At 38.3% G+C, this 62,301-nt stretch overlaps 3 protein-coding genes and 1 non-coding gene across 12 annotated transcripts; all 4 read left to right on the plus strand.

Annotated features, from left to right (window-relative positions):
* Window positions 1-18,358: 18,358 nt before the first annotated feature.
* On the plus strand, window positions 18,359-21,208 carry LOC107764185 (putative disease resistance protein At1g50180). Its single transcript, XM_016582723.2, has one exon. It carries the CDS (start codon window positions 18,359-18,361, stop codon window positions 21,206-21,208), a length of 2,850 nt encoding a protein of 949 aa, XP_016438209.2.
* A 2,991-nt stretch (window positions 21,209-24,199) lies between these two features.
* LOC107764614 (pentatricopeptide repeat-containing protein At3g20730) lies at window positions 24,200-30,805 on the plus strand. 9 transcript variants are annotated; one of them, XM_016583219.2, is made up of 6 exons: window positions 24,272-24,555; window positions 24,867-26,712; window positions 27,365-27,457; window positions 27,567-27,688; window positions 28,696-29,301; window positions 30,351-30,805. In XM_016583219.2, the coding sequence occupies exon 2, from the start codon at window positions 24,893-24,895 to the stop codon at window positions 26,444-26,446; it is 1,554 nt and encodes a 517-aa protein (XP_016438705.1). In that variant the 5' UTR covers window positions 24,272-24,555; window positions 24,867-24,892; the 3' UTR covers window positions 26,447-26,712; window positions 27,365-27,457; window positions 27,567-27,688; window positions 28,696-29,301; window positions 30,351-30,805. The 9 variants fall into 9 exon arrangements, with proteins under 9 accessions (XP_016438701.1, XP_016438700.1, XP_016438703.1 ...); XM_016583215.2 differs by having other exon boundaries at window positions 24,200-26,712; window positions 28,696-29,309; XM_016583214.2 differs by having other exon boundaries at window positions 24,200-26,712.
* Window positions 30,806-31,401: 596 nt separating this feature from the next.
* TRNAT-AGU (transfer RNA threonine (anticodon AGU)) lies at window positions 31,402-31,475 on the plus strand. The gene has a single exon. It is a non-coding gene; the product is annotated as a tRNA-Thr (tRNA).
* Window positions 31,476-34,403: 2,928 nt separating this feature from the next.
* Window positions 34,404-35,896, plus strand: LOC107764616 (uncharacterized). Its single transcript, XM_016583220.2, has 3 exons — window positions 34,404-34,706; window positions 35,020-35,075; window positions 35,275-35,896. Exons 1-3 carry the CDS (start codon window positions 34,485-34,487, stop codon window positions 35,894-35,896), a joined length of 900 nt encoding a protein of 299 aa, XP_016438706.2. The 5' UTR covers window positions 34,404-34,484.
* Window positions 35,897-62,301: the final 26,405 nt, after the last annotated feature.

Raw genomic sequence — 62,301 nt, forward strand, 5'->3', positions numbered from 1 at the left:
AATATGCAATAGTACAGAATTCCATCATAACTCATGAATCACTAATAGAATAAACACCTCATCATATAGCAGCCTTTCACTTAACTCATTTCATGAGAACCATTGCAACACGCGACCGAATCCTTATAATCGTAGAAAATACAACCCCAAGTAGTGGTCTGAACCACCATGTCCCTTCCGGGATCCATCTACACATAACATGCCATAATAACCGAGTACCTCCAAATAAATCCAATTACGTCGGTCGTCAAGCCTCGCACGTACCGCCACAACCACCTGTAAAACTTAACACGTTGAAGGAACCGATCATTGCCACATCATGCCGATTCAACCATTGCTAACTAATCCGACTTCTATTAATTTACCATGGACTTGCCTTAGGAATAATAATGGTTCCATTCAAAATATAACGAACCCAAATATGCACTCATCCTGAGTGACCTTATTTCACGAGACCACGTTATCTCAAAACCCACGAACCATCTCATACCCTCCTTGTGCGCACATTCGCATCTTCAACTAGTACACCCATTCTAATATTTTCCTTTATGAATCTGAAGTTATTATATCTCATTCCTCCAGTGCTACACCACAGGTTGATGATAACATAGAACACTCCAAGCCCCTATTTCGTAATCCTACAATGCTCGACACTTAACCATGATATGGACTAGAAATCCTTACGCACCGCACTTTACATTTTTAAATCCACTAGGACCATTGTTGAGAGTCAACCACTCTGACTTGTTCCCAATTATGATCAAACTCTAAGGCTTTGCTAGCACATGAACATTCTCTCAAAGAAGCAACCGACTGAATTCCTTTCCTTGTACATCACATCCCTACGAAGCATAAATTCTGAGACTTCCCAAAACCTGAACACGAATCGATAAGGCCAAATATATCACACATTCATCAAATCCTTTGCTCGAATCGACACTGATATTTTCTTTCCTAAGTATGATAACCTACTCGTACACCGATAACTAGAAACTGCATAAGTTGACAACTACGCAATCCAATCATAGACGGTAGGGCTCTCCCACATAGCTTGAAGCTACCATCGCATAACTCTGGAACCCACCAAGATTCCTTATATCCTATTGACATGATCTTACACAATCAACCAGCCAAATTCCTCGAAATCCATATGTTAAACATTTCATGAACATTCTGAATCACTAGCCACATTCACATATTCGACCTCTTACTGGATAGCCAGTAAAATTCCTCGTAAAAGCTTCATCAACACCACGCAGCCGCTAACCTGCTCACATGAGATATCCCACCTGTGGAAATTCCATGCCGATATCCTCCCACAATGCTGCACCGAGTACAATTACCACGAAATCAATAAATCATCCTGAGCCCGTGATCATTCACCAGCTGTACAAGTCCGTTCACTCCCCATGGAAATCAACCAAAGGTGCAACAATACATTCCCACCCAAAGTCATGTTGTATCCCTCTTCATACTAAGCAACTCCCTCATGTCATATCCAATATGCCTTAGTATAGTATCTAATATTCCAAATTAGTCCGTAGACCTAGTCACTGCCCACCATGAATACCAAATCACTCTAAACTTTTCACAAGGCGTGTAGCTATCCTACCACGAAACACATATGATACTCTACCACTCTCCTAGTTTGGTCAAACACTCACCTTTAAGCAACTACTCGACTTATGCTTCTCACATTTGGCCTTCTAGGAACCTAACCACCACAAGACACCTCCCATATGTCCTTCCTCATCCTCCGCTGCCCAGTTGTTGCCTTAAATCAAAATCCGTCTTTGTAGCACCTGAACCAGTAGATCGCTACCAACTTTAAACCTCTCCGAAGATCATCCTTCTCGAGCCATCAATACTAGTAACACCGCTTCGATCCTGAGCTACTGCATACCGTGATATCTGACAGCCTCTTCCCCGGAATCATTTCACAATACCCTGCCCCAAAGGCGAATTGAAGAAGACCATAACACCGGCGAACTTAACACATTCCATCAAGGATGATGTCACCACATCACGGATGAAAATTCCACCGTGCTCGAAAATACCAAGTCTCGTTACCCCATCGATCCAAACCTGAGCATTCGTAGTGCGATTGCCTTTCCTCCTCCAGAAATAATATACTGAATCTCTGAATCATGCAATGAGTAAAACCTCCTTTCAAGTCATTCACTACCTCGATGCAACACACGAATCATCATAACAATCAATGCCAAATCTCAAAACCTTAGGTAATACTGATACTAAGTTGAAATGACAGAACGACTTTCCGCAATGCGACGACAATAACACAATCAAATATACAGGGAGAAACATCATGCACCACATATGTAGTACCATTAAAATTCCTCGATTCCAAATTTATAACAAGCGTTTCACGTCGCATAAGATTGAATATGAAGGAAATGAAGGCATTAGCCTCAAAGGAATCAAATCGCACGATGAGGAAATAAGAAGGGAAGTGCTTCTATCAGTTCGATAGCCTCTCGAAGATAAGTACAGACGTCTTCGTACCAATCCGCAAGTCTTTACTAGACTCGCTCATGACTCGTGAGACCTAAGTGAACCTAGTGCTTTGATACCATGTTGTCACGACCCAAAATCCATTAAAGGTCGTGATGGCGCCGGACACCGCTGTCAGGAAAGCCAAAAATAAATACTTAATTTGCTTCTCATTTTAATATGTTTTAAATCATATTTCCTTAAATTAAATAGTAAAAGATGGAATTTAAAAAGTAAATAATAATATTTTTAACAATTTCAATACAGAACAACCCATAATCACCCCAAAACCGAGTGTCACAAGTGTATGAGCATCAACTAGGAAGTAAAATAAAATACAACTTCTGCCCCGAATACAAATTTGGACAGGAGAAATATAAATGCTCTGAAGGAGACTTTGCTGGTTGCGGATCATAGTATAGAGTTTAACTCACCTAAGTCCTCGCAATAACCACGCCTCTGCGCCCACAAGACACTAGACATATATGTACTTGCACAAAATGTGCAACAAGTGTAGCATGAGTACGTAAATCAACGCGTACCCAGTAAGTATCTCGTCTAACCTCGAAGAAGTAGTGACGAGAGGTCGGCTCCGACACTTACTATGGGCCATAAATAAAATGCCAAAGATATAATTAAACATGTATTACGTAGAACGGTTGTAAGCTCAATATCATGAAATAAGTAAAGCAATTCTTTTGTTAATGAGAAATTTCCAAATTTATTGTTCATCGTTTATCATCTTACATCTCATGCCAAAGGAGCAATGGCAATTATCATAAATTCCAAAGCAAACAATCCAATCATGCGCAAATCATGTCGAGGTCGTACGGCCTGATCCAACGTAAATATAAACGGTGTGTTACCGAGGGTCGAGCGACATGAACCAACATGTAAATATAAATTGTGCACTGCCGAGGGTCTCCCTAATTGATGTTATTTTAGACATAGGGTCTTCACTCCCTAGTCTCTTTTCCAACATATGGTCTCCACTCCTTAGTTAATTTTATTTTAGGCATAGGGTCTCCACTCCCTAGTCTCCTTTACAACATAAGGTCTTCACTCCCTAGTTGATTTTATTTTAGACATAGGGTCTCACTCCCTAGTTGAAGTTATTTTAGACATAGGGTCTCCACTCCCTAGTCTCTTTTCCAACATAAGGTATCCACTCCCTAGTTGATTTTATTATAGACATAAGGTCTCAACTCCCTAGTCGCCTTTTACAACATAAGGTCTCCACTCCCTAGTTGATTTTATTTTTAGACATAGGGCCTCCACTCCCTAGTCTCCTTTCCAACATAGGGTCTACACTCCCTAGTTGATGTTATTTTAGACATAAAGTCTCCACTCCCTGGTTTCTTTTCCAATATAGGGTCTTCAATCCCTAGTTGATGTTATTTTAGACATAGGGTCTCCACTCCCTAGTCTCTTTTCCAATATATGGTCTTTATTCCTTAGTTGATTTTATTTTTGACATAGGGTCTCCACTCCCTTGTCACTTTTCCAACATAGGGGCTCCACTCCCTAGTTGGTGTTATTTTAAATATATGGTCTCCACTCCCTAGTCTCCTTTCCAACATAGGGTCTCCATTCCCTAGTTGATGTTATTTTAGACATAGTATCTCCACTCTCTAGTCTTTTTTCCAACATAGGGTCTTCAATCCCTAGTTGATGTTATTTTAAACATAGGGTCTCCACTCCCTAGTCTCTTTTCCAACATAGGGTCTCCGCTCCTTAGTTTATTTTATTTTTGACATAGGGTCTCCACTCCCTAGACCTTTTCCAACATAGGGTCTCCACTCCCTAGTTGAAGTTATATTAGAAATAGGGTCTCCAATCCCTAGTCTCCTTTCCAACATAGGGTCTCCACTACCTAGTTGATTTTATTTTAAACATAGGGTCTCCACGTTTTTTTTTAAATATAGGGTCTCCACTCCCTAGTTGATTTTATTTTAGACATAGGGTCTCCACTCTGTAGTCTCTGTTCCAACATAGGGTCTCCAATCCCTAGTTGATTTTATTTTAGACATAAGGTCTCCATTCCCTAGTCGCCCTTTTCAAGATAGGGTCTTCATTCCCTAGTTGATTTTACTTTAGACATAGGGTCTCCACTCCCTAGTCTCTTTTCCAACATAGGGTCTCCACTCCCTAGTTTACTTTATTTTAGACATAGGATCTCCACTCCCTAGTCGCCCTTTCCAACATATGGTCTTCACTCCCTAGTTGATTTTATTTTAGACATAGGGTCTCCACTCCCTAGTTTCCTTTTCCAACATAGGGTCTCCACTCCCTAGTTGAATTTATTTTAGACATAGAGTCTCCACTCCCTTGTCTCTTTTTCAACATATGGTCTCCACTCCCTAGTTGATTTTATTTTAGACATAGGGTCTCCACTCCATAGTTGATTTTATTTTAGACATAGGGTCTCCACTCCGTAGTCTCTTTTTCAATATAGAGTCTCTACTCCCTAGTTGATTTTATTTTAGACATAGGGTATCCATTCCCTAGTCTCATTTCCAACATAGGGTCTCCACTTCCTAGTTGATTTGATCTTAAATGCATGGTACATCACTCCTTGATATCATTGTCAATATAGGGTATACTGTTCCCTGGCCACATTTTCCCAACATAATGTACACCAATCGTTAGTTGAGACGTCCTTTTGACAATAAAGGAACACAATCCAAAAAAAAACACCAGCATGACTTTTTCGGGGTATACCACTCCCGACCTTTTATTGCCTTCAATAAAGAAGTAGTTTAGAATTTTGTAACAATAACTCATGAAATTTTTCTAGTGCAAACTGGGGCAGAAAAATTTCGTTTGTTTGTTTGTTTTGGTGTCTGAGTAGATTTTACCTCGAGGCACGAGGTTCGAGATGACCAAAAGAAGAAGTCTCAATTCAGAATAAAAGAAAAGAAAAAATATGTGAATCCAAAATGCAAAAGCAGTTGAAAAGATGTGGAATGATCAAGACATGACTGAAGTCATAGCATTGGAGTCCCGTTTTGATTAAAAGAAGCGATAGAGCAATGAACTTGAACCTACAACTAGCGAGCATCAAGGTTTAGATCAGAGTCTACTTGAAGAACCAGTCAAGACTCAAGATCAAGTTTCAGAAGACTCATAGATAGGAATCTTGTAACTCATAACTGATAGGCTTGTTTAGTTTCTTTTTTATTTTGATATAATAGCAGAACCGCAAACCGGAGCCTCGACGGAACCTCACGCGACTCCTCAAATCACCATTCTACCATTATCCTTGAACTACACGCGACCTGAATCCCCTATAACCCGGGATATGTAGGTTATCCAAAACCATGGCTCGGTTGCACCCTATCTTTTATTTCTTATCCTTTTGAATAACAGTTTGGTCAAAATTAAGTCACATAGCTCACCTAGTCTTTTCCTGAAAACTCTTCAAGTTTCCAAGCAAAGAGGGGTAGTTGTGAGTACCTAATGTTTGACAATATTTGAATTTTTATCATCTTCTATTATGTAAATATTTTTAAAAATTTAATACATATTTTTTAGCTTTGTTATATTTTTTTTACATATAGGGTAAAAATTAAAAATAATTTAAAAGGTAAATTATTACTATTAATATTATTTTTATTTTTATCCTCATCTTTATTTTAAAATAAAATAAATTAAAATACCGAAACAAATTAAATATTTTTTTATAATTTTCAGATGGGAATAAAAAAATAGAAAAAGTAGAAGTATGAAATTAAAAATAAAAGTAAAAGTAGATGGAAATTATTTAATAAAAATAGTAAAAGAAAGTGAAAAATTAAAAAATAAAAAGTAAAAGAATGTGGAAATTTTAAAAAAAATAAAAAGTAAAAGAAAGTTGGAATTAAAAAATAAAACTAAATGTAGCTGATAATCTCTTTTTAAAAAAAAGTAAAAGAAAGTGAATTTTTCTTTAAAACAACTAAAATAAGTGGAAAATAAAAAAAGAAAAGTAAAAAAAAAAGTGAAAATTTAAATATAATATAAGTAAAAAAGTGAGAAATTAAAAAATAAAAGTAAAGGAAAGTGGGGAATTATTATTTTTTTAAAAGAAGAAAATGGAAAGTGGGAATCTTTTTAATTAAAAAATAATACAATAATTAAAAAAATCTGAAAATTCCAAAATATTTTCTATAAATAAAAGAGAAATGTGAGTATAAAAAAAGAAGGAGATAAGGAGAAAAAATTAGGGAGGAGAGAATTGAGAGAAATTTATTTTCTTCTTCTAGGATAAGAGAATTTCTATTGATGTCATTCTTTCTTCGTCTTTCTTTCGAAAAATCAAGCAAAAATCACCCCCAAAAAATAGCTTTAAACCCAGCAAAAACAAGCCACTAAATTATCGGTTCTGCAAGTTCGATCGGGGTTGCAAGTCGTTAATTTTCGTTCGAGGTTCTGTGGCCGGTGAAAGCTCCAGTCAACACTCGTTGAATTGTTTAGCGCTCTTGTAATTTCAACTCAGTTAATTTATATCAAAGGTCCGTTGTTTCCCTTTTTTCACTGATTATTTTGTCCATTTACCTTCTTGTCTGCTGGTGTGATTATTGGGTAGCATGAAGTAGTAGTTCACTCTATTGATATTTGGATCATTTGAATCTGATTGTTTCCTTGTTCATATGTTTATTGGACTATGATGTTAATTTTAGAGTTGCAAAGTTTTGTTCTGAGTTGATTTAATCGGATAAAGGGTCTATTGAATTACTGTAATTTGGCTTGTTTACTAATTTTGTTCATGAGATTGTGGTGTCATTAGTTTTGTTTAAGAAATGTACAGAATATGGGATATTGGGTTGGATAATTTGCTTGGGCCATGATTTGTTTATAAGGAAATTGGTTTTTGGGATATTGGAGAAGAAAAGATTTTAGGACAAAAGATTTAGTCTCATCTGGCCTAAAGAAATAAATAACATAGCTGGCCCATTTTTCTCTAAGCTAGCCCACTTTTCTATAAATAATAAATTCAATTCTTCCACAAATAATTCCATAATTTATGACCTTACAACAATTTCAAAATAATATGAGTAAACAATCATATAAACATTCGTATCTTGCTTCAGGCGCGATTAATAAATCATCATGATTATAGGTACGGTTTCCGTGGCATAGTCACGAAACGTAACTCCAAATTCAAGTGCGTGTTTCACGCGACTTGAGCCCAACTTCAAATAATAAAAATCAACATGTTGTAGATCACGGGTGTGTTTCACGTGACGCGATTCGCAATATGTACACAAACAAGCGAGTGCGCGACATCGCGACTTGTTTAAGTAAATTCAATAATTGTTTAAAATAATTAAAAGCTTTATAGAAGCATTAACACATAAAGAGTTCTAAAACATATAATAAAGAAAAGACTGACAAAAATAACAAAGGAAAACAAAGAGCGAAAAAAAAAGCAAGAGTGAAAAAATCCAAAAAAAGAACTCTTTGTCCAATTTAAAAAAAGAAAATCGCGGAAAGTTTTCCGTGAATATGAGAAGTGGGAATTTTGTTTAATTAAAAAATAATAAAATAATAAAACAAAAATCTGTAAAATTTTGATTTTTTTTTATAAATAGAAGAGAAATGTGACGGAAAAAAAATAAGGAGAGAAGGAGAAAAAAGAGGGGGGAGAAAAAAAAGAGGGAGGAGAGAATTGAGAAAAAAATATTTTCTTCTTCTAGGATAAGGGAATTTCTACTCGTGTCATTCTTTCTTCGTATTTCTTTCGAAAAATCCAGCAAAAATTATCCCCCAAAAAACAGCTTTAAACCCAGCAAAAATAATTTACTAAATCACCAGTTTTGCAAGGTCGATTGGGGTTGCAAGTCGCGATTTTTCCTTCGAGGTTCCATGGCCAGTGAAAGCTCCTGTCAACACTCGTCGAATTGTTTAGCGCTCTTTTAATTTCAACTATGTTAATTTATATCAAAGGTCCGTTGTTTCCCTTTCGTCACTGATTATTTTCTCCATTTACCTTCTTGTATGTTTGTGTGATTATTGGGTAGCATGAAGTAGTAGTTCACTCTATTGATATTTGGATCATTTGATTCTGATTGTTTCCTTGTTCATATGTTTATTGGACCATGATGTTAATTTTAGAGTTGCAAAGTTTTGTTCTGAGTTGATTTAATCGGATAAAGGGTCTATTGAATCATTGTAATTTGGCTTGTTTACTAAATTTGTTCATGAGATTGTGGTGTCATTAGTTTTGTTTAAGAAATGTACAAAATATGGGATATTGGGCTGGATAATTTGCTTGGGCCATGATTTGTTTCTAAGAAAATTGGTTTTTGGGTTGTTGGAGAAGAAAAGATTTTGGACCAAAGGATTTTGTCTCATCTGGCCTAAAGTAATAAATAACATAGCTAACCCATGTTTCTCTAAGCTATCCCATTTTTCTATAAATAATAAATTCAATTCTTCCATAAATAATTCCATAATTCATGACCTTACAACAATTTCAAAATAGTTTGAGTAAACAATCTTATAAACATTCGTAGCTTGCTTCAGGCGCGATTAATAAATCATCGTGATTATAGGTACGGTTCTCGTGGCATAGTCACGAGACGTAACTCCAAATTTAAGTGCGCGTTTCACGCGACTTGACCCCAACTTCAAATAATAAAAATCAACATGTTGTAGATCGTGAATGTGTTTCACGTGACGCGATTCGCAATATATATACAAACAAGCGAGTGCGCGACATCGCGACTTGTTTAAGTAAATTTCATAATTGTTTAAAATAATTAAAAATAGTATTGAAGGATTAACACATAAAGGGTTTTAAAACATGTAATAGTTGAGCGACCTTACTAAAACTACAGAATCTGGGAGTGCCTCACACCTGCTCCCGGGTTAACAGAATTCTTTACGCGATTTTCTAGTTTTCGCGGACCTTAAAACAGAGTCAAATTTCCTCAATTTGGGATTTAAAATAAACCGGTGTCTTGAGACACCATAAATTATTCCAAGTGGAGACTCTGAATAAATAAATATTCTCATATCGATTAATATCACTTTAATTGGAATCCCATATCCCTAGGGAGAAAGGAGGTGTGACAATGAATATAGTAGCAAAAGTCGCCTAAAACAAGGATTTACATTTGTACGCAACTACATTCGCATGTATTCACGTCATGTAATCATGAATACAGTAACGCCAATCACCTTAAAAATAGGTATGTCCAGCTGTCTAATAACGAAAATATGATCAATTAGCGTGATACACTCCTAATATAACTCAACAAAATCAATTCTAACACGCCTTATTATTAACCTAATTAATTATAATGATTTTTCAGTTGTATATAACTGTTGTATTTAGTTGTTGTATTTAGTGTGTTTCAATATTTATTTTTTAATGTTGCATTCATTAGATTCAATGTTTGTATTAACTGTATTCACTATTTCGTATTCAGTGTATTCAAATGTATTTGTACTAACAATATTTTAGTTATTCCTAATATATGTGATTACTGTTGTATTTTGTATATTTCATTGGTTGTATTCACTGTATTTCTATTTGTATTCAGTGTATTTTACTGTATTTCACTATATTTTAAAATTAAATATATTCACTATTTATATTATATCCTGTTTCAATGTTTATATCCTTTATTCATGCATATTATATGTACAGTATGCATGAATACACATATAATATGCATGAATACTGTTACGCGGCGCCTTCCTGAAATTTCTTGGAAGGGCGACGTAAGGCTAAGCAACCAATGTCAGTGCGGTTGCTATGCGCCAACTGAGGTCCTCGCCGTACGCTAGACTAGATTGTCAGTGCCGTACGGGAAAACCAATGTCGTGAGCAATTGAGCAGCGAAAAATGAGCAATTGATGATGAAAGCTGATGATTGTATTGATGATGATGAAAGCTATTACAAGATACAATGCGGTGTCAGGGGGGAGAGACACCAGTACAGAGAATTGTTTGAATGCTTGAATGTTTGAATGCTTTGGTCCCCCTTAATAATGCTTAAAAAAAATAAACCAAAGTTGCATGAGTTGACCTAAGAAAGCTGTAGAAGCACACTGAAAATGAATGAAGTAAAACTACTCTATAATTACAATAAAAAGGACTTAGTCTTCTATGGAAGCAAGTCCGATGGCAGCAACTTTGTCTTGAGCATCAGGGTCTGCGCGCGCATTGCTGTGGGCGCGCGCGGCACTATTTGGATCTGCCAGCGGCGGGGCGCTGGTGCTTGGCATTAGGTCTGCGCGCGCGGCATTGTCGGTGCGCGCGGCGCTGATGGCATTCGCCAGCCGTTGGGCGCTGGCACTAATTGTCGGTGGGGCGACAGAGGTGCATGCTCGCTTGTCACTTGGCGCGGCCGAGACCACGGGGCCGACCGTGGCGCTAGGCGTTGGGAGGCTTGCCGGGACGCCACGGGGCGCGTCCAAGGGGTCATGGGTCGATGATGGAAAGCAGCCTATGACATTCTCCCCCACCTGAGTTGGCGACGTCCTCGGAGCCTTACCTGCCGGATGATGATAATTGGTCAGGCTCTTGTTGGCTGGGAGGTCTGTTCCCCCCGGTGTTGTGAGATGTCTTTCTGAATGATCTTCCATGCATTTCTGAAATAGCCTGAGGCGGCTGACATGGATGACTGGATGGATTTTCCACCAGGTTGGTGTGTTCAGCTGGTATGTGGATTTCCCGATGCGCCTTTCAATGGAAAAAGGCCCGATGTAGCTTGGCAATAGGCGAGGATCTTGGGTCCTCTTTGAAAATAAGTTCTGCCTCGGGATTCTTACCATCACTTTGTCCCCTGCTTGATGTTGGGCAAAGCGACGGTTCTGTTCGGCATGCCTCGTTGCCCTGTCTTGGGCATTGACAAGATAGCTCTGCACTATCTTCAAAGTTTGTTCCCATTCTGTAGAGAAACTGGCAGCTCGATGAGATGATGGCATGTTTGGTGCATTCACATTTTGTGGGAGTAGCGGTTGCTGTCCGGTAATAATTTCAAAAGCGCTTTTGTTTGTATGGGCGCACTTTTGTGAATTGCAACACAGCTGAGCAACATCCAGAAGCTTCACCCAATGTGTTTGTGACCCGGTTGCAAATTGGCGGAGATATTCCTCTAGCATGTCATTGAACCGGTCTGTTTGATCATATGTTTGCTGATGATGATGGTTTGAGTTGTAACTCAATTTGGATCTGAGGCAACTGAAGAGTTGGGTCCAAAATTTGCTAGTGAAGCGTGGGTCGCAGTCACTAATGATGTTGCTGGGCATACCCCAGTGTTTGACAATATGAGAGAAGAAGAGTCGAGCTATATCTTCTGCTGATATGTTCTGTGGGGCTGCGATGAAGGTAGCATACTTGGAAAACTGGTCTACTACCACCATGATGGTTGCATGATTTCCGACCTTGGGTAATCCTGTGATGAAATTCAAGGAAATGCTTTCCCAAGGTCTTTGTGGGACAGGTAGCGGCTCCAAGAGTCCCGCTTGTGCTGAGTGATCCGACTTGTCCTTTTGGAATGCTTGACAAGTCTTCACACAACGAGGGGCGCCATGAGCTGCTGGGGCCCGATGATGTGATGTCTGTTTGATGATGTTGAGGGCAGCCGGAACTATGGGTTCAGGTATATTGGTTCCCTCCTTAAACTGCATGGCCGTGATGTTTCTAGCGGCCATCTTCCTGGATATGCACGGTATGGTGTGGGGTTTGGCCCCGTTGTCTCCCATCATTAGGAACATGTTGGCATATGGTACTGGGATGGTGTTGGTCTGCCTGAGGAATTCCAATCCCACTATCAGTTCGAAGTCATCGATGATAGCTATGCGTAGGTCGAATATTCCCTTGTATGGGCCAAGCTGGATTGGCGCCTATTCCACTCACTTGCTGAGATGGAGAGTTGATAGCCTTGACACGACCCTTGCATTTTTGCACTGCTAGATCGAGGCGTTGCACCTGAGTTGAGGCCAGGTAGTTGTGGCTAGCACCCGTGTCTATCAATACCCGAATAGGTCTGCCGTTTACTTTCATGTCAACGAACATTAAGGTCCTCTTTTGTGATGTGGGAGGCCTCTCGTCCGCCTTTCCTTTCCCTTTCTTGTCGATTGGGAATGCCTTCTTCTTGGGGTTGCCAGCACTGGTTCCCGCCAAGGTATCATGAATGGAGCCGACAAATGCGTTGAAGGCACCTACTTGATCGGCGCCGTCTGAGTCATCGGTATCTGACTTGTCATCGTCAACAGTTTGTTGAGCATTGATTTGTGTATTGGGGCATTGATTGTTCCAATGTTCCCCGCCGCATTGACGGCATTCTGATGGGGGTTTTCTCCCCTGATGGTTGTTGACTGATGCAGTAGTGTTACTGCTTAAGGAAGGAGTCTTGGATTTGGATGCACCTCGATCTCCTCCGTTTCTGTTGGGGCCACCGTTGCTAGGTTGGCTCCCGTTGTATCCCCCTCGGACAGGCGGTTGGGGCCTATCCTTCTGAGTTTCCAACTGATAATCTCCAAGGCACTCAGCAGCTTGAATGGCCTTGGGTAGGGTATCTACCCGTTGTCTTTGCAGTTCCATACGAGCATGAGGTTTCAAACCTTCTATGAATGCGAACAGTTTGTCTTTGTCCCCCATATCTCGTATGTTTAGCATGAGTGCGGAAAATTCATGCACGTAGTCCCGCACCAACCTGGTGTGGCGGAGTTTACGCAACTTTCTTTGTGCATTGTATTCCACATTTTCGGGGAAGAACTCTAGGCGTATGACGGCCTTCAGTTCTGCCCATGTCTGGAGAGTATCTTCACCGGCCCATGGCTTCGTATTTGACTCGCCACCAGAGTTTTGCATCGCCTTGAAGATACATGGCAGCAGTTGCTACCTTCTTGGATTCCTCTAACTGTCCAACGGCATCGAAGTATTTTTCGATGTCGAAGATGAAGTTTTCCACTTCTTTAGCATCCCAGGCTCCGTTGTATGACTTGGGCTCCGGAATTTTCAGCTTTTGTGGAATGGGGGCAATGTTCATGGCACCCCTGATGTGGTTTTCGCCTCCTTTGAGTAGGCTTTGAAGGGCAGCATTGACAACATTGAGCTGGCCTATCAAGTTGTCTATGGTTTGCTGCATGACGGTCAGTCCGTCTGCCTCTAGTTCCTGATGGGCTAAATCCTCGGCACGCTCCTGTTGGAGGTCCTCGAATTGGCCATGAATTTTGGTTGCCTCGACGGCAGCCGTTTCCCGGTCTTCCTCAGAGTCTTGATTGATGTTTGCTATGTCAATTTCTGCCTGCCTTATTCTGCGGTCCAGGTCATCCAACCTTTGCACTAGGCTGGTTTTTAGATCAGGCAACGTATCCACGATGGGCCGTAATGCGTCAACCGTCTCTTCTAGGGTCGTGATGCGGTCCCCGTAATTCACCATGGTCAGAAAATGGTGATGATGATGCCAATGAGTTCCCTCGTCCGATGTCGAGCCTAGGCTTTGATACCAACTGTTACGCGGCGCCTTCCAAAAGTTCCTTGGAAGGGCGACGTAAGGCTAAGCAACCGATGTCAGTGCGGTTGCTATGCGCCAACTGAGGTCCTCGCCGTACGCTAGACTAGATTGTCAGTGCCGTACGGGAAAACCAATGTCGTGAGCAATTGAGCAGCGAAAAATGAGCAATTGATGATGAAAGCTAATGACTGTATTGATGATGATGAAAGCTATTACAAGATGTAATGCGGTATCGGGGGGAGAGACACCAGTACAAAGAATTGTTTGAATGCTTTGGTCCCCCTTAATAATACTTAAAAAAAATAAACCAAAGTTACATGAGTTGACCTAAGAAAGCTGTAGAAGCACACTGAAAATGAATGAAGTAAAACTACTCTATAATTACAATGAAAAGGACTTAGTCTTCTATGGAAGCAAGTCCGATGGCAGCAACTTTGTCTTGAGCATCAGGGTCTACGCGCGCATTGTTGTGGGCGCGCGTGGCACTATTTAGATCTGCCAGCGGCGGGGCGCTGGTGCTTGGCATTGGGTCTGCGCGCGCGGCATTGTCGGTGCGCGCGGCGCTGATGGCATTCGCCAGCCGTTGGGCGCTGGCACTGATTGTCGGTGGGGCGACAGAGGCGCATGCTCGCTTGTCACTTGGCGCGGCCGAGACCACGGGGCCGACCGTGGCGCTAGGCATTGGGAGGCTTGGCGGGACACCACGGGGCGCGTCCAAGGGGTCATGGGTCGATGATGGAAAGCAGCCCATGACAATACATATGTATTCAGCTGTATTAAAAAATATAAAGACCTTCGAAATACATAAATACACCCAAAAAAATATATTTATACAAAAATATAATGTGTTTGAGTGAATTTGTACAGAATGCAATGATTTGTATCATTGTATGTGATTAAATAGCAAAGAAGAGAAGAAAGTTCGTCGGAAATGGCGTTTTTCGGCCAAGCAAAATACTGTATACATTGTATTAAAACTAAAAATGGAGACGAACAAAAACTCCGGCCATCAAATCTTCTCTGGCGCAAAAAATATTGCAACATCTGTCGTTCATGTTACAGTACCCATGCTCTACTCGAATTATTCCGACATCGTTTTTGCTCCCCGTGCAGTGGCCTTAGCCTTAGAGCAACGAGTCCCTCCTTGCTATGGAGGAATCTGATTTTGAAAAAATGTCCGTCTTCGCCCTCTTTCTTCCAACAATTTAGAAGTATTTTCAATTGCATTAACCCTAGAGGATTCGGCCAGAGAATTCACGATTAGAAGCAGGTATTTTGCTCGAAGAGAAAAAGAAGGAAGAGAGAGAGAAAGAAGAAAAATTCTGAGAGAAAATCATGTGTTAATTGAAAGAAAGATAAAGGAAAAACATAAATAATATATTTCACGCTTCAATGGTAGTATACTAGTATATACCATAAATATCTATTTTGCTATAAAAAATAGCTATAAAAAATAATATTTTAAAATAATTATGGTTTATAATAAATAAAGTGGATACCTTTGCTATAGTAGGTAACATTTCCTTGAATAAACGTCTAAATTAGTGTCATTTTAAACTAGAAAGATCTGAACTAATATTATCGTAAGCATGAGATCTGACAAGTGAGGCTTGCTCAGTTGGTAAAAATACCTCCACCCACAACCGTTAGATCATGAGTTCGAGTCACGCTTGGAGGAGAAGTGTGAAAACACTATATATCCTCATAATTTGTGAGGGGTTTGAAAAAAAGCATGAGATCTATTGAACAAACTATCATACTATTTCCATTTCAAACAATTACACTGAAGACTTCTTATCCAACTCAAATGCAAAATGATTTCCTGTAAATATGCCTATGGTACTCATATATATTTGAAATAAGAGATTTTAACTAACGGTGTTAATGTTGAGTAGGATTTCCATCGTACATGAGTATTAAGTGTTGGTTTTAGAAATACAGGAGGTGTATGTCCATTCTTTACTTTAGATTTGCAGGAAATGAATACTTAGTGGGCGTTGGGACATAAGAATGGTAAAATTCCGAAAAAAGAAAAAATAAATTTAAATAAAAATAATATTTAAAAATTAGAGTGATGTTTGGATATGATTATAATTTTAAATTTTTTATGAGTGATTTGAAGGAATATTTTAAAAAATAGGTTTTTGGAGGCTTTTGAAAGAATGGGAGCTTTGCGAAATTATTGTCTGGTAGCTTTCAGTTTTCTACTTACTTATTACCCCCAATTAGACACATAAACAATTGAATGCCCGAAAATTGTGCCGTTGATTGTCATAGGATGCTCCTTTAACTTTTCTTATCTAACTTTTCGGTTTTGTCGTTTTGGACCTTTGTTTTTTTCTTTTTCTTTTTTGATACAATACAATTATACAAATGTTGGTGAAGAGCACCACCAATAGAAAAAGAAAATAAATGTACGTCCATGCTTTATTTTTTGAAGTTGGAACACCAGGGCACAAAAAACCAGCTGGCCTGCCCGGGTAAGCTTTAATTTATAGGGTAAATTATGCTAAAAACCCTTATATTATCACTCAATTTCAAGCGCACCCTCATAGTTTTAAATCAAAACACTTAATACCCTTATACTATGAAAATCCTACACAAACATTAACACTGGTAGTGGTCTGTTAAAGTCTCTTATTCAAACCTATAATAACACCGTCACTGATCCGTTAAAATCTCTTATTTATGAGTGTACCATAGGCATTTTCTATTCCACTAATCCAATATTTGGCGTTAGTGATCCCTTTTCCTTCTTAGATGGATCACTAATGATACATGAAAAATAACCCTTTTACCTCTGCCAAATTTTAATTTGCGACTGTAATTTGGGATCTAATTTTGAATCAGTAAGAAACAACTGCAGAGATCAAATCTGTTGAACAAACATCTGAATTAGTAAATCTGAACTAACATTATCTTAAGCATGAGATCAGATCTATTGAACAACCTATTATACTGTTGCCATTTCAAACTATTAAATTAAAGACTGCTTATCTAACTCAAATGCAAGATGATTTCCTGTAAATATCACCCAGGTTCATTTTGTTCATAAACATGGTTAGAATCAGAGGCGGATCCAGGATTTAGAAGCTCCGGATGCCACAATATTTTTAACGTAGCCATGCTACAATTTATATTGTCTAAATAGGGTATAAAGTTAATCGATTTGGTCTAGTTGGGGTTCAGTTCGGGTTATTCGTCTTTGAAATTAATATAGACAAATCGATCGAGCAAATATATTACGTAACTATTATGGATTATGCATTTTGTATAAGAAAAAAAGGCTCGCTATCAATTTATAGATTTTTGAAAAAAAAAGATTTTTATATTTCATGTTTAAAGGGAAAAAGGGAGAAGAAATTTCAAAATAAACTAGTAATAAACAAAGAAGAAGGCAATAGGAACTACTAATAAACAAAAAAGATCACCTGTTAAGGAAAGAGAAAAAAGAAGCAAAGAAGTAAACCTCCTATAATTATAGGAGGTCTTAAATGCACCAAATAAAACTTCTAAGTAAAATGTGCTACTCTGGATTGTAACTCGAGCCTCTTAAGTGGAATGACAGTAAAATGTGCACCTACGACCATTTTGTTAATGAGGGTGTCACTTAAAATATTTCACAATGCATATATACATACTATTGCATAGTCTCGACCAAAGCTTCTGGGTGACGTACCACCCCATCCTTTACATGTAGATTCGCCTCCTGTTAGAATTGAAGATTGATCATTTATTATGTTTTGTGGTCTCATGCCGAGATAAATAGGATTTGCAAATATGAAGAAGTGTTGGGAGGATGGAATCCACTATCCGCAGAAATCGAGTCCAAAAAGTTTAGTAGAAAGGGGACAAAGTCGTGTTATAGAGGGCATATCTTACGCAAGTATCTGGTTCCTTTGCTTGAAACTTGAAGTGACAGAAGAAGAGAAGCAGAAAAATAAGAAAGAGAAATATATATCATCTGAACGATCCGAAATGTCTTAACTTTTTCTAGAGATGTAAAGAGCGTGTATGTGGAATTGTGGATGAGAATGGAGATACGGCAACTTTGTGCATTCATTAATTATTATAGATTTGAAATAAGTGACAGATAATTAACTGCGTTAATGTTGTGTAGGATTTCCATTGTACAGGGGTATTAAGTGTCGCTTTTAGAAATGCAAAAGGTGTGTCTTGAAACTTAGTGATATTATAGGGATATTTAGCGTAATTTAGCCTAATTTTTATTCAAAGCACAAAGGTAGAGAGAAAAAAGAAGATGCCATGCCTGATCAAGTAAAGTATCCCTAAAGTACATTGCAGCAACCTATCCCTAGAAACACATAGTTAGCTAAGACTTCAGTCCAGATAACTAAGGAGCCAAACAACAAGAAAGAAGAAAACAAGAGATGGCTGAAGCAGCAGTTTCCTATGTTGCAGAGCGGCTTATTGATCTTTTCCAAAGAAAAATTGTTTTCCTGCAAAGTGTCCAACAAGAAGTTGAAGGAGTGCGAAACGAGCTCGTCCGTATGAAGTGTTTCCTGAAAGATGCAGATATGAAGCAAGAGGAAGAAGAAGCCGCAACAGTCCGCAACTGGGTATCTGAAATCAGAGCAGTTGCCTACCATGCTGAGGATGTGATTGAAATATTCATCCACCAAGTCGAGTCCCAAGAACGACAGAGCTTCTTCATCAAGTGTGCCTTCTATCCTAAGAAACTATACAGGCTTTACAGAGTAGGGAAAGAGATTGAATCGATCCAGACCACAATTCTTGAGATATCCAACAGCCGTGAGAGATATGGAATCAGGCATATTCAAGGGCTCGGATTCGGGGAAGGGTCAAGCACAACACGGGAGAAGATGCGTGAACTACGACGCTCCTCGCCCTTGGTTGCGAATAAGGATACTGTTGGCCTAGAGAAGCATGTGAATTCTGTCGTGTCAATCCTTCTAAGGGAGGACAAACGGCTCCGTGTTGCTTCAATTGTGGGTATGGGAGGCATTGGTAAAACGACTCTTGCCAAAGAAGTTTATAACCAAGCTCAAATCAGAGACAAGTTTGACACTCGGGCATGGGTTTATGTATCTCAAGATTATAAACCCGCGAAGATCATCAAGGAACTCATTTTACAACTGGCAAATCCAGAAGAAGATAAAGTGAAGATGGTGGAAACGATGGACAAATTGTCAGAGGCAGGCTTGGAGGAAATGCTCCATAGGCGCTTGGAAGACACATGCTATCTCATTGTTCTTGATGACATCTGGACCACAGAAGCATGGGATCTTCTTGCTAGGTCATTTCCTGACAATGATAAGTCAAGTAGATTGCTACTTACCAGCCGCAGAAAGGAAGTTGCTTTGCATGCAGATGCCCATACTATACCATATGAACTTAAAGTATTGAACGAAGAAGAGAGCTGGGAACTCTTTCTGAAGAAAGCATTTTCCGAGGATAGAGAGTGTCCCCAGGACTTGGTGGACGTTGGGAAAGAGATTCTGGAAAAATGTGATGGCTTGCCACTGGCAATCACTGTTATAGGAGGCCTCTTAGCTGGGAAGAAGAAGCAAAGAAGTGAGTGGCAGAGAGTACAAAGAAACCTCGGTTCACACCTTGTTGGAAGCCAAACCTATGGCGTATCAACAATTCTGGCGTTGAGTTATCATGACTTACCTCCCCATTTGAAATCTTGCTTCCTCTACTTGGGCCTTCTCCAAAAAGACAAAGACATCCCTGTGCAGCAACTAATGCACATATGGATCGCCCATGGTCTTGTTCATCAGAAGGGAGAAGAAGAATTAGAGGACATTGCTGAGGATTATCTTGATGAGCTCATTTGCAGAAATATGGTTCAAGTGATCCAAGTTAGAGCAGATGACAGAGTTAGAAGTTGCCGGCTCCACGATCTCCTGAGAGACTTTTGTATCATGAAAGCAAAGGAAGAAATATTTCTCGAGGTCCATGAGAAAGTAGATAATCAGTCTATACCCCTGTCTGAACCTCGACACCATGTCCTTTACTGTCCAATTGAGAGGTACAAATATTTAGGAAATTCAAAATCATATATGAGATCCCTTCTATCCTTTGATTCATCTGCTAAACTAGTTAACCTTGATTGTATTTGTAAAAGTAGTTTCAAACTTCTCAAAGTGCTATACATAGACTCTCCTGGTTTAAAAGTTATCTCAGATAGTATCGGGAAACTATATTCCTTGAAGTACTTAGGCGTAGGATGGAAGACACGCATAAAGAAGCTTCCTCGTTCGATAAGTCGGTTGAAAAACTTGGAAACGATTGATATGCCCATGTCTAGGTATTATTCTGTGCTGGTTCCTAATGTCTTGTGGAAGTTAGAGAATTTACGGCATCTCATTGGTTATATAAATTCCCCCAGCTTATTGAAGATTGACCTACTGAACAATGTCCAAACTTTAGGCAGCATACCTGTTCATCACTGGATGCATAATGAAAACCTGACAAGAATGACTAATCTCCGAAAAGTTGGTTTATTCATTGAAAGAGATGATAACCTAGACATAGATCGATTATGTGATTCACTAGCGGAGCTTGAGAGGCTCCAATCCTTGTGCTTGGAAGTAGAGGATAGCTTGCAGATATCTTTGGTTGCTGGTTTATCTAAGTTGAATCATATTGTCAAGCTTAAGTTGAAGGGACGACTAGCCTCAATGCCAACTCATCCTTGTGTGTTTCCACCTAATCTTCGCCAGCTGACTTTGGTCAACTCCAAGATCCACCCAGATTCCATTCTGGTGTTGGAGAAGTTAACAAACCTATCAGTTCTAAAACTAATTCAAGCTTTTGATCATGAGCTAGATGACAGTATAAGGATATCGGAGAATGGGTTTCGTGGACTCAAATTTCTCAGGGTGGATCAGCTAATGTCTATGAAAGACATGAATCTAGGGAAAGGTGCAATGCCAGAACTCAAGTGCCTGCAAATCTTCAAATGCTACTCGTTGAGGATGCTCCCAGAAGAGTTGATATCATTGACCAACCTTGAGAAGCTGGAGATTCGAGGAATGCCTGAAGAATTTTGTGCGAGGCTTCAAACTTCAGATTTTCACAAACTCCAACACATTCCCAATATTGTGGTTGGACATACTAGTATAGATTATGAAGAAGAACTGGAGCGTGTAGCTATTGTTAGAAAGATCAGGGCGCATGCACAGTCAATAAGAGCAGCATATTTGTTCAAGGAAGCAGGCCAGAGGAGGTCAAATGTCAATAGTACTGATTGATTTTTTTTTTTTTTACTTCACAGTTATGTGCTTTCTACTAAGCAAGAGTAAAAATGTGACTATTACCAGTTCAAAACACGCATCTAAAAGAGCATTTTTGCTCTCCATTAACTTTTTATAAGTATATTTGTTGTCACTCGAATGACAAAGGTCATATCTAATTCTACTTTTCGTTTTTGCACTAGGTTTGAGTATGTTTGGTATGATGAAATATGTTCGTTTAACTATTTACCTACGTTTAGTTACCTTGAAATCTTTGAGAATGTTTTCTCCACGAAATGTTTCCTGCCAAAATAGGAAAACAAAGACTTCCATGGCTTAGGAGCAAAAGTCATTCTCTTTTTAACAAATTTTGCAACTCTTCGTCCAATCATATTTGTTTCAATCTAGAGGCGACTTGAGGATTAAAATTTTATGGGTTCCCGGGGCGAATTCATGATTTTTTGGGTTAAGGGATTCAGAATCTAGGACATGACCTCTACTTAAAATACAATAACCAATAAATGAGTGTCAATATATAATATATATATATATATATATATATATATATATATTAATTAAACAAAAGCTAAATGCAACATATGAATATAAAAATTATTCTAGTTGTATTCCACTATTTGTCATGTTTTGAAGACGATCAATGATCGCACTAATAAAATCCTAAAATCACAAATAGAAATTACACTTCAGGCTGTATAATTTAAATTCAATTCAATTAGAGTGCAATCTAAGAGAAATTCACTAACTCAACAATTTCAACCTATAGCGTAGAGGTAGAAACAACCCAGTAAAATCCTACTAATGGGGTTTGGGGAGAGTAGTGTGTACGCAGACCTTAACCCTACCCCGGAGGAGTAGAGAGGCTGTTTCCGAAAGACCCTCGGCTCAAAAAACAAAAAAGACAAAAGGAGAAGAAATGTTTGCAAATTCTGCTAAAATAGCTTACTTCAGAAAAGAATCCTATTATTTTCTATGCAACTAACAACCCCTGTGAACATTAGCTTCCGCTTCAAAGTGTTTGAGGAAGGACGGAAGACAAAGACAAGCTTTTCAACATACAACTAACACCTTTGCATTGGCATGCTTAAATCTATAATGAATGAACACATACATAACTCTTTGTTTTATAAGAATAATAACTATAGTTAATTTATACTATATCTGCACAAAGAACAGAAAAAAGACACTTGAATTGTACAATTACTTACTTTGATTTGGTGGAAAACTTAAGCCCAAGTATGGAGCTACCCAATCTTTGTGCATCATATTAAAAGTCCACATCTGCTACAAAGCAAAAGCTACACCCTTTAAGGATATGGTGTCGTCGGCAACAAAATCGAAAGCTTTTCTCAAAGTTAAAATTCTCAGTTCTCAGTTTTGTCGGGTAAATTTCTCGTATACATATTACTTTTTTTACCCAAAACCATACAAATATATTTTTTCACGCAAAAATCATAAACACAATAATTATAGTGTTTAGAAAACATAATTTTTTGTAGTATTTATTCTATATTATTTTATTTTCAATCTAATAAATAATAATATAATTAAAATAGAAATGACCCAACCCGACCCGACCCGACCCCATCCAATCCAATCCAATTAAAAAAATATAAAAGATGGCTAGAGTATAGATCCATCAACTATTCGACAACAATGTAAAAGAAATCAAATAAAAGCAAAGAAAATATAAATCACACGAGTGGAAAGATATTAACCAAGCTGAGACTCAAGAATAAAGTCTATATTAAATATTCAAAAGGTAAATCCAAATTATATGAAAGGAAACATATTTAATACATTGTAGTTTGCTACTCATAATCACTAGAATACTTTGTGTCTCGCTAATAAAGATACTTTAAATAACTTAGTTTAAGTATAAGTAGCATAATAGGTTTTGAGAATTAGCATTTTGAGTTTAATTACTTATTGGCTTGTAACAATTTTCATATTTCCAAGACCCAATGAAAAATTTAATGCTTTATTAGTTTTAAACTTACTATATAAATATATTTTCTACATGTAAAATTTATTCGGTACGGTTCAGTATTTTTTTGGTTTATTTTTATAAAATAAAAAACCTCCCCTAATTATCGGTACAATTATAGATTTATATACAAACACCTAAAAATCGATTCGGTCGGTCTAATCGGTTTTTAAATATCCATTGACACCCCTACTCGGAGCCCCTACGCTCTCATGTCAACAACAACAACGATCTAGTAAAATTTCACAAGTGGGTATGGGGAGGGTAGTGTGTACGCAAACCTTACCTCTACCCCGAGGGGGTAAAGAGGCTATTTTCGATAGACCCTCGGCTCAAGAAGGCGAAAAGAGATAATATATCAGTACTATCAATAAAAACCATAGAAATAATAACGTCACAAGAACCAGTAAATAGATGGAAAGCAAAAACAATAACCAGTAAATAAGGCCCGACACTAAGAAAATGGAAGAGCATTGTGAACACAACATTGACCACTAACAGTCTAAGACAAAATCATATTACACTATCCTCACAGTCGTACGAGTTAGAAATGTGTTCAACTACCTCCTAACCTACAACCTTAATACTCGACTCCACAACTTCCTATCGAGAGCCAAGTCCTCAGAGATCTGAAGCCTCGCTATATCCCGCATGATCACCTCTCCCCAATACTTCTTAGGCCATCCTCTACCTCTCCTCGTACCCACTAACGCCAACTGCTCGCACCTCCTTACCGGGACATCTAGACTTTTCTTTTTATCACAAACTATGTCATCAATAAATAACATACACCATGGCACCTCCCGACACCTTCCTTGAATATGGTGTGTCAGTGCGTCCATATGTGCTCATGTCATTTGCCATATAAATATGTATTTAGTGGAGGGTGTCATTTGTTGACAAGTGTGAACTTGTGGGGGCGTATGCCACGGTTGCCATTAAAGCTAATAATAGATTTGTCAATTATTTGACAAAAATAAAAAATGAGCACTCTGTTTTGGACCTATCTCCAAACATAAGGGACCATTTTGTCTATCTTCTCTCTTCCGTCCTGCTCTCAGACATCCTTCCCCCCTCCTCCCCCCCCCCCCCTCAATGCATCCCCCGTTTCAATTTGAACTTGGAGACACGATCGGCGCTACTCCACCATCCATTTTCATCTCTAATTTCTTCTTAAAAGATCAGAAATTTGGGAATTTTGAGGGGAAAACTGTGGCCCTGGAAAATATGCTCAAGTGATAGGAGTAGTTTTTTCAGCTTTAAATGGGCCCCGGACTATAAGTTGGTGACAGTTGAAACTTGAAAGTTAGAAGAAATTGGATTCTCTGGTACAACTAGTAATACTTGTGCCTCACACAATGTAAGCCATTCTTCTCCTTCTTTATTTTTAATTCATCTGCAAAAGAATGATGAATAGAACGTATAGAAATGTAGTTAACTGGCTTAGCCCAATCTTTCAGTCTCCTCCCCTAAAATCAGCCATTGAGACACCCTACAATGCCAGAAGGCTTACGGAAGCTCTATTACTTGCTTTTCACAACCCTATTAAAGCAGACTATACTATTTACTCAAATATTATTCAGCTTTGCATTGACCTAAGGGCTCATAAACAGGGCCGTTTGGTCCACTCCCATCTTATAACTATTGGGTTTCCTTCAAATGTTCATTTAGGAACCAAGTTGATCATTTTCTATACAATGTCCAATGACATGGTGTCTGCCTGCAATTTGTTTGATAAATTGCCTGAAAGGAATGTGGTTTCATGGACTGCGCTTTTATCTGGGTACTCTCAGAATGGATATTCACAAGAAGCCCTTGATGTGTTTGTTGCTATGCGTAGGGAAGGGGTGAGGGCAAATCAATTTACTTATGGAAGCGTTTTAAGGGCGTGCACTAGTGTATCATGTTTGAATTTAGGAAAGCAAATACAAGGGTGCATTCAGAAGAGCAGGTTTTTGGATAATTTGTGTGTACAGAGTGCGTTGGTTGATTTTCATTCTAAGTGTGGGGCAATGGAGAATGCTTTTTGTGTTTTCGAGTCAATGGCAGAGAGGGATTTGGTTTCTTGGAATGTCATGATTTCTGGATATGCTTTTCATGGTTTTAGCATTGATGCATTTCTGTTATTCCGTTGGATGCTCAGACAAGGTATACTCCCCGATTGCTTCACGTTTGGAAGCATTCTCAAAGCATCTATAGGAGGTGGCAAGCGTAGTGGGCTAGCGAAAGTCAGTATGATACATGGATGTATCATTCGACTTGGTTATGAGTCGTACAGTATTATTAGTGGAGCATTAGTTGATGCCTATGTAAAATGTGGAAACCTGGCCAATGCAAATTATCTATACAAGAAGTTGCAGAACAAAGATAGGATTTCATGCACTGCGTTAATTACTGGCTATGCACGTGAAGGTAAAAATAGCAGTGAGTACCTTGAACATTTTTGTGAATTACGTCGGATGCATAGGGAAATTGATAGCATTTTGTTATGCTCTATGATCAACATATGTGCCAATACAGCATCCCTGTCTTTGGGAAGACAGCTACATGCTATTGCGATTAAATACCAGAGCACTCATGATGTGGCCATGGGTAATGCTTTGGTTGATATGTATGCAAAAACAGGGGAAATTGATGATGCCAACAATGTTTTTCATCACATGACAGAGAAAAATATAATATCATGGACGTCAATGATCTCTGCTAATGGTGCACATGGTCGAGGAGTTGATGCAGTTTCATGTTTTAAGAAGATGGAATGTGAAGGTTTTGAGCCAAATGATATAACGTTCTTGTCTCTCCTGTTTGCTTGTAGTCATAACGGGTTGACTGCTGAAGGATGGGAATGTTTCAGGAAGATGGTCAGAAAATATAAAATTATTCCAAGAGATGAGCATTACTCTTGCCTTGTGGACCTTTTTGCACGCAGTGGCTGTTTAAATGAATCCTACTATTTGATTTGCAGAATGAATATAAAGCCTAGTGCCTCTCTTTGGGGTTCAGTTCTTGGGGCATGTAGGGTATATGGCAATATGTACCTTGGAGAGGTAGCAGCCAGGCATTTATGCAATTTTGAACCTATGAATGCTGTTAGCTATGTGGTTCTAGCAAGTATGTATTCTGCAGCTGGCTTATGGGATAGTGCTCGGGATGCTCGAGATGTAGTTCAAACTAGAAGGTTAACAAAAGATCCTGGTTACAGCCTTTTTCAATCCGATAATGATATGTTAGCACTTCCTCCTACTGGCTGATATGTGAAAATGATCCAGATCTGTCTTATAATGTTTCATACTACCCGGATTTTTCAAAAGTGAGTTTTGATAGTTGTAGTTTCAGTAAGCAGTGATGATGCAATGAAGCTTTATGGATCTCACTAGGTGTAAAGCTTCTCTGATTATTACTGGACCTGTTTAACTGATTCCCCGCACATCGTCAGCATTTGATCTAAGTCCTTATTCAAGCTTCATGCCAATGAAAGGGGGAGATTTCTGGTGGAAAGACATTTCCTGAGGGACAGGTTAGTTAACTGAGTTAATTTCTTAAATAGAAGAAAATGGACCTTCCTTACTAAAAGAAATAAAAATGCTTCTTCTACTTCCCACTGTCAGTAGGTCTATTTGGAACCAAAGCTACTTTATCTACTATGTTTATATATGTCTGATTGAATGTTGTATTTAGCCATTTCTAGATGTTCAAATCTTTTTAACTGAGTAGCTTCTTTGTATGATTAATCTTGCTTTGTCAGTCAGACATATAGATCTCTGACACGTATGAATACTGGAAGCTTATGGGATAAAAAAAGCATCTAGAGTATAAGTTGTGTTAATAACTACCTATTATTTCATGTATAATTGTAATGTATTGCAAAGTTTGGACAAAGGCTGAGCATATATGTGCCCTGTGCTGTCCTAAATCCAGAATAAGGGTTGAGTATTATGAAATTGATCAAACATTCTGAGTGTATGACAAGAAACAAGCATGTTAAATTGATCGTTCTAAGAAATGAGTATTGCTCCCCCCCCCTTCCCCAAACCCTCTTACTCTCTCTTCCTTTTATTTGCGAGAGTAGTTGTGACTTGTGATCAGAAAATACAAGTTCCCCCAGACTGTTGAATTGCTTTATTATTTTAACAGGTAATGATTGACTGAAATGTATTCTGTTGGTACAGCTGTGAGCAGAACATGAAGAGGTACTCACGTATATTTGTGACATTGACGGGAGTACATGAATCTCTTCAGCTCTTTAGGGTATGGAGTAAATGGTAAAGCCTTGGCTCTTTCCCGATCCTTAGTGAGTGGTGCATATTTTCTTTGGCCTTTTTATTTCGTAATTCCTGTATGTGATGTCGATCATCTATTTTTCCATTCCAGGTCGTGGAAGGCAAACTACTTGCTGGTTGTGTGCGGTATGAGTGGTACCATCCACGTAAAGCTTCGTGAAAATGGAAGTGGATAGAAATATTCCTTTTGTACCTCACTCTCATCTACAACGGGTGGGTAGAAATGATCCTTTTCGCTCCATGTAGACAAAGACTAACTACTTATAATGAACTTTTGTCATAAATGATAAGAATAATACTAGTGATTTGAAGCCCTGGAATATCTGTCCTAACTCCGGAAGGAAAGCCTAGAAACTACGCGGCTGTACCTATCTATTCCAATAGCTTTTTCTTAAAGTAATGACTGCTGCTATAGGCTGTCGATCTGTAGCTGTTATATGCTCCTATGAGTAGATTTTTTCTTTTCTTGCCAAAGTAGAAACTGCTCCTATGGATTTTGTAGCTGTCATACGAAATTTGAATGCACTGAAAATGGATTGATGGCCAGCAACCTGGTGCATGCATAAGACACTTAATGGGTGCTACTAATAAGTCACACCAGAAGCGAACGGTAGGCAAGTAAAACTGCATTACTCACACCACAGAGAAAAGCACGGTAACAATGTCTATGGAACACCTCGCTTACAAAACTCTTCTTCTGCATTATATTATTAATACAATGCTTCTTTTTCTTGTATTTATTGCTTCACCTGGTATTCGATTGATTGCTGCTATAATATATTTTGTTTATTTTCTATTTGCATTTGTTGGTTTAGTTTAGAGGTTAAGTAAAAAGGGAGATAAGTACGACCTCTGTTTTGTTTGCGACTCTGCGCTTATGGAAAATACCCTGAATTTATTAAAAAGAAAACACTAGATTTTAGAATACCACTTGGATTTCAAGAACCTGTTCTGTTAATTTATCAAGCCTCTGCCCAACAGTTATTTCTACTGTTAAAATGTTGTAACATCTAGAATCTTAGTGCCTTTAAAATTTTGAATCACCCTGTCCTACTATTAATAATTCATCTGACCTTATACTGTCCAGTCCCTTTGCATTGAAATAATGTTTTACGGTTGTGGCTTTCTTCTATTTGATAGCTTTATATTCTGATTTATTCTTCATATGTTCTATCATGCCAGTTGGAATGGCTTTCTAAGTTGTTTAACGTCATTTTTAGGACGAAGAAGATGTCTGAAGAGTGGAGGCGGAGTACTGTGATTCCGTTGTACAAGCACAAGGGGGTATCTAAAACTGCAACAACTATAGGGGTATCAAGTTGTTAAGCCATACGATGCAGGGTGGATGAAGTGGAGACTCGCTTCCGGTGTCTTGTGCGATAAGAATGTGCCGTTGAGACTTAAGGGTAAGTTCTGCAAGGTAGTGGTTAGACCGACTATGTTGTATGGGGCAGAGTGTTAGCCAGTCAAGAACTCCTATGTCCAGCAAATGAAAGTAGCTGAAATGAGGATGTTAAGATGGATGTGTGGGCATACTAGGTTGGATAGAATTAGGAATGAAGTTATTCGGGACAAGGTGTGAGCGGCCCCTTTGGAGGAAAAGATGCGTGAGGCAAGGCTTAGATGGTTCGGGCATATTAAAAGGAGAAGCACAAATGCCCCAGTCAGGAGGTGTGAAAGGTTGGCCTTGGGGGGTAAGATGAGGGGTAGAGCTAGGCCAAAAAAGTCTTGGAGAGAGGTGATCGGGCGGGACATGGCGCAGCTTGAGCTAACCGAGGACATGACCCTGGATAGAAGGGTGTGAAGGTTGAAGATTAGGGTAGAAGGTTAGTAGGTAGTTGTGCGTTTCTCTTTGTCTTCACTAGTTCGATAGTATTAGTGTTAGTATGGTACCCCTTTTATCCTTAGTTTACTATTATCACATATCTTGTTCTGTTATTAATTGCCATCAGTACTTCCTTAGTTTGCTAACAGTACTTCTTTCATATTCTCTATTGCTATCTTGGATTTAGTTTTCTAAATATATTATCTTACTATTACTTGGTATCGGTACCTCTTTCATATTCTCTATTGCTATCTTCGATTTAGTTTTCTAAATATATTGTCTTGCTATTACTTGCTATCAGATGCACTTACCAATTTGGATTGAAATAATTTTTAATTCATCTTGTCCAATGACATTCTTTTCCTTTAATTTCTTCTTTACATGGTCCTGTTGCTTATACTTCACTCAAAGTCGTCATATCATCTGGATGCAGATATTTGATCAGAGTTTTTCAGAGGTTTTGATGGGATAGAGAATGACTATGTACAACAACAACAACCCAGTATAATTCCAATAGTGGGGTCTGGGGAGGGTAGTGTGTACGCAGACCTAGGGGTAGAGAGGTTGTTTTCAAATGACCCTCGGCATCCTTCCCTCCAAGAACTCCCCACCTTGCTCTTGGGGTGACTCGAACTCACAACCTCTTGGTTGGAAGTGGAGGGTGCTTACCATCAGAGCAACCCACCTTGTCAAGAGAATGACTATGTACATTTGAGGAAATAGTAGTTTCTTTTTGGTGCACACCATGAGGTTCCAGTGTGTATAGAAGGTTGATGTCGTTCCTAGAGAATCATATAATGTTGTAGATTCTCTACTTTTTTGATATACTGTTGGTACACGGGAAACTGCAGTTCCTTTTCGTAGAGAAACCAGCAATTCCTTTTTGTCTGCAAAGTCGAGATTTTAACTGATGTTTCTCTTTTTGTGTAATACAATGTGCTGTTGAATTTTGCCTTCTGAAGCAGGTTTACTTTACTACTAATTCTTATGGATTCCTCGTGAACTGAACGTTAGTCCCTAATATGTTTGCGTTTCCTGTTTCTATTGTAGGTCTTAATATATCTCGGGCACATCAATTGTACTTGTCAAATCTGTTCTGTTTCTCTCCTGAGAAGTTTTAGAAAAGTGATACATGCAGTATGAATAGGTGAAGAAACCATGGACTTACCAATTATCAGCTGGAAAAGGAAAAGCTGTTTGTCCTGGGTAAATATATAGATTTGATTAATTGAAATCTTGGGAGTATTGAAATACTCTGGGGGAGTTGCTGAAAAAGTTGAAGCCATGAATAAATAAAAGGCTCTTGATTTTGAAGTTTCATATGCTGTGACATGTGATAGTTCATTCCGTATCTTTTCGGATCTCTCCTTTCTTTTTCCTTTCGTTTATATTTTGGTGTTTCACTTTTGGAGGAAAGAGCACGTAGTTGCGATGTTGCTTGAGACAAAAATGCATGGTGGAGCTCTTGACATGAGTTTATGTTTCCACTGCTGATCTTTTAAAAATCATGGGTTGGACTTGGTTGTTTAATTCAGGTATACAGCTAAATCTCTGTGCAACAAGTTACCGTGTCAATTCGTATCTCGTTCTTTTATTCTGGGGAACAGATTTTTTGCGTCTTTTAGTGTTAAGCATCTCATAAATACAGTATAATCAGTTAATTGAAGATATAATTTCTCATTTTAAGGTTAACATGTTAACCCCTCCTGTTAATGTGGTACCCGATCAGCTCTCACATCCAGGGCATCCGTTGAGAATGATTATGTTCAAGTGGCTGAGTTCTTTGATTTCAATAGTATAAATCGATCACGTCTATTGACACAACAATCAACATATGGGGCTATCTGTTCATATATTCGGTTTGAAAGTTCTTAACAATGAAAAAAAAACAGTATTAAAACAAACTGTAAATACTCTCTACTCCTTACTTTCCTGTGTATCTTGAGTCTTAACTCTTAAGACTCTCCTTTTAAGGAAACGTGACATTAGTTTGTAACGACACAAAAAACAATGGTGGGAAAAAAGTAAGAAATTGAAAGTAGTTCCCGAATTCTCTGAGAATAACTTATAAATATATAAAAGAGAAACATATAGACATCCAGCTCTTGTAGCTCAGTTGGTTAGAGCACCCGTTTAGTAAGCGGGAGGTCTTGAGTTCGACTCTCAACAAGAGCATTTTTTCCTCTTTCTCAGTTGTAACTAACAACGTAAGAGCTTGTTGCAAAATGAACTTTGAGATTACTCTTTTGATAGGGCCCAGAGTTCTCGTTCTGGACGTGTGATATACATTTCCTTAGTGACAGAAAAGAAAAACATTTCCCGAATTCATAAAGTTTTCGAATATGGAGGAAGACTTCATGAACCACATCAATGGAATAATTTTTCTCTTCAATGATTCCAGACTCCAGAGTAGTAAAAAAGAAAGTCGATCGTTTTGAATGTTTTCTCTCGTTTCCTCTTTATACCTAGTGGAGACGCTTTCTACTTCCAATAATTCCAAAATGGTGAAAATACAACAACAACAATTGCATATTGGATACGGGTAAACCGAGCCACTAAGCACCCCGATTCAAACGGAGCAGGAACGTGACCATAAGGAATCAGAGTCAAAGCGAGGAGCCCCCTGTATTGGGGCTCGGGCAAAATACCTGCCCTCGGAGGCATCAGGACCATGTCCTCCGGGTCCGGTTCGAGCCCCAAGGCTTCAGAGAGTATTACCAAATAACCGTACACGACTAACAAAGGTCCGTGATGTCCGTGTCCAACCGGATATCGCGGCATGAATCTCGGCCCGTATCGGCAGAAAATAAGTGATTAGCGAAACGAAAGATTGTTACCTTTCTTAGGATTGTACTTAGGATAAAACTCCTCCACTATATAAAGGGGAAGCTTATTATTCATTAAACGCATTGTAACACGCATATCAAGGCAGTATACTTCTGCTCTTTTTATTTTTAAAAGTTATTCAAAGTTCTTCATAAGTGCAAGGTCGGAACCGAAGGTAGGTTCCTCGTCAAGCCATTAACTGAGTCCGGTCTCACTCTTATCATTGATTTGGCCATTTATTACATTTTTTATTTGCTTAATCTAACGTCATTGATTATGTGTATTGAATTAATCCCATGTCCTATAAATTTAATTGTTATCTGTTTTTAAAAGTAAAAATACTAATTGGTCAGTAGAGGTAAAGAGAATGTTTTATTAGTGTTCTCAGTGTGCATTCTTGTTTGATCAACAAAAGGGATTCAAATGAACAAATTCTCATTTCGTACTGAAGTCCAACTTCGAATCATCTTCCTTGTGGACATGATGGAGTTAGCTAGGTGGTTTCGCCATTTGATCGGTCCTAAGGAAGCTCCAATTTGAGGGTGAGTTTAATTCATACTTAAAAGTTGAACGGTAAATTTAGTTTTATTTTCTGAAAGTATGTGGACACGTGAAGCCCACAATACATTTCATGTTGAAATTATGTTACTGGCGAGAACATTACGAGACAATTTGCTAAAGAGTATGAATAATATAGAAATATAACTGAGGGACAAAATGGAACAATCTTGAATAATACAAGGACAGATTTGGGCATTTTATTTCTTGTGGCTGCATGATATAAAGGACCATTTTGGTGCCCTGCTAAATAACTACGATATGTTTTGGTTTTAAGAACAATTAACTTAATTGGTAAATGCATTTCGTTACTTATACAAGTACACAGTATCATTATCTTCCTTCGATTTATTTTGCCGTTATTTTCTCTAATTCACTGATTAGCGAAGTTGAAATCTATTGCCAAGGAGGGTCATCCCTTTTGCTAATGATGTTGGAAAAAGAAAATTCTCAAAGATAGTTACTTGTTTGTTTTTTCAAGTGCTTGTTTTTTTGTAAGTTGCATACTTCCCGCAAACAACAACTAATTAACAACGGCTGAAATAGATGCGATTTGGATTTATTATCCATAATTAATCTAATCGGATATTTTTATCAAGTTCGTTACATCGAAGTTTATTTATTGCATCATGTCTAATTTTAACAATTACTAGAATTGATTAAATTTCCAAATGATTAGAACATATCAAGTACTTTTTAAAAAAATTAAGAAAACAAAGTTAAGTGAAGAAATCATTAATGCAACAAAGTTACCAGCGATACCATCTTCAGTTTAATTTACGTTAAATGTCAATCGCTTCCCTTTTCTGTCCCATATCCTATCCCTTCCCTACCAAATATATAAGTATCAAATAAATAAATAAAAGTAAAACTACATGAATTTCATAAGGCCCCTTAAACTCAACAACAAACAACAATTACATTTGTTGGTTATATTAACCCTTTGACCATTTTTTTAGTCTAGCCAATATTAAAAATAAAATAAAAAAGTACTAGCAGTTCTTAGATTTTTCAATTAGCACTTTTGATAACTAAATGAAATGCACTGCAACTATTGCAAAAAGGAAAGGGTTCACATACCATTTACTACATAAAATATTTCAATTTTAATATTTGTTATTCTTAGGGCACTTTTTTACGCAAATCATCTCGTATTTATCCTTGAGTTTAGTGACTCTCTGGTGGATTCTACGTGTCAATACACTTTAGAAAGAATATTTAAATTTACTCCTATAAGTTTATTATTGTATAAAATTACCCTTTGTTATACCTCATGTACGTTGCAACTACATCAAATCCAAGATTAAGACAATTTACTAATGATAAAATATGAATAGCCTTGAAATATAGCATATAATAAATCAAAAATATTTCGTATAATAGAGAAATTTTTTGAACTGTTTAATTACCTTGTGAAAAAGAAAGCCAAGAGCAATGCAAAAAATTGAAAGGGCAGTCGGTGCACAAGGCATCTCGCATGGTACGGGAAAGGGTCTTACTCTAAGGGGTGCGATATAGACAGTCTACCCTAAGTTTTCACGACTCGAACTCGTGATCTATAAGTGTCGTATAGAGACAATTTAAACGTTACTCCATTAATGTGAAAAATAGAAGGAAGAAAAAAAAATTATTGTATTAACTAGTTAGTGATTGGGCCAGAGTATATATATATATATATAAATAGAGTGAAAAAGGAAGACCCATTTAGATCTACTCACATCGTGCCTACCCCTCAAACCTTTACATCCCCACACCACACCCAACAGACAAAAAATACTTTTGTGTGTGTAATTTACAGAGATGAGAATAAGAAAGCATGCCAAAATTTCCCCGCTCCTCTATTCTTCTTCATTTCTCAAACAACAAGTTCCCGTTCCCGTTCCCGTTCCCGTTCACGTTTGCCAGCTGAATCAGTCTCCTTGGGATGTCATCACATTCCCCTTAGAACAAGACGAAGAAAACGATAACCCAGAAATAAACCAGTCTCTACTTCGCCCACCACCGCCGTCTTCTTCTTATCAGGTCTGTCTAAAAAATCTCTTTTTCTCCTTATTTTTCTTCTCCTTTTCCCAGATCTATAGAATACCAGGCTCATTTCGTTTCATCAATGTCCTTTCATTTCTTTTGGCTCTCTTTGTATCTGCTTTGTGGTTTAGGGTTTTATGGGGAACTCCTATTAGGGTTCCTTAATGAATCTCAATCCCACCATTTCTGTCGTGTATTTAGCCTTCTTCGTTCAATTTAGCTCATGGGTTTTGACTGTTTGCTCTATTATCCACTGCAAAGCTTGTATTCTTTTAAGAACTTTCGATAAAATTTTATTTCTTTGCTGCAGCTGGATGGATATGATAGCTACGCTGTAAATGGGACCTCTTATGATTCAGAGCAGAGGTAACTTTTTCGACTATTACATCAATTTGATTACTTCTTCTTTCTGCAGAATAATTTATTTCTTTTTATATTTCAGAAACGATAATTAGGATTTGAAATTTTGGCCGTATAACAGTTGGGTATAAATCATTGGATTAAGTGAAATGTTGCCTCAAATGCAATTGCTTGTAATGTTGCGTTACCATTGTGTTTTCCGCAGCATCACGTCGATGAAGCTGGACGACGACGAAAGGGAAACGAAGAAAGAGATGGATTGTTCTAAATGGGATAACTTTGACAATAATAATATTGTTGCTGATGATTTCGTTAAGTTTGAGAAGGAATTTGAGAAAGAGAAAGAGAACGAGGAGATGGAGGAGCAGCTAGGGTTGGAGAAAGATGGAGATAATAATATAACGACATTGTGTTGCAAGAATGATGGGAAGGGATGGCAATGCAGTAGAGAGGCAAAAGAAGGGCACATTTTATGCGAACACCATATTGCTCAGGTGAAGAAGCAATACAGCGACTCAGCTCATTCTACTTCTAAGCTGACTACGGCGGCGGCGGAGTCCCGCGGCCGCCCCCATCGTCCTAAGAAATCATCATCTTCCGAATTCTACTATTATTCGGGTTTTGGTCCTTTGTGGGGCAAGAAAAGAAGTCATGCGAAGACTGATCCTGCAACTAGTGACAGTCACGGGGCAAAGTCGTCTTCTTCTTCTTCCCAAATGGATACTGAAGAATTTGACGAAGATGAAGAAAACGGTAAGATCAAAAGAGCCCGTAAGCCCATAAAAGCTAGATCACTCAAATCTAGATCACTTAAATCTCTTATGTGAAATTAAATGCAACTGCAGTTTACTAGTGTTTTTATCGAGATGTGTTGTGATTATCGTAGAATGTTATTTTTTTAAAAGTAGAAGTAATGTTCTTTATTTAGGGTATGGTAGATTATTTTGGTTTCATGGTTATAAGTGTTCTACTGTAGGTGACATTAGCTTTTTTGCTTCAGTACTGTAGCCTTGGCATGTGTGGCAATGTTTAGATGCAGACTTTTTGTTGTGTTGGACAAAATCATAAGGATAAAACTGTAATTTCTGATGATTTTTGAATCTCATTCCCTAGTGTTTGGCATGCGCGGCTGTAAAACTTTAAAATTATTACAAATATCAATATAATTACTCCGTAGTAATTACTTTGGTTATTAGTAAAAGGCAAATATAATTTATAAATATATATTACATACGATACGTTTGTGTGTATATATATATATATATATATATATATATATATGTTTATTCGTGTTTTGGACTTATAACGCTTAACACAACGAAAGTAAATAAAATTAACATCCGGAAAGCTACAAATAGTAAAACTAAATTACAAATATACAGTACAAAATGTAAAACATAATCTTCTTGAACAATCAACTATGCCGAAATATGTAAGGTAAAATAGAATTCGAAAAACAATAGTTTGCTTGAATGGTAGTATAAAGTAGTATAAATTAATGTATGTGTCCCACCTTATATCACTATATTACTATTTGGAGTTAGTTAAATTTTTACTCTTTGATCATTATTTTTTAAATATTTTGATTATTTTATTTTAATTTTTTTATTTATTTTTGAAATATATAGGAGTTGAACTAAATGAAAGGAATGATGATTCATGTAACCGACCTCAATTTGTTTGGGACTAAGATATAGTTATTGTTGTTGTACATTTTATAAAACATGTATTTATAGTACTCTTGTGCAGTGTTTGTTACTATGAAAACATTACTTAAAAAAAACGTTAAGGAATCAGTATCTAAATCACATAAATATTTTCACCAATTTGACTCTTGTATCCGAGAACGATAGACGTTCTCGTTGTTGACCAAATATAAATAAGGATAAAACTGTAATTCACATGCTTTCTGGCCTTCTGTGCTCCGACACCCTCTAGTGCGGCTTTGGCATGAGCATGTATCAAATACGTACAATTTTTGGGAGACTAATAGTATGATTTATTGTTAAAAAAAAATTGTTTGTATGATTACTTTTTTGCAAGATGATCATTAAGTATGATACAGAAGTTGAGTAAGTAAAATACAAGAGATTTTTGTTGGATCATTTTTCTCTATTCAAATTGTAAGTTTATAATAGGTCATAGGAGTTAGGAGATTAATCACCCAAAAAATTGAGTTGGTTAGTGTTTCAAATGGAAATAATATTAAAAAATATAGATAATTGCTAGCACTTTTTACTTATATTTTTACTTTGTATACTATTAAGATGAGATGAGTTTAAATAAAGAAATTATATATATATATATATATATATATATATATATATATATATATATGGAAAAAGGTTACTCAACTTATTGGGATGGAGATATTGTTGTTGTTGTTTGTTATTTAATTTTAGGAGCTTTAGGAAGTTCATGTATTTTAATTTTTATTTATTTATTTATTTTATACTAACATATAGCGGAGCTAGCGATAGGATATGGGACAGAAAAGGGAAGCGATTGACATTTAACGAAAATTAAACTGGAGTTAGTATCGCTGGTAACTTTGTTTCAATAATGATGTTTTCATTAATCAATTTCTAATTATAATTTGACATTTTGGATTATTAAGCAATAAATAATTTCGATGACGAAACCTACTTGCTAAAAGTATCTAATTAATAAATTATATATAAGAAATTCAGCTCCAAGTTATTTCTTTCTCCATTAAAGCTTCCACTAGAGCTATTCATTTCTACGTACTGCAATGGATTGGAGGCAGGAGAGAGAGGAATAGGGTACAAAATGGGTTTGGGTTTAATTTTTATGAGAAGACCAAAAGTCTCCAATATTAAATAGGTTATATTAATAATTGTTACACAAATAGCCGGTCAGATTCAATATTTATTTTTTTAGTTGGTATACATAAATTATACATTAATTATATATATATATATATATATATATATATATATATATATATATATATATATTATATATCTGCATGTTATTTTTAGTTTAAGAGATTAGGTGGGCAGCTATTTTAGTTGATTAATTATTCTAAACTGTCAGGGGCATTTTAAAAAAATAAAAAATGAAAGCAACGCTAACATAATACAATTAGCTAAATCCTACATATGTTTTGAGGCTTTATTGCATTCTACAAGATTTGGTGCCAGTTAGGCAGCAATAATCGTTCACAACGAGGCGATTAATGCGTCAAAAAAGTTTTCTTTCCTAATACTGACCACTGTTCTAAGTGTTGTACATCGCTGTACATAATCTTTTGGCTTATGTGCTCATAAGTCATACCTTCATTATTTATTTCTTATATTTTTTTAATAAACCAAACGGGAAATGACGATATATTTATCCTGCTAGTCCATCTCATTTATTGTGCTTTTCTTTTACATTGTAAGACTTAAAGATATGGAGCACCTTTGGTGGTTTAACATATGTACTAGTTTTAGCATACGTACGTTGCACGTGTGTGTCGCGTCAATTAATAAATATATTTATATGTAAGAAGAACAAATTATTAAAAAATAGAAATTTATATCAAAATAAATTAAATATTTGCTTAAGGGAATAATTTGTAAAAGATTATTAAAATTTTAATTAATTTTAAATTTTACATATTAAGACTTCTCGCATGGTTTAAATAATACATATTCGATAAATAAAACTGATTTGAAAATCCTAAATAGGTAAATATTAGGAAAATTAACACATGAAATAATTATAGGTTTGAAACAATTTAATAAAATATAATTTAAACAACCAAGAAAATATTTTTGTATGGAAAGGAAAATAAAGGATCAAAATTGATCTTGCACGATAAAATTCTCTGTAACGACTCGGTCGGTCGTTTCGAGAGTTATAGCCCCGTTTTCCCTATTTCTGCTTATTTGTGTGTTGTTCAGCTGTGTTGAGTTGTTTTGAATTGGTAATTTGGGTTCGGAGTAGTTTTGGAGTGAAATGAACACTTAGTCTCTTAGTTAGAAAGTTAAGTCAGAAAAATCAACCGGAAGTTGACTTATGAGTAAACGAATTCGGATGTGGATTTTTATGATTCGATTAGCTTTGTTGGGTGATTTTAGACTTAGGAGTGTGTCCGGAATGTAATTTGGAAGTCCTTGGTAGAATTAGGCTTGAATTGGCGAAAGTTGGAAGTTTAGAAGTTCTTAGGCTTGAATCCGAGGTTGATTTGGTGGTTTGGTGTTGTTTTGGGTGTTCCGAAGGTTCGACTAAGTTTGGGTAGTGATATATGACTTGTTGGAATTATTGGTTGAGGTCCCGAGGGCCTCGGGTGAGTTTCAGATAGGTTTGGGTTGTGTTGCGCTCGTTTTTCTTATGTTTCGACGCCGTTTCTTCAAGCATAAATGATATCATATTAAACAAATGAGCTCCGATTTCTTTTTTGATTGAATCATTAGATCCGTATCATAATTACAAACCCGTAGCAAAAAGAATCGTCGAAGTTAGACGTCGTATTTAAAAATCTGCACTATTTATAAATATTAAAACCTACATATCTCCTTCATTATAAGGTCAAATTGAGTAATTCAAAAGTCTAACTTTACTAGAATTTCACAAGAAATTCATTAAAGGCATAAAAAGCAAGTTTTAGGATCGTTTGGTATGAGAAACGAGGCAGAATAGCTGACAGAAAAATATATAAAACGGGGGTTTGTTCATTCGGTCATATTTTGAGTTGGGGAGCTCGAATTTGGGCGATTTTCACCATAGGAATTGGGGTAAGTGTTCTCTACTCAGTTTTGATTATATTTCATGAATCCATTTTCGTTTTTTTGAATTTGATTGATGATTTCAAAGTGAAATTGAGGGAGTTAGGGCTTGAGTTTTGGAGAGTTTTAGGTAGGGATTTGAGGGACCAAGCGGAGTCCGATTTTGACAAATTTTATATGGTTAGACTCGGGAGAGGACGAGGATTTTGATTCTGCTATTTTTGACTGATTTCGAGATGTGGGTCTAGGGGCCGGGTTTTGCCGGTTTCGAATTTTTGGCATATTTTATAGTTTTTATGGTGGAATTCGATTCGTTAGCCTATGTTGATGGTATTAATCTGGTTATGGTTAGATTTGGAACTTTTGGAGACCGAGTCCAAAGACGAGGGCATCCCAGAGTAGGATTTTACGTTGTTAAGGTAAGTAACAGTTTTAACTCTGGCTTTGAGGGTATAAACCCGGAGAATTTGATATCGTGACTGTTTGAAAGTGATACCCATGCTAGGTGACGGGCGTGTGGATGTATACCTCGAGAGATTGATACTTGGTCCGTCCCGTGAGGCCTCATGGCCATCATCTGTGTTTACGTAGTTACTTGCTGTTGAACTTGTCTGCCTTTATGTTAGAGATCATGCTTAGTCTTTATTCATGCTTGCATTATTTGTACTCAGTCATAGAAATTATTGTACATATTTACCTCAGTCTCTATTATTTTGCTGATATGTTGTGATACTTGATGTGGTTTGTGTCCCCTTATTGGTGGTGCATTGTGAGGCTGGAGAGGTACATGATTGAGTGAGGCCGAGGGCCTGTTGTGAGGATATTAATACCATAGTGCGTGAGTTATCCGCGTAGCACGTGAGTTGACCGTGCGGATCTAGGTATTGATACCATGGCGCGTGAGTTCTCCGCGTAGCATGTAAGTTGACCGTGCGGATCCAAGTATTGATATGATGACACGTGAGTTGTCTGTGCTTAGCGCTTGGGCTTTGGGAGCCCCTCCGGAGTCTGTACACACCCCCAGTGAGCGCAGAGTGTTGAGCGTTGAGTGCTGAGTGCGAGTGCTGAGTGATGGAGTGACATTGCTGTGAGGTTGCATTTACTTTTGCTGTTGTTGCATTTATCTGTTAACTTTCCTTGTAGTCTTACTGATTTATGAAATTACCCGTCTACTCCTGTTTGTACTTAATTGTGGAAATAATAATTGGATTATTCTGCTTAGCTCGTTACTACTGCTCAGTTCCTTAGTTATTTCTGTTACTATTGAGTCGGTTGTACTCATATTACACCCTGCACTTTATATGCAGATCCAGGTGAGTTAGAAGGCGGCGATCGTTGAGTTCAGGCCGGCTATCTGTGGAGATTGCAAGGTAGCTGCTAGCGTCTGCAGGACCTTGTTACTCCTTTTGTCATTTCTTCTTTTGGACAGTTAGACAGTTTATATATCTTAGTTTATAGTTTTAGACGCTCATGACTTAGTGACACCCTGATGTTTGGGGCTCGTTTCCGTATTTTCTATATTATATTTAGAGTTAATATAGTTTATGAGAAATTTAAATGTTGGTATTCTTTTATTAAATTCTTATAATCGATTTAGTAGTAATATTTTGGGAAATAGGCTTGCCTTGTAACACGATAGGCGCCATCACGACCATGGTTAGATTTTGGGTCGTGATAAGTTGATATCAGAGCCTAGGTTACATAGGTCTCACGAGTCATGAGCGGGTTTAGTAGAGTCTTGCGGATCGGTACGGAGACGTCTGTACTTATCTTCGAAAGGCTGCAGAACCTTTAGGAAAATTTCACATTCTTGAATTCTTTTCGTGCGGTATGGATTCAACTTGAAGTGTAACTCTTTGAATTCCTTCCATGCATTCGTATGCACACATGAGCGCTCGGTATCAGTTGTGCATCGACGGCTTGTGATTCCCTGGATGAGGTGCGAGATTTGATTTCTTTGTGTTGATGTCGGGCCAGTCTGGAGGACATGAGGCCGAGTTTTGACTGTAGCTTGAGCACTGAGGTATTGATTGTGTGAGCGCGTGCTTATGGTACTTTTAGGGATATTTAAGAGAGTATTCAACGGCTTATGAGCCTTAGGGCGATGTGGTTTTATGCTTGGGTCTCGTGTGGTGAGTCTGGGATGAGGATTGTGGTGTTATGGCAGGGCAAAGTATCAATTTAAAGGTATTTCAGAAGGAACTCGGATAGATAGGACATCTTGGTAGTAGGTTGGATTGCCATAGTAATAGGTATGATTAGTTCTTTAGATGTGTATGAGGTAATGAGTTCTACAAGTGTTTTGTAGCAATGTCCTTGGAGTGTGTCCAGAATGTAATTTGGAGGTCCGTGATAGAATTAGGCTTGAATTGACAAAAGTTGGAAGTTTAGAAGTTCTTAGGCTTGAATCCGAGGTTGATTTGGTGTTTTGGTATTGTTTTGGGTGTTCTGAAGGTTCGACTAAGTTCGGGTAGTGATATATGACTTGTTGGAATTATTGATTGAGGTTTCGAGGGCCTCGGGTGAGTTTTGCATAGGTTTGGGTTGTGTTGCGCTCGTTTTTCTTATGTTTCGACGCCGTTTTTTCAAGCATAAATGATATCATATTGAACAAATGAGCTCCGATATTTTTTTTAATTGAAGCATTAGATCTGTATCGTAATTACGGACCCGTAGCAAAAAGAATCGTCGAAGTTGGACATCGTATGAGGATTTTATGGTCATTTTACTAATGATTAGGTTGCTAGATTTCTCAGATTAATTACGCAATTGCCACTGACGGCGTATTTAAAAATCTTTACTATTTGCAAATATTAAAACCTACATATCTCCTTCATTATAAGGTCAAATGGAGTGATTCAAAAGCCTAACTTGACTAAAATTTCACAAGGAATCCATTGGAGGCATAAAAAGTGAGTTTCGGGGATCTTTTGACATGAGAAACGAGGCAGAATAGCTGGCAGAAAAATATATAAAACGAGGGTTTGTTCATTCGATCATATTTTGAGTTGGAGAGCTCGGATTTCGATGATTTTGGGGGCGATTTTCACCATAGGGATTGGAGTAAGTGTTCTCTACTCGGTTTTGGTTATATTTCATGAATCCATCTTCGTTTTTGGGATTTGATTGGTGATTTCAAAGTGAAATTGAGGGAGTTAGGGCTTGAGTTTTGGAGAGTTTTAGGTAGGGATTTGAGGGACTCAACGGAGTCCGATTTTGATAAATTTTATATGGTTAGACTCGGGCGAGAACGAGAGTTTTGATTCTTTCATTTTTGACTGATTTCGAGATGTGGGCCCGGGGACGGGTTTTGGCCGATTTCGGATTTTTGGCATATTTTGTAATTTTTATTGTGGAATTTGATTCGTTAGCATATGTTGATGGTATTAATCTGGTTATGGTTAGATTTAAAGCTTTTGGAGACCGAGTCCAGAGACGAGGGCATCCCGGAGTAGGATTTTACGATGTTAAGGTAAGTAACAATTTTAACTCTGGCTTTGAGGGTATAAACACGGAGAATTTGATATCCTGTGACTGTTTGGAAGTGATACCCATTCTAGGTGATGGGCGTGTGGGTGTATACCTCGAGGGATTGAGACTTGATCCGTCCCGTGAGGCCTCATGACCATCATTTGTGTTTACGTAGTTACTTGTTGTTGAACTTGTCTGCCTTCATGTTAGAGATCATGCTTAGTCTTTATTCATGTTCACATTATTTGTACTCAGTCATAGAAATTATTGTACATGTTTACCTCAGTTTCTATTATTTTGCTGATATGTTGTGATACTTGATGTGGGTTGTGTCCCCTTATTGGTGGTGCATTGTGAGGCTGGAGAGGTACATGACTGAGTGAGGCCGAGGGCCTGGTTGTGAGGATATTAATACCATAACGCGTGAGTTATCTGCGTAGCATGTGAGTTGATCGTGTGGGTTCAGGTATTGATACCATAGCGCATGAGTTGTTCGCGTAGCACGTGAGTTGACCGTGCGGATCCAGGTATTGATATGATGGCACGTGAGTTGTCCGTGCTTAGCGCTTGGGCTTTGGAAGCCCCTCCAGAGTCTGTACACACCCCCATTGAGCGTAGAGTGTTGAGCGTTGAGTGCTAAGTGCGGGTGTTGAGTGCGAGTACTTAGTGATGGAGTGACATTGCTGTGAGGTTGCATTTATTTTTGCTGTTGCTGCATTTACTTGTTAATTTTCCTTGTAGCCTTACTGATTTATGAAATTACCTGTCTACTCCTGTTTGTACTTAATTGTGAAAATAATAATTGGATTATTCAGCTTAGCTCGTTACTACTACTCAGTTCCTTAGTTATTTCTGTTACTACTGAGTCAGTTGTACTCACACTACACCCTGCACTTTATGTGCAGATTCAGGTGAGTTAGAAGGCGACGATCGTTGAGTTCAGGCCGGCTATCTGTGGAGATTGCAAGGTAGCTGCTAGCGTCTGCAGGACCTTGTCACTCCTTTTTTCATTTCTTCTTTTGGACAATTAGACAGTTTATATATCTTAGTTTATAGTTTTAGACGCTCATGACTTAGTGACATCCTGATGTTTGGGGCTCGTTTCCGTATTTTCTATATTATATTTAGAGTTGATTTAGTTTATGAAAAATTTAAATATTGGTATTGTTTTATTAAATTAGTAGTAATATTTTGGAAAATAGGCTTACCTTGTAACACGATAGGTGCCATCACGACCATGGTTAGATTTTGGGTCGTTACATTCTCCTTGTACGATATAGGCACAAAAATTTACACGAATATATAATATTTTTTGTCTATTGAAAAGAAACTCACTTTTTACTTTTTATATTCTCTTATTTTTTCTTAATATATTTTATCCTTATTTAGTTGATCTCGAACTCCTAATATTAGGCAATAATAAAAAAAAATTACTTGATGTTAAAGTCCTAAATATTGAAAAAGTAACTTAAATTATATATTTGTCCAATGTGATTTTTTTAAAAGGGTAAAAAAGATAAATGACAATGTAGATTTGTACAACTTCTGTACTAATAAATCTGTAATTGTAATCGTTCATCATCATTTATCAATTGATGAGATTTCTGTCATTGACCAATTATTTGTTTGGTTGGAGTTACGTTTTTGTTGTTAAAATAAATATTTCATAACAATAACAAATTAACCATCTTTCTACCTATTTAAAGGCTCTTGATTACTAATAAATATTTCATCCGTCTCAAATTATTTGTCGTATTTCTATTTGATATTCCCTTGAAAAAATATTAGTTAGAAGGAATTTAACTATTTTACCATTATTCATGTCTTTAATATAATCTTTCTTCATTGAACACTTATTTTATTTATGTGCCATTTCCATCTTCAAGAACAATTACTACTAAGGATAAAATAGAAAAAAATTAATTAATTTTGTCTTGAACTTCTAAAATGATAAATAATTTGAATTATCTATTTTTAAAAATTACGATAAATAATTTCAGACGGAGGAAGTAGAAACTAATTTCCTTATATTAGTCGTATATTGGCTTATTTTAACTCTAATTCCTCATCTAGCTTTTCATTTAGAATAATTAAAAGTACTGGACAAAAAATATAAATGGACGAATGAATACTTTAAATTAAAAAGTAGTATGTCTTGAACCCAAATCTAACGCTTAGTGGTGAGATATTTAAACTTTGAAATTTGAATTCCTAAAATGTATTTTAACGTTAAAAAATAGTTCTTATATTTGATACCTAAATATCAGGATTTTGAATTACAAAAGAAAATTTTTAGTTGATTTAAATGTCCTAAATATTGGGATTTCCTACTATAATAAATAAAGTTTTAGTTGATTTCAAAATCGTAGATATTAAAAAATTAATAAAATGACTATTTTATTCAATGTGAGCTCTATTTTTAAAGGGTAAAAACGGCGAACGACATTTCGCTAAGGGCCTTCGTACTTTTAATATAGTATAGATTATGCGATTCGTAATTTATCTAGGTATAATTGGTTTATATTAAATGTTCAAATGATTACATGACACGTGGAATCAGAGGCAGGCGGAAGACAACTCGAGGGAAACCAAGAACGAGGGCAACAACTTCGATTGGTTCCGGATAAGATCCCGATGGAAACACGGCCAACGACAACAAATAAATGTTTTTCACCAGATGATATTTAATGAAGAATATTCCTCAGTATTAAATATGCAGCCATTACAGAGAATTTTGGCATTCATGGCTTGCCGTTACATATTCCTCAATGGCCCCTATTATTGTCATTTAAGAGAGGCTAATCCTAGGATTTTGTTCCCTAGGTATAGCTATAAAAAGGGACTTCAACAACCATTGTAACACATGAAATCTCTAGCAAAACTTATGCTACATTATATTATCAAGCTAAATAATACAACTCTAATTTCTGTCTAGTATTGTTCTTATCGCCGTCTTCAGAAGCTTTGCTCCCGAAACCAGATTTGTTATTCCTTTCGATTTCAATGCTAAGTCTTACTTCTTATTTAATTTATTTATTATTTTGGGATCAAATCAGTTCGCTTGTCTATAAATCACGTAATAAATTCAACTATACCGTTTTACGGATAAACAGTTTGGTGCCCACCGTGGGGCTTAGACAGTTGCGTAATTGAGTTGATCCTTGCGTCTATTACTAACTTGTTTGATTCTTCGTTTCATAGAAAAATTGAAAAAATGGCACCTAATGATGTCAACATCACACACAATGTTGAGGCACACAAAACTCTGCCTCAACATGAGAATTCAATTAGTGACACCCTCAACGAAGGGGACGTAGCAACTCCGGTCCATGGCGGGTAATATCCCCGACATGTGCGGGAGACAACTCCTGATGGCGCTGAGGACGAGCACATTATGTAAACGATAAGGATCTTGAGAGAGCAGCAAAAAGCTATCATGGGCAATCTCTCAAGGCAAAACCAGGTCATGACAGAACTAAAGCAAGCATTGTCAGGCGCTTCCAACAACGCGAATGGAAGAGGCTCTGTTCCTCCCGGTGCTCCCGCAAATCAAACAACTCAAAGAGTTGATAACAACGCCCGAGGGGTGAGGTCGGCTTCGACGGAGCTGGGGGATCGGCAACGAATCCGATAACGACAAAGGCAATGATCCCTTCAAAACCGAACTCATGAAATTCAAGAGGGAAATGAACTATCAGATGGATCAGAATGCGAAAGAGTTCCACGCTCGAATGGACCAAATTTCGGGCGCACCACTAGTGTTAAAGGGCCCAGGCTCGAAGAAGTACACCAAATTGTCGTTCAACCGAGCGCAACACCAGAGTTGATTCCGAAACGGTTCAAAATGCCAGACATACCGAAGTATGATGGGACTTCAGACCCTCGGGAGTACATCACAACTTATACAACGGCGGTGAAAGGAAACAACTTGGCCTAACATGAGATTGGTTCGTTCCTGCTGAAGAAATTCAGAGAAACCCTCACGAACGGGGACTTGACATGGTATTTGCTTTTACCCGAATATTCAATTGATTCTTTTAAGATGCTCCCAGATTCTTTCATCAAGGCCCATGCCGGGGCCAGAAGGTCCAGGCCCTAAAGTTGTACATATTCAGAATTTCATAAGGAGTGTCCAAATTGCTTGCGTGAGTTCATGATCAGTTTCCAGAAAGAAAGGATGATGTTACAGGTCGTGCCAGATGAATGGGCAACTCAAGCATTTACTAAGAGGTTGAACCCAAGGAGCTCTGACGTCTCCCGATAGCTGAAAGAGAGCCTGCTCGAGTTTCAAGCAACCACATGGGCAGATGTTCATAACTGTTATGAATTAAAGATAAGGATAGAAGATGATCAGCTCGGGTTCTCGACATCAATCAAGGGTCGGGATAGAGAAAAGAATAGGGATAAATCTAATGATGATTTTGATGCAGATCAACGAACTTCTAAGGGTTGATTCTTGCCCTACGAGAAGACCGAAGGACTTAATAGCAAAGGATTCCGATCAGTGGATAGGTTCGCCCCCGATAGAAGAATTTATTGCGGCCGAAATAATAGGTCATTGTAGGACAAAGAGGTATCGAGCTCCCGGGATTCCAATTATCCCAGGCTATTAGAGTATAATTTCAATGTTAGCGTAGTGGAGCTGGTATCGACAATGAGAAACATTAAGGAAGCACGGTTCCCGAGGAAGATAAGATCTAATCCCAGCCAGAGGGATCCTAACATATGGTGCGAATATCAGGCAATTCTTAAGCGACCGTGCCAAGAACAATTACGGACGTAGCCGAGACAACGTAAAACCCTTAAAAGATAGAGGAAGACCCTCCTCGACTAACTATCATGATGATTTTTTTGGGGGGGGGGGGAGGGGGAGGGGGATCAACGGTGTAACCTTCTCGACGGCCAAAAAGACAAAGGTATCGGTGACTCATAGCAAGAGGCTCCGGGAGGTCGCGGTAGACGACATCGCCTTCACGGAAGAAGACGCCGATGAACTTCTTCTGTTGCACAACGTTGCCTTGCTAATTTCTCTTAACGTTCTAGATTTCAATATTAAACGTGTTTTAGTTGACCCAGGAAGTTCAGAAAACATCATTCAATGGAGAGTGCTGGAACAAGCCAAACTAACCGGAAGCATTATTCCGGCAACAAAGCTTCTCGTCGGGTTCAACTTAACGAGTGTGACATCCCGGGGGGGAGATCTTGCTACCCATGAATGCCGAAGGAGTCAAGAAGACCACCTTATTTGAAATGGTGTACGGCTACATGGGCAACAACATAATTCTCGATAGACCGTGGTTACATGAGATGAAGGCCGTACCATCAATATATCACCAACTATTGAAATTCCCGACCCTAAAGGGAATCAAGCAAATAAGAGGGGATTAACCGGCAACAAAGGAAATGAACGTGGTATTAGTTTCCAGCAGTAAAGGGAAGGGACCCAACAAATAGCAATTACAGGAAGCGACGCCTACCCCGAACCGAGCGAAGATGATAAAGGGGAGGAGTCACCGGAACCCCCCAGGTACCAAGATATTTTCAGGTACCGGACGAAATAGACGCGACCAAGTCCAAGGCAGAAAAACTCGAACAAGTAGCTTTGTTCGAAAAATTCCTAGAGAGAAAATTTCACTTGGGGACACGACTCAACCCTGAGCTCAGGTCAGGATTTATTGATTTCCTTAGAACTATGTTGATTTTTTTTCATGGTCGCACACGGATATGACAAGAATCCCACTAGAGGTGGCTGTGCATAAGGTAAACCTGGACCCAAGCATCCAACCAGTAAGGCAGAAGAAGCGCCCAATAGCCGAGGTCAGAAATAGGTTTGTCAAAGAAGAGGTAACTCAGTTAACTTGACATCGGTTCAATCCGGGAGGTAAAGTATCCCGACTAGTTAACTAATGTAGTTGTAGTTCCGAAAAAGAATAATAAATTTCAAATGTGAGTAGATTATAAAGATTTGAATAAGGTGTGCTCGAAAAACTCGTTTCCATTTCCAAACATTGATCAAATGATTGATGCAATGGCCGGGTACGAGTTGATGAGTTTCCTCGATGCCTATTCCGGGTACAATCAAATTAAAAATGCTGGATCCACTTACCAGAGGCTCGTGGACAAAATGTTCGAAAAATAAATAGGTAAAACAATGGAAGTATACATAGATGATATGTTGGTCAAGTCTTTGAATGCAGGTGACCATTTAAAACACCTCCAGGAGACCTTCGAAATCCTAAGGAAGCACAATATGAAACTCAACCCCGAAAAATGCGCTTTCGGGGTTAGCTCCGATAAGTTCTTGGGTTTTGTGGTGTCACAAAGACAGATCGAGGTAAATCCCGTTAAGATCAAAGCCATATAGGACATCCCAGACCAGCTAACAAGCGTGGAAGAAGTTCAAAGGCTAACCGGGAGATTCGTCGCTCTTAGCAGGTTTATTTCTTGGTCTTCAAAAAAGTATCATCACTTTTTCTCACTTCTGAAGAAGAAGAACAACTTAGAATAGACTCCAGAATGCCAACAGGCCTTAAAAGACCTGAAACGTTATCTATCAAGCCCCTCGTTGCTATCAAAATCGTAAGAAGGCGAACAGTTGCTGATATACTTAGCGGTCTTGGAGGTAGCAGTAAGTGACGTTCTAGTTCGGAAGGATGAAGGTACGCAATCTCCTGTCTAATATGGGGGCAAAATTTTGTCGGGAGCGAAAACTCGTTATCCGCACCTCGAGAAACTGGACTTATCTCTCATACTCGCCTCTCGAAAGCTTAGGCCTTATTTTCAGTGTCACCCGATAGTCGTGGTGACAACCTCCCCCCTGCGTAATGTCCTTAACAAACCTGAGTTGTCAGGTCGGCTGCCTAAATGGGTAGTTGAAATTAGTAAATTTGATATTGAGTACAAGCCTAGGACTGCGATCAAGTCACAGGTCTTGGCCGACTTTGTGGCCGATTTCAGTCCAGGGTTACTGCCTCTCACTGCGAAAGAAGCGGTGATGGTGTCGAAAATGACATCAAGTGTTTGGACATTGTTCACGGACGGAGCTTCCAATGTGAAAGGTTCGGGCTCGGGGCGGTCTTAATCACACCCTCGGAAGAAACCCTGAGGCAGGCCATAAAAACTGTTCCTTTAACTAATAATGAAGCCGAGTATAGGCATTGATTGCAGGACTCGAATTGGCTCGTGGACTTGGCTCCGAGGTTATAGAGATCGAATGTGATTCACAGCTAGTGGTAAACCAAGTTTATGGGATCTTTGACACAAAGAAGGAACACAAGCAACAATATATAATTAAAGTTCAAACTTTGCTCACACAGTTTAGGGAGTGGTCGATCACCCTCATCTCGAGAGAAGAAAACGTAGAAGTAGATGCATTGGCCAATTTGGGGTCGTCCATAGATGAAAGGATCATATTCCAGTACTATCGTGCAGCTCATGCATTCGGTACCGGATATGGACGGTTATTGTGAAGTAAATACAACCAACCTACTGGGACTGGAGGAATGAGTTCATAGATTACCTTCAGAATGGCAAGCTGCCCGAAGACCCAAAGGTATCCGAGGCACTCCGCACCAAAGTTGATCGCTACAATCTCTGGGGAGGACAACTATATAGAAGGTCGTTCCAAGGCCCGTTGGCTCGATGTTCAGGAGCCTCGGAGGCAGACTACATCATGAGAGAAGTTCATGAAGGGATCTGTGGGAATCATTCCGTTGCAGATTCGTTGGTGCTAAAATTAGTTAAAGCAGGATACTATTGGCCCCGGATGGAACAGGACGCGAAGGCATTCGTTCAGAAATGCGACAAGTGTCAATGCCATGCACAGTTGGTGCACTAACCGATTGAACTCCTGCATTCGGTATTGTCCCCATGTCCATCCATGAAATAGGGGATGAATATAGTTGGGTCGCTGCCATCGGATCCCGGGAAGGTAAGATTTCCTTTAATTTTAACTGATTACTTCACTAAATGGGTTGAAGCAGGTCCTTACCAAAAGATTTATGAACGCGAAGTGGTTGATTTCCTCTAGGAAAACATAATTTGCCGGTTCGGAATACCGACGGAGATTACTTGTGACAACGGACCACAGTTCATAAGCTCCAAAGTCACAAAGTTTCTTGAATGAAAATTAAATGAATTACATCCTCACCATACCATCCGAGCGCAAATGGGCAGGCAGAATCAACCAATAAGGTGATTATTCAAAACCTCAAAAAGAGGTTGGAAGCAGCCGAGGGCAAGTGACCCGAAGAATTACCAGGCGTGCTTTAGGCATATCAGACGACTGCAAAATCAAGTATGGGAGAGACACCTTTCTCTCTCGTATACGGTGCAGAAGACCTGATCTCGATGGAAGTATAAGAACCAACCTTGCAGTACTTTCGGATGGACGAAGAAGCAAATAATGAGGCATTTCTGGTCAAACTGGAGCTGCTTGATTAACACAGGTACATGACGCATATAAGAATGGTGGCTCAGAAACAAAGAATGGAAAGATACTATAACCAGAGGGCCAATCTCCGCTACTTTAAAGTGGGAGACTTGGTTTTGAGTAAAGTTACTCAGAATACCCGGGAGCTCAATGCAGGAAAGTTAGGGCCGATGAGGGAAGGCCTCTATCAGGTTTCAGCTGTCACCGGAAAGGGATCATATGAACTAGAGAATCGAGATGGAGTCAAATTGTCACGCAACTGGAACGTGACTCACCTTAAAAGGTATTACTACTGATGGATCCTACTTATACTGAAAGTATATGCTGCACTCTTTTTCCCTTCAGCCAATTTTTGTCCCAATTGGGTTTTTCTGGCAAGGTTTTTAACGAGGTAGCAACGAAAAGCATACTACGAAAAGAGCATCGCCAACAAAGTTAAGACCTTTAAATGATAAGGCACTGAAACAACAAGCTACTAGGGGATGGTTAGATAATCTTTGGCTCGATTGCAAAGTTCCTAATGGGAAACGAAGCTTGCCATTGAACCAAAGATTATCCAACCGTTCACAAGTATTTTTCCTCAAAGGAGTTAGACTTCTAGTGTTCCAATTCGCATTCTTCGCATTCGAACACTAGGGTATAGTATGAGAATATGGCAACTTGATTGCCACAAAAATTGGGACTGCGAGACCAGGAACAATAATGTCTCATCGGGACTAGGGACTGCACAGCTAGCCCCGTAGAAAAAAGTTGTACAAATTAGCCATATGTATTGGCAATTTCTTCTTTTTTTTTTCCAACAAATGAATGCTTATGTACTTTTGAAGATATAAGGAATAAAATAAAGTCCTTTTATTTTTATCTTGTTTCTTGTCCAAACGATGAATTGATTTTATCATTTTAAAGTTAACAAAAAACTTCAAATGCTAGTGCTGGAATGAACAAGAGACGTCCTCTTCAAGAGAAACGTAAATATAAGAGGGTCCTCTCTTGTGAAACCCTCATAGTAAAGGGTTGGTTCCGGAATAATTTATGCCCGGAACACAAAAGTTATCGGAAAAAAACACACCCGAAGCCTTACTTAATTCGACACAAAAAGAAAGAACTTTTTGCAATCCTTTTTATGTATCATACATGCCAAGCGGCATAAATACAAAGATACAAAAGAAAACAAAGCAAAAAGGCTAAACTTTGTCTCTTTCGGAACTCGGGGGAAGATGACAGATCTGCCGTCGGCGCATGATCTTGGCCTTCATCATCATTCTCCTCAAGTTCCTCCTCGATTCCCGAAAAATCAAAACCGGACTAGAAGAGTTAGTTGCATCAGGCTGAGCCGGGAGGCATTCTCAAGCATTAACTCCAGCGTTCGGGCCTTGGCGATCTCATCGTAGATATCAATAACGCTCGCTTTGGCCTCTTCCTAGATTTTGCTCCTTATATGGTAATAGAGTATGCTTTTTCAATAGTGAGGGAATCCCCTTGGTGCTGAAGTTTTGCTTTAAGTCTATCAACCTCGGTCAAAAGGCCATCCCGCTCGGATCTGATGGGACTGAGGCTAAGATAGAGATCATGGATTGTAGTTATGTGAACCTTATTTTGATCCATGATCCTTTTATACATATCTTCCATCCGGGCCCGCTTCTCCTCGGCAGCATCAACCTCTTCAGCTTTGGAGTTCAAAGATGCCTCCAAAATTATTTGCTCGTTCAATGGAGGCATACTCGAGCTTGGTAGCAGCAAGAGCATCATCTTGAGATTCAGCCCACCTAGCCTTTGCATCCTGAAGTTGTGCATGTAGCTGAGTGTCTTCTTGGCTATGAGCCATCACCTCCTGCTCACTCTAATACAATCGGGCCTCAAGCTCGGCTGCTTTAGCAGCCTTGTCCTTTAGTACCGGGAGGTGTGCGGCATGTGGCGAGTAGATTCCTCTCGGCCAACAGTTGATACCGCTCGGACATGAGTCCCTATTTGTCAAGGATCAATCTTTGAAGGCCCACAGAAGTGAGAAAGTTGGAATGCAAAACAAAGATCAAAGTTAGAAACCTTGTTGTAACAAGACTAATAGAAACAAACGGTAAAAAACAAATACGGTACTGCTGTTACATTATGCATGGCATTATTTAACATACACTCTCCTGAAAGAGAGTGTATTTTCTTCTTATCTTTTTCTGAAACCAACAGCTTCAGATAGTTGGCAAGTTCCACCGGCCTGGATAGCAGGTGGAACTCCTTTGAGACAGAGAGAAAGACGTTCCTCCTCCCTTGGGGATCTACGGAAGGGGATGGATAGTTATGCCACAAATTCTCATGGTCAAGGGACTAGGGAGGAAGGATATCCTCCTCTCGGGCGTCAGCAGCAGGTGGAGGAGATGTAGCAGTTGCTGGTGATGAAGGCACAACCAGTGTGGAGGGGGATGAAGCTGATGGTATTGTAAGTTGAGAAGCAGTTGCGGAAGAGGCAGTGTTGTTTGTTGGTTGCTCACCAACCGAAGGTAGAAGAGTCCCGGTATTCGACCTCACAGTACCGGAAGCAGCAACTGGGACTGGAAAGGAAGAATCAGCATTCTCCACCAAATCCATTTCTTCCCAGAGCTCGCCCTCAGTTGGGGTTCTAAGCTCTCCAGATTGAGCATTTTGTTGAGCTGATAAAGATTGTTGTCTCCTTTGAAGGAAAGCCTCTTCATTACTAGCGATGATATTTAGGGTGTGGCAGTCAAAGTCCTCCTTCACAATAGGAATACTAAAAGGGTGAATAGAAGAAGGATATTTACCAACAGCCCAAGTTCAAGGGTTTGAAGTGGGGAACTTCTTTTCGAAATCTCTAGCAGTGTTCAAATGTTTGGGAATGATGGTGCTCACTATGAGAGGATCAACATCAACATCCACCTATTTATCTTTGCTTCTCTTCGGGCCTCCGCCAAAAAGAAGACCAGAGTTCTTAGAGGATTCAGTAAAGGAAGCCATGGTTAAAGAGTTTACGAGTTAAAAGCGAAGAAAGTCGGAAAGAGTTAAAAGAAAAAGAGTGTTAAGAGCAAAAAAGATAACACATTTATGAGGATTTTGGAAGTGAAAAAGGTAGAATGATGCGTATAGGTAAAGGTAAAGACGGCTAAAATCGTGGCCATGAGTACCTCGAAAGCCGACAAAAATATTGCTGAATAGTGGAGCAACATGTGTTCGAGGTATTAAATACGAGGAGACGTGCGTTTTATCAGGCATCAAAAACTTTTCAGAAGGGTTTAGAAAATTTTTCGCTAAGAAAGGAATCTTCACCAACTTCCCGATAATATAAAGATGTGCCATCGGAAAGTAGGGGGACTATCTGTATAGGATGAAATTGGTTTATATTAAATACTCGAATGATTATATGACACGTGGAACCGAAGGCAGACGGAAGACAAATCGAGTAAGAATCAAGACCGTGGACAATAACTTCGATTTGTTCCAGATAAGATCCTGATGGGAACACTGCCAATGAGAGCAAACAAATGTTTGTCACCAGATGACATTTAATGAAGAATATTCCTCAGTATTAAATATGCAGCCGTTGCAGAGAATTTTTGGCATTCATGGCCAGTTGTTACATATTCATCAATGACCTCCATTATTATTATTTAAGAGGGGGTTGATCCTAAGATTTTGTTCCCTAGGTATAGCTATAAAAGGGACTTCAACAACCATTATAACACACGAAGCTCTAGCAAAACTTATGCTACATTATATTTTCAAGCTAAGTAATACAACTCTATTTTCTGTCTAGTATCGTTCTTATCGCTGTCTTCGAAAGCCTTGCTCCCGGAATCAGATTTGTTATTCCTTTCGATTTCAACACTAAGTTTTACTTTTCATATAGTTTATTTATTATTTTGGGATGAAATCAAATAAGTCACGCAACAAATTCAACTGTACTATTTTACGGGTAAACATTCTCGTAAAATGATCTTCCTATGAAATTGTTAAAGAAATGAATTGGACAAGGAACAAATTGTACAAAAATAAAATGAATATGACGCAAATCAATATAAATGGTACATACATTAGTAAGGTGTGAGAAACGCAATTAGCTCTCACATTGCACCGATTTAGAAATAATCAAGACAAAAAGGAAAAACAAAAAGAAATGTAATGAAATATATAGGGATTGATCAGAGGAAGAAAGCGGCGGTGGAAGCAATTGCAGCCATTAGAAGTGGAACAAACAAAGTAGTTCCGTCATTCTCCATAGAAGGTGAAGGTGACGGTGCTTCTTCTCCAGCAGCCGTAACTCCATTATTCCCGAAAGCTACAAGAATCATCATACAAATAGTGAAAACCATAGCCAATTTCTTTAATCCCTCCATTGATTCTCTTAATTACAAGTTTCTCAAACCTCTTTTCTTGAAAAGTAGTTGATATTAGAGCTCTAAGAAATAAGCTGATGATTTATTTGCAGGATTAAGGATGTCCTTTTATAACGAATCACTATGAATCTTCCAGCTATACATTGGTAGTGTTTAAGTCTAATATCAAATGATTTTAATGATGCGCTAGGCTGAGTTTATGGGTGTATGATGACAATAATTGTTTTACTTTGTTACTAATTAATATGGGCCGGATATTTGTTTTTTATGTAATTGAACTAGAATAATGCTTGACAATTAATTGATCTGTTTTCTTTGAAGTATTAATTAGTTGTATTTATTGACTGTTCATCCTCTAGCAAATGGGAGCCACGTTAGAGGTGCCTTTTTTAATCGGCAGTTTGATATAAAAAAAGAAGTTGAAAAGACAGATTCAAAATATTATTGATTTTGATGCCTGGATCTAGGATTCGAAGGTTGCGGGTGCCACAATTTTATGCATACAGTATACATATCAGTAGTTACAAAGACAGATTATGAATAATGAGTTAGTTCAGTTAGTTTTTGGTTAATTTGAATAGGTCTTTCATTCACAAAGCGAATAAATTCGATTTTAATTCAAATTTTTAACGCTTAATTTAAACACTTTCTAAATAAAAATGCAAAAGAAAAATAATATTTCATGAAAGAGCGTCTCCAAAATAAATATTTGCTTAAAGAGTAGCTTAAATATACTATATATTCTTTGTTTGACTAGATTAATTTATTTGTATTATTTTTTGTTTATTTTTCAATCTTAATTGTTGAGTTATATGACAATTATTTTCAAAGAAAAACCTTCAACATTCAACCTATAATATTCGACTCAAAACGACTATCAATCAAGCCATTTTATTTTTTTTTCAAAACCCAATAGAAGATATTGCTTAAATTATATTCCAATATATAAATTAATATCATTTCATTAAAAATAAAAAAATTATATGTTAATTAAAATCAATTCAAATTACCTATAGAAAATAATTATTCATAAAGTAAGGTATAATGATAGAAACAAAATGAGTACTGAAAGTTAAAAAAATGAAGAAGAGAGACTTAGCAAGTAATAAAAGGAAGAAAATGAGGGAAAGAACCGAAAAAGAAAGAAAAGAGATAAGGCCCTAGGGGTCAACTGAAAATAAAGAAAATCTTAATAAGTAGAAAAAAAGAAAAATCAAAGGAGCTGCTCTAACAGGGAATCAAACTTGCATTCAGGAGGTCAAGGAAAGCCTTCAAATGGAAGGCTGAACCAATGGCACCCGCTTTCACTTTGTAACTTCTGGGTGCATCTATATATACGTTTCTTCACAGAGATATTATGTACATAATAAGAATTTTAGCGAAGCGAGCGGGTGGCATGACACCCCTACCTCATAAAGTAGAACCGCCCTTGATGCCTTAGAAGGGAAAATGAGAAGATATTCATAATGCACATGGAAGAGAGTATATTAGTTCTTCTATAGTTATAAATCTCTACTCACATTCTATGTCTTGGTTTGGTATTACCATAACAAAACGATATAAAGCATGTTCAACTTACGTAATATAGATAAATGTGAAAATAAGTCTAAAAACTACAATCAAATGCAAAAATACTATTGTTTGATCTAAAATTTAGATCTGGATTTAGATAATTACGTTTAATAAAATAGAGTCAATCTTAGCCAATATTAATGTCCAAAAGATATATTAACTGATTTTGTAGTAAGATAATATGTATATTATCCAAGTAGCAATAAATGTTGATAATACTAGTAATATTCAATGATCTAAAAAGAAAGGGATAACATTAAATAACAATAGCAATGAATGACATTTAAGTAAATAAGAACATGTGAGTCACCCAAAAAGGGTGAGATCTGTGGATGTTCTTTCTGACAATGATGAATGATTGATGAGCCTTCGAATGTTCTGATTGTTCTTGGATCGAGTGAAAAAGTTATGCAAGAATCTTAGAAAAAAGGTATATTTTGTATGTGTATAATAAGGCAAGATTCTACGGAGAAAAGTCAATGTGTTCTCTTACAAGTGAATCTCCTCCTTCCATAACTATGTCCCGCTCTATGTATAAGGAAACACATGTCTAAAACCCCTAATAGTACAGACCTAGAGAATATTCATAGGATAATACACGCTCCGCTCCCATCATCTACCATGATACATTTAACATTAGTATCTGAAATTCGTAAAATAATGACAAGAGCATCGTTGTGAGGGAAAGCCAAATCGTCGGCATCTCACTCATCGAAGATGATACTTTCTTCGAGTCCGTCATACCGTTCGTGGGTGATCGATCTTTTGAGCTTGTAAGAGGCAGTGAAATTGATGTCGTTGATGGAGGCATCATCGTTGCCGCCAATAATCATATTGATGGTGCGGGCCGGTGAGGGCAGCTTCAGTGGGCCTTGATGTTCTCGACCCCTGGCGAAGGTGTTCCTTCCCTTGTCGCTCAGCAGCTCTTTGAGGTGCCCTTGCTGCAACATGTTCACTACCTCTTACCTTAGGGCGATGCAATCTTCTGTTTTGTGCTTGCATTCCTGGTGGAATTCGTAGAGGGCATCGAATTTTCTGGTGTTTGGATCGGACCTCATCTTTGGAAGCAAATTCACCTTTGTTCCGAGTTTCTCCAGGGCATAGACTATTTCTGTAGGTGAAACAAAAAAGTTGTGAGCGGATAACAGGGGGCATACCTCTCTCGTTCCTGTGAGCCCCCGTTCTCGGCCTAGGTAGACCATCATCATAGCGGGAGGAAGGAGGGACGAGGGCTCTGACGTAAGGATGATGTCGTTCTCTATTTGGCCATAAGATTGGGTGATCCCTCCTCATGTTATCTCTTCGTTCTTTCCTGGGTTCGGCTTGCACCGAGATGAGCCGTCGAGTTGGTCTGTTGAGGTCGTCATCATCTGCCCGAACTTTGGCACAATAGACATTATGGATTTTGTCCAAAGTGATTGGAGGGTATTTCATCAACCGGCTTAGCAGCTTTCTGGTCGCTCTTGAACCCTCTCAGCTCAACCCGTTCTAAAAGGCTGCGACTGCCATCCCTTCAGATACATTTGGTAAGGTCATCATTACCCTGTTGAATCGGGCGAGGAAGTCCCTTAGTCCCTCTCATAGGGATTGCTTGATAGTGAAGAAGTTGTTTACTCTTATTTCGGCTTTCTTGGCCCCGGCATGCGCCGTCACGAACTTATATGTCATTTCTTCGAAGGTTTCTATGGAGCGGGTTGGTAGCTGTGAATACAATGTTAATGCCCCTCCAGTAAGGATTTTACCGAATTTCTTCAACAAAATGGAGGACATATGTTCCTTGGTGAGGTTGTTACCCTTCACGGCGGTAACGTAATGAGTCACGTGATCTTCGGGATCGGTTGTTCCGTTGTATATCTTGAGATATGGTGCCATTTTGAAGGTCTTTAGTATGGCATGTGGGGCTGCTTCCTCTCTATATGACTGCTCTGCAAACCTGCTGGCATCCCTCTTTGGCAGTAGCTTAGGGGCGCCTTGTATCTTGTCGACTCGTTCATGGTGTTCTTTCATTTGGTCTCTCAACCTTTTGTTCTCATTCTTCATTTCTTCCATTCTCTTTAAAACAATGGCGAGGACGTTGTCACCTTCACTGTCAGTAATATTGTGAGTTATACGTGGCGTTGGAGGGTCTAGTTGATCATGTTCGTCTCCTCGCTGTACTGTGTAAGTTCTCGCGGTTTCTATCGTCGTGCATAGAGCTTGTTTGTTGAGCACGCTTACTAATGTATTGGACAACCACGCTTCGAGGAGTTTTTTCATGACAGGTGGCGTCCCTTCTCATGTGGATGTGGAGGCCCCTTTTCAATTTGGTTTCGTTGTGCTACAATGATAGGGAGGCGACCTCTTGCGCCTGGGGGAGGCAGTGGGTGTTACATCATCGCCCAGCGTTTCATAACTCTCATTGATAACGTTCATGAGGTTTCCGGGATGTCACCTGTCACCTTAGTTCTATCTCATTGGTTACCTGCCATGTAAATTTCTATACGTGCAGAGAAGGAGAAAATTTTTGTGGTTTGTTAGTTTAGCAAAAATCACGTGAGTTGTTGATCTAGTGAAAACTAAAAGATTAGCTAAGAAATCCCTACAGACGGACCCAAACTGTTTGACCCAAAATTTAGATCTGGGCTTAGACAATTAGATTTAATAAAATAGAGTCAATCTTAGCTAATATTAATGTTTAAAAGATATATTAACTAATTTTGTAGTAAGATAATACATATATTATCCAAGTAGCAATAAATGTTGATAACACTAGTAATATTCAATGATCCAAAAAGAAGGGGATAACATTAAATAACAATAGCAATGAAGGAAATTTAAGTAAATAAGAAATGTGAGTTATCCGAAAAGGGTGAGATCTGTTGATGTTCTTTCTGACAATGATGAATGATTGATGAGCCTTCGAATATTCAGATTATTCTTGGATCGAGTGGAAAAGTTAGGCAAGAATCTTAGGAAAAAGGTATATTTTGTACGTGTGCAATAAGGCAAGATTCTACGGAGAAAAGTCAATATGTTATCTTACAAGTGAATCTCCTCCTTCCATAACTATGTCCCTCTATATTTATAAGGGAACATATATCTATAAACCTTAATTGTACAAACCTAGAGAATATTCATAGGAATATTCTTTCTAAAGTCTTGTCGAAAACTAGTCGTGATGACTCCTCCTTGGCTTGTGATGACTCCTCGGCCAACTCCCTCGTCTCTCACTAGATCACTTCGACCTTGGATTCGCCTCTTTGCTGAAGGCATACTGATGACACGTGGAAGCTCTCGAAGGCCCTCTTCTAGATAGAACTAAGTCAATTTTTGACCCATACAACTACATAGCCCCCAAAAGTATATTTCAATCCTAACATACCATTCAGAGCACTAGTATCAGATGAGGCTTTGGACACAGGAAGAATAAATTAATGAGTCATGATTGGGATTATTCAAAATTTACTTGGGTAAGATCAATGGAATAATTTGAACTAAAAAGTGGGTTATAAAATTAACATTTTTTCAACTGTTAGCTTGTCTTTTTATTTTTGTTTATAATATAAATCAACTCACACTGATTATTTTTAAAACTTTGAAGTTTCAAAGTTAAAATATTTAATTTGATGTAAATAGGAAGTACCTTTTATTAATATATATTGTTAAAGAAAGATAGACACTAAAATTAAAATAGAGGTGAGTAATAAACTAAACCATTAATTCATCAGATTTGGTGAGAATTTAAGATGGACCTCATATTCATTTCCAGTAAATTAAAAAGCCAAAAGCTACTAAAAGAAGAAATAAATGAAAGAAGAGCAACATCAAATGGCATCCATGCACAGAAAAAGAGCCCAGACACACTTCACTACTGACTTCACCGTTCTCCTCCGCCGTCTCCACCATTACCACCTCCTCTTCGCCGTCTCTGCCCCTTAAACTAAACGACAACGACTTCAGCGGAACCAAGAACCTTCCCGTAGGTGGGACCAACAGATGAATCAGCATTTGTGGCCTGCCGGAAGGTCTCCAAACTTGCACCGTCAAAAACTGTATAGGATTATTCTCCAGAAGCTCCGTCATATCGCCACCGCCCTTCAACAAGTCGGAGAGCAAAACGCGAGCACTTTCTACCGGTTTTTCTCCAAGATGGCCGTGAGCGTAAATGTGCACGTTTAAAGCTGCCATGATGTCATTTTCCGGTAACATTTCGTGGAACTTTACTTTCACCACGTGGTTCCAGATGGGGCTGGTTCCATCTTCGCCGCCGAGCTCCGCCACCTTGGTTTTCGCCACGTGGACGTCCCTCTCCACGTAAACCTCGGCGTAGGTCCTCATCTTGGTCAAGTGCTTCACCTTCTTCAGGTCCTCAGCGGAGTATTTAAGAACTTCTATCTAACTCAGCCGCTTCTCCGGCGGTGACCTCCTCCGCCGTAAATGTGATTCAGGCATTAAGGAGAAGACAGTGAATTGGAGCTGATTAGCAGAGAACTGTGAAAGTGATGCTTTCTCAGCGTTTGTTGTTTTGGCCCTTAGTTTTTTTGGTGCAAGTTATATAGATCTACACGACTTACCCAAAAATGGTTAGGAAGCAAAAGATTTAATTTGAAATACGTACAGTGGCTGAATAGGATTTCTGTTAACTATTCCTGAGTGGATTCGGTAATTAATTTTTCCCCGTTTTTACACTATGGGATCACCATAAA

This window comes from Nicotiana tabacum, chromosome 17 (assembly GCF_000715075.1).
Source record: "Nicotiana tabacum cultivar K326 chromosome 17, ASM71507v2, whole genome shotgun sequence".
Lineage (NCBI taxonomy): Eukaryota > Viridiplantae > Streptophyta > Magnoliopsida > Solanales > Solanaceae > Nicotiana > Nicotiana tabacum.

Bases quoted from the DNA above. Each gene is read 5' to 3' on its own strand.
- LOC107764616 (XM_016583220.2), top strand. From the start codon at position 34,485: ATGAGAATAAGAAAGCATGCCAAAATTTCCCCGCTCCTCTATTCTTCT. The intron at 34,707-35,019 runs GTCTGTCTAAAA...TCTTTGCTGCAG, and splicing joins CGCCGTCTTCTTCTTATCAG to CTGGATGGATATGATAGCTA. The intron at 35,076-35,274 runs GTAACTTTTTCG...TGTTTTCCGCAG, and splicing joins TCTTATGATTCAGAGCAGAG to CATCACGTCGATGAAGCTGG.
- LOC107764614 (XM_016583215.2), top strand. From the start codon at position 24,602: ATGATGAATAGAACGTATAGAAATGTAGTTAACTGGCTTAGCCCAATC.
- LOC107764185 (XM_016582723.2), top strand. From the start codon at position 18,359: ATGGCTGAAGCAGCAGTTTCCTATGTTGCAGAGCGGCTTATTGATCTT.